This window comes from Muscardinus avellanarius (assembly GCF_963383645.1).
Source record: "Muscardinus avellanarius genome assembly, chromosome: 1".
In the NCBI taxonomy this organism is placed as follows: Eukaryota; Metazoa; Chordata; class Mammalia; order Rodentia; family Gliridae; genus Muscardinus; species Muscardinus avellanarius.
This window is the reverse complement of record NC_137786.1, coordinates 121,952,125-122,019,700: the sequence shown is the minus strand read 5'-3', so window position 1 is coordinate 122,019,700 and position 67,576 is coordinate 121,952,125. Positions and strand designations below refer to the sequence as shown.

At 51.9% G+C, this 67,576-nt stretch overlaps 4 protein-coding genes across 7 annotated transcripts; 1 reads left to right on the top strand and 3 right to left on the bottom strand.

The window, feature by feature from the left end:
* Nucleotides 1-9,106: 9,106 nt before the first annotated feature.
* Nucleotides 9,107-10,408, top strand: RNF26 (ring finger protein 26; the record flags this gene model as incomplete). Its single annotated transcript, XM_080699961.1, has 1 exon — nt 9,107-10,408. The coding sequence occupies one exon, from the start codon at nt 9,107-9,109 to the stop codon at nt 10,406-10,408; it is 1,302 nt and encodes a 433-aa protein (XP_080556087.1).
* Nucleotides 10,409-13,400: 2,992 nt separating this feature from the next.
* C1QTNF5 (C1q and TNF related 5) lies at nt 13,401-14,429 on the bottom strand (the record flags this gene model as incomplete). Its single annotated transcript, XM_080699974.1, has 2 exons — nt 14,092-14,429; nt 13,401-13,918 (listed from the first exon to the last, which is right to left on the bottom strand). Exons 1-2 carry the CDS (start codon nt 14,303-14,305, stop codon nt 13,401-13,403), a joined length of 732 nt encoding a protein of 243 aa, XP_080556100.1. The 5' UTR covers nt 14,306-14,429.
* Nucleotides 14,430-15,370: 941 nt separating this feature from the next.
* On the bottom strand, nt 15,371-22,035 carry MFRP (membrane frizzled-related protein; the record flags this gene model as incomplete). The annotated part of the gene is made up of 13 exons (XM_080699949.1): nt 15,371-15,595; nt 15,681-15,808; nt 17,480-17,614; nt 17,741-17,871; nt 18,281-18,429; nt 19,805-19,881; nt 20,071-20,196; nt 20,324-20,454; nt 20,799-21,012; nt 21,114-21,281; nt 21,400-21,516; nt 21,800-21,902; nt 21,982-22,035. 13 exons carry the CDS (start codon nt 22,033-22,035, stop codon nt 15,371-15,373), a joined length of 1,758 nt encoding a protein of 585 aa, XP_080556075.1.
* Nucleotides 22,036-36,611: 14,576 nt separating this feature from the next.
* On the bottom strand, nt 36,612-62,157 carry USP2 (ubiquitin specific peptidase 2; the record flags this gene model as incomplete). 4 transcript variants are annotated; one of them, XM_080718367.1, is made up of 12 exons in its annotated part: nt 36,612-36,699; nt 36,942-37,062; nt 37,219-37,326; nt 37,528-37,606; nt 37,720-37,800; nt 37,887-37,990; nt 38,253-38,317; nt 38,502-38,612; nt 38,699-38,810; nt 39,406-39,529; nt 40,738-40,788; nt 62,113-62,157. In XM_080718367.1, 12 exons carry the CDS (start codon nt 62,155-62,157, stop codon nt 36,612-36,614), a joined length of 1,089 nt encoding a protein of 362 aa, XP_080574493.1. The 4 variants fall into 4 exon arrangements, with proteins under 4 accessions (XP_080574493.1, XP_080574490.1, XP_080574491.1 ...); XM_080718364.1 differs by lacking the exon at nt 62,113-62,157 and adding an exon at nt 53,954-54,748; XM_080718365.1 differs by lacking the exon at nt 62,113-62,157 and adding an exon at nt 44,352-44,498.
* Between the last annotated feature and the right edge of the window lie 5,419 nt (nt 62,158-67,576).

The following is a 67,576-nucleotide window of genomic DNA, read 5'->3' as shown; positions in this document are numbered from 1 at the left end:
AATAAATAAAAATCAGGCTGGGGGTTTGGCTTAGAGGTAGAATGCCTCTGGGTTCACTCCCCAGTGCCACCAAAAAAAAAAAAAAAAAAAAAAAAAAAAAATCACTGGCCCAATGACAGACCTATTTAGGCCCAAGTTAGGGTATAAAAAAAAGGTGACATGCTGGGCGTGGTGATGCACGCTTGTAATCCCAGCATTTGGGAGACTGAGACAGGAGGATTGGGGTTCGCAGACAGCCTCAGCTATTTAGTGAAGCCCTTTACAACTCAGTGAGACCGTTTCCAAATAAAGAATAAAAAATAAGGCTAGGGGTGTAGCTTGGAGGTAGACTGCCCCTGGGTTCCATCCCTGGTACCTAAAAAAAAAAAAAAAAAAAAAAAAAAACGGTGACATTAGCCATGCCCTGGTGGTGCACACCTCTAATTCCAGTACTTGGGAGGCTGGGATGGTAGGATCCCAGATTCAAAGCCAGCTTCAGCAACTTGAGAGAGGCTGTCAGCAGCATATATGTATGTATGGAGGGGGGTGAGGGAGGGAGAGAGAGAGGGAGAGAGAGAGAGAAGGAGATAGAGGGAGAGAGAGATTAAGCAATAGGGAGTCACTGCAGGTTCTTTTTTTTTTTTTTTTTTTTCAGTACTGGGGGTGGAACCCAGGGGCATTCTACCAATGAGCTACACCCCCAGCCCTATTTTTTATTCTATATTTTGAAACAGGGTCTCACTGAGTTGCAAATGGCCTAAGTAGCTGAGGCTGTTGTCAAACCGCGATTCTCCTGTCTCAGCCTCCCAAATGCTGGGATTAGAAGCGTGTGCCACCACGCCCGGCTATCTTAGGTTTTGAGCAATAGCAAAGATGATATGGTGAAACTGGAATTTGGGTTTACAATGGGTTGTCCATTTCTTCTTGGCCCGAGGGTGCCCCCTGGTGCCCCTAGTCTGAATCATTTCCTCATTTTAGGGAATAGCTGGAAAAAGCAGAACTGATGAGTGACAGCCACTAGGCTCTTGGGTGTCAGTCCCTTCAAGGAGGCATGTGACCTGTGGACAGAGAGGGCGTGGGGCGAAGGGAGAAGCTCGGCCCTGGCTCCCTTCCCTCTGCTCTATAACTGCATGTGTCTATCATACTTTGAAATCTAGCACAGCTGGTAGTAACTAAACTGGGGGCTGGAAATAGGAAGATAATCAAGACAAGGGTCATGTATTTGAGAAACATGTACTCTCACAAGTGGGACAAAACTGTAAACAATTGCAATACAGTGTGCCAAGTACCAGGTTGCAAATGTGCACATAAAACATTTGCTTGGCCAGGCGTGGTGGTGCACGCTTGTAATCCCTGCGCTTGGGAGGCTGAGACAGGAGGATCACACAGGTTCAAAGCCAGCCTCAGCTACTTAGTGAGGCTCTCAGCAATTTAGTGAGACCCTGTTTCCAAATAAAGTATAAAATAGGTCTGGGAGTATAGCCCAGAGGTAGAAAAGCCCCTGGGCTCCAACCCCAGCACCACACACACACACACAAAATTAAATGACTGCCAGATGTGTTGGCACATGCTGTAATCCCAGTACTTGGGAGGCTGAGACAGAAGGATCGCAGGTTCATAGCCTCAGCTACTTAGTGAGGCCCTCCACAACTAGTGAGACCCTGTTCCAAAATAAAGAGGACTGGGGGTGTAGCCCAGAGGTAGAATGTCTCTGGGTTCAATCCCTAGTACTGCAAGGGCTAAGGTAGAGGGATCACAGGTTTACAGCAGCCTCAGTACCTTAGCAAGGCTCTCTGCAACTTAGTGAAACCCGTTTCAAAATAAAATAGGACTAGAGGTATAGCTCAGAGGCAGAATGCCCCTGGATTCAATCACCAGCACCACACACAAAAAAATAAACTATATTACTGCCATTGTTTGAAAGTCAGCGTGTGTGTGTGTGTGTGTGTGTGTGTGTGTGTGTGTGTGTTTTCTCTTACACAGATACTGGGGATTGAACCCAGGAGAACTCTACTATTGAGCCGTACCCTCAGCCTTTTTTATTATTATTATTATTACTTTTTTTGTTTTTTGCGGTACTGGGGATGGAACCCAAGGGCATTTTATATCCAAGCTACACCCCCACACCTATTTTTTTTTTCTTTATTTTGAAACAGGGTCTCACTAAGTTGCAGAGGGTCTCACTAAGCAGCTGAGGCTGTCCGCAAACCGCGATCCTCCAGTCTCAGCCTCCCAAATGCTGGGATTACAAGTATGCAACTCCACGCCCAGCTTTTTTTATTCTTTAATTAATTTATTTATTTATTTATTTATTGCGGGTCTGGGGATGGAACCCAGGGGCATTCGACCTCCGGGCTACACCCCCTGCCCTATATTTTATTCTTTATTTTGAAACCGGGTCTCACTGAGTTGCAGAAGGCCTCATTAAGTAGCTGAGGTTGTCTGCCAACTGCAATGCCCCTCTCTCAGCCTCCCAAGTACTGGGATTACAAGTGTGCACCACAATGTCCAGCTAACAAGGATTATTTTTGGAGGCCCCAAAGACATGTTGCAAACCATCTCAAGTTGGAATGGGAAGGAGGAAAGGCTGCTGAGTGGAGCTCAGTCCCAGGTGGGTAACATAAGGTTAAACAGGGTCTCACTAAATTGCTGAGAGCCTAAGTAGCTGAGGCTGGCTTTGAACCTGTGTGATCCTCCTGTCTCAGCCTCCCAAGCGCAGGGATTACAAGCGTGCACCACCACGCCCGGCTAGTAATTTAATTTTTACTGACTGGCTGATGGGAAGAAGGAACATACTAGCTGGGCGTGGTGGTGCACACTTAAAATCCCAGCATTCGGGAGGCTGAGACAGGAGGATCGCAATTCGTGGCCAGCCTCAGCTACTATACTTAGTGAGGCCCTTTGCAATTCAGTGGGACCCTGTCTCAAAATAAAGAATAAAAAATAGGGTTGGAGGTGTAGCTCCAACCCTATTTTTTATTCTTTATTTTGAATGTTCTTGCCATGGGTTCCATCCCCAGCACTGCAATTAAAAAAAAAAAAAAAAGAAAGAACATATTCATAATAGCACAAAACAGGACTTCTGAATTTTACCCAATTTTTTTGTACTTGGGGGTGGAACCCAGGGGCTTTTCTACTTCTGGGCTATACTTCCAGACCTTTTTTTTGTGGTACTGGGGGTGGAACCCAGGGGTTTTTCTACCTCTGGGCTATACCCTCACACCTATTTTATACTTTATTTGGAAACAGGGTCTCACTAAATTGCTGAGAGCCTCACTAAGTACCTGAGGCTGGCTTCAAACCTGCACGATCCTCCTGTTTTAGCCTACCAAGTGCTGGGATTACAAGCATGCCCCACCATGCCCGGCTCTCAGAACTTTTTTTTATACTTTATTTGGAAACAGGGTCTCACTAAATTGCTGAGAGCCTCACTCAGTAGCTGAGGCTGGCTTCGAACCTGTGGGATCTTCCAGTTTCAGCCTCCCAAGCGATGGGATTACAAGCGTGCGCCACCACGCCCAGCCTTACGCAATCTTTTAATCCTTAATCTCTTATAACCTTTAAAACTCCTTCTCTTGTCCCAGCTAGACTCTTTCACCAAGTAAAATGAAAGCCTTGTAGCCAGCACAGCAGATTCCAACCAGTGCTGGAATTGACCCTTTGGGGGCCTCAACATACCCCAAACCCTTTCCCTTTAAAAAAAACTCCTGCAAGACTCAAGTTCGGTGGCTCACATTTATAATCCTAGTACTTGGGAGGAGGATTGCACGTTTAACACCAGCCTCAGTAATTTAGTGAGATCCCATTTCAAAGTAAAAAAATAAAATAGGACTAGGGATGTAGCTCAGAGGTAGAATGTCCCTGTGTTTAATCTCCTGTACCAAAATATAAAAGTCTGCAAGGATAGTGCCTCTAGATGTGCAGTTTTCTCAAGATCTGGTTTATCAGTCCCTGGGACTCACACTGGCAAACACTCTAACTTCCCCCTCAGGTCAGTTGGAGTTCTCGTCATTACCCTGCTGTTGGGCTTCTTGAGGGTCAAGGACCGTGGCTCACTACGGGTGGTTAAGTCTCAGATCATTCGAAGGGAGGTTTTTGTCCCAAACTAACAAATACACTCCCTGAGAGGACCCAGCCTCTGCATGCTTCTTGGTGTAGAGAAGTAGCTGGTAACTGCGCGGAGGCAGGCCTAGTGAGTTTGCTGAGTCTGGTTTAGGAAATGTGAGGTGTAAAGCCCCCCCCAGGATATCCTGGAGCTGCATCTGTGTGTGTCCAGGAAGCCCGCAGAAACGGAATTTTGCAAGAGAGGTCCAGGCTTAAGACATAGATAGAGAAATCACGTGGAGAGTAGGCTGTGATGAAAACCAAGGCCAAGGGCAAAGGAAGGGGCCAGCCCTGTCAAGTGTTCCAGGAAGACTGATTAAGAACAGAATGGAGGCCTGGCAGGGTGGTGGCGCATGCTTGTAATCCCAGCATTTGGGAGACGGAGACTGGAGGATTGCTGTTCACAGACAGCCTCAGCTACTTGGCAAGGCCCTTCGCAACTCAGGAATATCCTGTTTCCAAAATAAAGAGAAGGCCGGGCATGGTGGCGCACACTTATAATCCCTGTGCTTGGGAGGTGGAGACAGGAGGATGCGCAGGTTTCAAAGCCAGCTGTGCTGGCTTAAGAGACTCTGTTTCAAAAAAAAAAAAAAAGTATAAAATAGGTCTGGGAGTGTAGCCTGGAGGTAGAAGGGCTTCCAGGAACCCCAGTACCACCAAAAAAAAAAGAGTAAAAAAATAGGGCTGGGGTGTAGCTTGGAGGTACAATGCCTCTGGGTTCCATCCCTAGTACCAAAAACAAACAAACAAACAAACAAACAAACAAACAAACAAACAAACAGAACAGTGTAGCTGGGCATGGTGGCACACACCTGCAATCCCAGTACTTGGGAGGCTGAGACTGGAGGATCCCAGGTTCAAGGAGAGCCTTAACAGATAGCGAGATTCTCAGCAACCTAGCTTGACCCCATTAAAAGAAAAAATAGGGCTGGATGTGTAGCTTGGAGATAGAATGGCCCTGGGTTTGATCCCCCAAATACACAAATGAAAAGAAAAAGAAAAAAAAAGAACAGTGCCGGGAGTGGTGGTGCACAACTGCAATCCCAGTACTTGGGAGGCTGAGACAAAAGGATCTTGGGCTCACCACCAGCCTCAGGACTTAGTGAGAGGCTCTCAGCAATTTAGCAAGACCCCATTTCCAAATAAAAAATAAAATAGGGCTGGGAGTGTAGGTCTGAGGTAGAATACCCCTGGGTTCAATCCCCAGAACCACATAGCTACAGAACAATGAGCCAGGCGTGGTGGCTCATACCTGTAACCCCAGTACTAGGGAGGCTGAGACAGGAGGATCACAGGTTCAAGGCCAGCCCCAGCAACTTGACGAGGCTCTGTGCAACTTAGGAAGACCCTATTGCAAAACAAAAAGTTAAATAGGATTAGGGGTTTAGCTTGGGTGTCGGAAGCCCCTGGGTTCAATCTCCAGCACCACAAAACAAAGAACAGAACAGCATCCCAGGACATGTAAGATCCCTGAACAGGGAGAGACTAAAGGTACTGAGACAAGCATCTTGAAAGGGGCGTGTGTGTATCTCTCCTACAAGATCTGGAGCTAGGGAATTAATGCAGATACAATGACAAAAACCACACCTGGGACAGCACTCGCCATTGGTGGGGCAAGGGTGAGGTGAATCCTTATTTATTTAGTGGTACTGGGAATGGAACCCAGGGACATTTTAACTCTGAGCTGTATCTCCAGCCCTGTCTGTTTAGAAACAGGGTCTTGCTAGGTTGCTGAGGGTCTAAGTTACTGAGTCTGACCATGAACTTGTGATCCTCTGGTCTAAGCTTCCCAAGTATGGGGATTACAAGTGTGGGCCACCATCCCTGGCTTTTTTTTTTTTTTTTTTTTAAATAAGGTCTTGCTGAACTTGGTGGCACAGGCTTGTAATCCAGTGCTTGGGAGGGTGGGACAGGAGGACCACAGGTTCGAGGCCAGCCTCAGCTACTTAGTGAGGCCCTCCATAACTCAGTGAGAACCTGTTTCAAAAATAAAGAATGATAGCCAGGCGTGGTGGCGCACGCTTATAATCCCAGCATGTGGGAGGCTGAGACCAGAAGATCGCGGTTCGCGGACAGCCTCAGCTACTTAGTGAGGCCCTCTGCAACTCAGTGAGACCCGGTTTCAAAATAAAGAATAAAGCCGGGCGTGGTGGTGCACACTTGTAATCCCCGCGCTTGGGAGGCTGAGACAGGAGGATCACGCAGGTTCGAAGCCAGCCACGCGCGCTGGCTAAGGAAACCCTGTTTCCAAATAAAAATGTAAAAATAGGTCTGGGAGTGTAGCCCAGAGGTAGAAGGGCTTCCAGAAACCCCAGTACCACACACACACACACACACAAAGAATAAAATAAAGCTGGGCCTGGTGGCCCACGCTTGTAATCTCTGCACTTGGGAGTCCGAGACAGGAGGATTGCGCAGGTTCGAAGCCAGCCATGCTGGCTTAGGGGACCCTGTTTCCAAATAAAAATGTAAAAATAGGTCTGGGAGTGTAGCCTGGAGGTAAAATAAAGAATAAAAAAATAGGGCAGGGGGTGTAGCTTGGAGGTCGAAATCCCCTGGGTTCCAATCCCAGACCTGCAAAAAAAAAAGTAAAAAAAAAAAAAAAAAAAAAAAAGGATGATGCCGAGTGTGGTGGCGCACGCTTGTAATCCCCATGTTTGAGAGGCTGAGACAGGAGGATCACACAGATTCGAAGCCAGCCTCAGAAACTAGTGAGGCTCTCAGCAACTTAGCGAGACCCTGTTTCCAAATAAAATATAAAATAGGTCTGGGAGTATAGCCCAGAGGTGGAAAGCTCCTGGGTTCCCCCTTCAGTATCACAACCAAAAAAAAAAAAAAAAAAAAAAAAAAACCAGAAAGGAACAAAAATAAAGAATGAAAAATAGGGGGCTGGGGTATAGCATAGAGTTAGATTGCCCCTGGGTCCCATTCCTCCATCCTCAGTATTACAAAAAAAAAAAAAAAAAAAAAAAAAAAAAAAAAAAAAAGAAAGAAAGAAAGAGAGAAAGAAAAACTTTCATTATGTTGCGGAGGGTCTCTCTAAATTGCTAAGACTGGCCTGGAACCTGCAATTCTCTTGCTTAGACTACCAAGTACTGGGTTTATAGGTGTGATACACTATGCCTGGCTCTCTTTTGTTTAGAGTGTAACATTTTGTGTTCAGAGCTTGAATTGAGCTGAGGATAGAAATACACTATTTTAGGCTGGGTGTGGTGGTGCAAGCTTGTAATACCCGCGCTTGGGAGGCGGAGACAGGAGGATCGCACAGGTTTGAGGCCAGCCGCGCTAGTTTAAGAGACCCTGTTTCCAAATAAAAATATAAAAAATAGGTCTGGGAGTGTAGCCCGAAAGTAGAAGGGGTTCTAGGAACCCCAGTACCGCCAAAAAATTTTAAAATAACAAATACACTATTTTAGCCAGGCATGGTGGCATATGTCTGTAATCCCAGTATTTGAGAGGTTGAGACAGGAAGATTGCAGATTCAATAGCACCCTCTGCAATTTAGTGAGACTTTCAGCAACGTATTGAGACCCTGTTCCAAAACAAAAAAGTAAAAAAGAGTTGGGGATGTAGCTTGGCGGTACACACAAAAAAATAAGTAAAATAAAATAAAATAAAATAAAATAACCAGGAGTGGTGGTGCACGCTTATAATCCCAACATTTGGGAGGCTGAGACAGGAGGATCGCACAGGTTCGAAGCCAGCCTCAGTTACTTAGTGAGGCTCTCAGCAACTTAGTGAGACCCTGTTTCCAAATAAAATATAAAATAGGTCTGGGAGTGTAGCCCGGAGGTAGAAAAACCCCTGGGTTCCACCCCCAGTACCCCCCCCCCCACACACACACAAAAGAATACTAAATAGGATGTAGCTTGGAGGCAGAATGATCCTGGGTTCAATCCTCAGTACCACAAATAATAAAATAAAAATAAAAAATAAGCCGGACGTGGTGGTGCACGCTTGTAATCCCAGCATCTGGGAGGCTGAGACAGGAGGATCGCGGTTTGCGGACAGCCTCAGCTACTGAGACCCTTTGCAACTCAGTGAGACCCTGTTTCAAATAAAGAACAAAAAATTGGCTGGGGGTATAGCTCGGAGGTCGAATGCCCCTGAGTTCCATTCCCGGTACCGCAAAAAAAACATATATTTACATATAAAATATTTTATATATAGGACGCCCCTGGGCTCAGCATCCAAATTCACAAGCGGACAAGTGCGGCTGTTTTGGGGGCGGGTTAGGAAGCCGTATTCCGACACTATCCATCCACGGACCAATCACCATATCGAGAGGGCGGGGATGTTAATATGTCTCCGCCCCTTCTTTTGGAAAGCACATCTGTTTGGGCGCCCTTCAAATGGACCAATGAGCGCTCGACGTCCTCGGGGTTGGCCCGCACCGATTGGTCGAAAGGCGTCGCTCTGCCCTCGTCACGCCTCCTGTCCCACCCCTTCGCGCACAAGATGGCGGCGCGCAGCAGAGTAGCGGATGCGTTTGGGGTTTGCTGAGGCCGACACCCTCTCCCACTCCCCTTTTGGGCCGAGCGCCACGAGCGAGGGGCCGGGGGCCGGGCGGGGTCAGGGGCATCTGCGTGGCTGGACCGCGAGCCCGCGCCAGCCTGCGCCGCCCCCACTCGGCCCCGACCCCGACCCCGGCCCGGCCTGATCCCGTCCCATCCATTCCCTGTCTCCTCCCGGTCTGACCCATTGCCCTGCCATAGTACGCCATACCAGGCCTCCAAAGCTGAGGTCTGCCCTCTAGCCCTTCAATTTCGAGATGTTTGGCACCTTTCCTTCCAACCAGCCCGCCTTCAAAACCGGGACTCTTGGAGCGGCCCCCGGGCCCCTTTACCTCTACTAATACTCCACTTACCTCTATCCCACTTCCCCGAGATCTTAGATCCCCCGGGTTGGAGACTGTGCCCTTCCTTTCCAGATTAATCCCTGACTTTCCCAAATATTGACAACCTTGACGACGTCCGCCGCTGAGAAACCAGCCCTCTTTTGGACTAAACTCCATAGACCTATCATGGAGGCTGTGTACATGGTAGTGAATGGGGTGGGCCTGGTGCTGGATGTGCTGACCTTGGTGTTGGACCTCAACTTCCTGCTGGTATCCTCCCTCCTGGCTTCCTTGGCCTGGCTCCTGGCCTTCGTCTACAACCTGCCGCACACGGTACTGACTAGTCTTTTGCACTTGGGCCGTGGTGTCCTGCTTTCGTTGATGGCCTTGGTCGAAGCCTTGGTTCGCTTTGCCTTTGGGGGCTTCCAGGCCTTGTGTACTCTGCTGTGTAGCTGCTGCTCCGGCCTTGAGAGCCTCAAGCTCCTTGGGCATCTGGCCTCTCATGGGGCGCTACGGAGCCGGGAAATACTGCACCGGGGCATCCTCAATGTGGTCTCCAGTGGCCATGCTTTGCTGCACCAGGCCTGTGACATCTGTGCCATTGCCATGAGCCTGGTGGCCTATGTGATCAACAGCCTGGTCAACATCTGCCTCATTGGCACTCAGAACCTCTTCTCTCTGGTGCTGGCCCTGTGGGACGCGGTGACGGGCCCTCTGTGGAGGATGACAGATGTGATGGCTGCCTTCCTAGCCCATATTTCCAGCAGTGCTGTGGCCATGGCCATCCTCCTCTGGACCCCCTGCCAACTAGCACTGGAGCTGCTGGCCTCAGCCACCCGCTTCCTGGCCAGCTTTGTGCTGGTGAATCTCACTGGCCTGGTGTTGTTGGCTTGTGTGCTGGCAGTCATCGTGACTGTATTGCACCCGGACCTCATCCTGAGACTGGCTACCCGAGCATTTGGTCAGCTTCATGCCCGGCCATCCTACCACCGGCTCCGAGAAGATGTTGCACGGCTGTCTCACCTAGCACTGGGCTTGGAGGCCTGGCGCCGAGTCTGGAGCCGCAGCCTGCAGCTAGCAAGCTGGCCCAACCGGGCAGGGGCCCCCGGGGCCCCCCAGGGTGGCCCTGGGAGGGTATTCTCAGCCAGGACCCAGGGACAGGACACTCCACCTGAAGCAGGGCCCAGATCAGAGGCAGCAGAGGAGGAGGTCAGGACCAGCAGAGGGGCACCTGCATGGGGCCGAGAAAGGCTGAATGAGGAGGAGCCTGCAGTTGGACAAGACCCATGGAAGTTGCTGAAGGAGCAAGAGGAGCGAAAGAAGTGTGTCATCTGCCAGGACCAGAGCAAGACCGTGCTGCTCCTGCCCTGCCGGCACCTGTGCCTGTGCCAGGCCTGCACTGAGATCCTGATGCGCCACCCTGCCTACCACCGCAACTGCCCGCTCTGCCGCCGGAGCATCCTGCAGACCCTCAACGTCTACCTCTGAAGACTCCCTCCCTGCCGCCTACCCTCTGTGCTCCACGCAGGCACCCTGCTCTCACCCCTGGGTCCTGGCCTGAATTCCCTCCGCCCCCATGGCTGTCCTGTCAGGCCTCAAGCCATACAGCCAGGACATGGAGATGGGATACTCTGGAAGACTCTGACCGGGGTGGGGCAGGGTAACAGCCTCTCTGTAGCTGGTGGGTCTCTGATGCCGAGGGTGGTGAGTATGTCACTATGCAAGGGCCCTGAGACTGTGTGCTGTGGGTTCTGCTTCAGCCTTCCCAGGGCCCACCCAGATGGCAGCCCCTGGGGTCACAATCTTTGCTTCTGGTTTTCCTCTTGGGGACTTGTAGGTCCTTTCCCTGCCTTCTTCCCACTTTCCCCCAGCTTCTGCAACCACAACACATCAGTGTCATTTGAGTATTTTGGCAGCTCAGGGGCCTTGGAATGATCTTAATCTTTGTGTTCAGCCAGAGCCCCTGTCCCTGGGTAGGTTTTGGAGTGGAATCTCAGGTGCCCTTAGAGCCACATCTACCTGTCATGATCTTATGAGGCTCCTTCTCAATGTGATCCAAAAGCTGGATCAAGCGGGTGTCCATCTACACCTGGCTTCGGGACCATATCATATACCCTCGGACACCCCAGCCTCATTGGGAGCCTGAGAGATGACTAGATTTCTGCTTCCCTCTCACTCCCATGCTAGAGATAAACGGCATTCCTCTTGTTTGCCTCTCCCTGGCATTAGGGAGGGCAGACTGTGCACACTTCAAGAGGGTCCAAACACAGGAGGGACCAGGGCCTAGGGGCATGCAGCTCCCTCCCAGAGGGGCCACACTGCCCAGTTTCCAATGAATAAAGTTCTGTTGACAGCTCACAGCTTCCGTGTGCGTTCCTGCAAGGGTGAGCAGTCAGTCAAGGTGACAGAGGCTGCAGCAGATCCTCCAGTTCCGCTGGAGTCAGGAGCGTGGTCTCCAGGGACCTGGGGAAGAGAGGAAGTAGGGTGGGACTGCTGTGCCAAGGGAAGCATCCGTGCTGGGCCCGATGGCGCTGGCTCACACGCCCTTTGATCTTTCCTCTGACACACATGGCTCTGGAAAAGCCTTTTTGTCAAGAGGGAAGTCCTGGCAGAGCTGAATGTGAACTTCTTGCCCTTTGGGCTAGCTTTCCCTCTGGTGCCACCCTTCCCAGAAGGGGACTCGGCCTGTTGACTGGAGGAGCTGGTGCTTGTCCCAGTCAGTCTCTTGACACAGAGCCCGAGGCTGTGATGTGCTGGAGAATGGCCACAGGCCCTCCTCACGAGAGCAGGGAGCTGGAACCCAGGAGTCCTGAGCTTGCCTCTATCTCCACTGGGATCTGGGCCCCACTGATCATATCTATCTTCACATGACCTGCAAGAGAGGAGGGGCACCCCCTGCCCCATAATTGGATGTTATGTCTACAAGCACAATGCCTGGGCTGTCTTCTGGAAAGGGAGGAGAAAGAAACTGTGGCCAGTCCCGTCCACTCTCCTGGGTTGAGACTCAGCTGACTAGACTGGCTGGCTCTGGTTTGTTGGTGTGGGGTGCGCCTGGGCTGGGCTCTCAGAGTCAGAGGAGGGAACTCGATGGGGCCTGTGGTGGGCCTCAGACCTAGTGGCTCAGCCCACCCAGGCTGTGCCAGCCTGGGGAGGGAGAGTTCCCTACCTCTGTCTCAGAGCTGGGAGGCCTGAGGCAGGGCTGAGCTCTTCTCTTTCTCCAGCCCCGGAGAAGGAGCTGAGTAAGGGGAGTTTTGGCTCCTTCCTGTCTCTGTTTAATGTGGGGATAAACATCTTAATGAGTGGAGATAAACTTCCTGAGCTGTAAGTAAAGGGCCCCTTTTTCTTTCTCCGTCATCTGGAATTCCTTTGGCAGACGGTATACCCGCCCTCTCCCTGACCACCCCAGAAATCCTGAACCGCAGATACCAATCATAGCTATGTGTGCTGGGGTGACCCCTTGTGGTCATCTCAGAAACTGCTTAAGACACCAGAGACCTGCGCTCACCCAGCCTGGTGACAGCAATAGCTTTTCAGTCATCTAGGGACCAGGCAAGCAGCCAGAGTAGCTATGAATGAAAACCCCAGGCTCTTGTTTGTTGGGTCAGGGAAGGGGTATGTGTGGAGAAAGCAGCTACCGTGTGATTTGGTATCTTTGACCTAGAAAAGGTACCCCTTTCCCTGGGTGGCCAGGGCCCCACGCTAGCAGGGCACTCCCCAAGCCCCAGCCAGCCAGACATTCCTTTTCTTAACACATGCACCCAGGCGACAGCTCTGTAGAGCAACCTCTCATTCCCCTGGGCCTGCTTCCTGTACTTCCTGCTTCTGGCTCCATCCCATCTAAAAACCCCCAGGAGCCTGTGGTGTACTGCCCCACCTAAGACCCTTAGAAACAGTATTCCCCCCACTGAGGAAAGGCAGGAACTTGATGTGGTGGTGCATGCCCATAATCCCAATCCAGTTCTTGGGAGGCTCACACAAGAGGATGGCACATATGAGGCCAGCTTTGGCAACTTAGACCCTTAGCAATTTGGAAAGATCCTGTTTAAAAAATAAAAGGGGCTAGGGGTGTAGCTCAGAGATAGGATGCCCCAGTACCAAAAAAGAAAAAGTCTGAAGCCAGTAGGAGGGTGTTTTAGATTTATTGAGTGATTGCTGAGAAAAGGGCTGGCCCCAGGAGCAGGAGGGAATGGGGGAGGACCCAGAGAAGTGGAGGACCAGCAAGAGAGCACCCACTTTGGCACTGGGCTGCAGAACCCTGGGGACCCACACGTGCCAGCAGAGCACATTCCATTAGTGCTGGGCAGAAATTCGGCCACAGCTGGTGCTGCCTGCCCAGACCTGGCCCGCCTGTCTTCTCCATCCTCGCTGGCAGCAGGAGAGGACCCCACCAGCTCCATGGCCGTTCACAATATTCCGGGGGGGCCAGCCCTCCCGGACCTGTGGCCGGAGCGAGGCAGCGGAGCTCACTTCCCTGTGGGCGCTAAGCAAAGACTGGAGAACCGTGCCAGTCGGAATAGACGAGGAATCCAGAGAAGGTGCTGTCCGTCTTGACGCTGGAGTAGATGCCGATGTAGTCCCCCACGCCCACCTGCACCCACACCTGGTCCTCGGGCTCCAGCCTCACCATGGCGCCCCCGGAGAGCGAGGCCGGCTTGGGCCAGCCCCCGAAAAACTGGAAGAAAGAGGCGATGGACTCGCCATTCTTGACCAGATCAAACTGCAGGCTGGCCCGGTAGACCGTGGCGTGGACCGCGAAGTAGTAGACCCCGGGCACCTGGCAGGTGAACTTGCCGGTGGCGGCGTCGTAGTGGCCTTGCTCGTTGAGCAGCACGCGGTCGAAGGGAAGGGGCGCGTCGGCCGGCGGCGGCGCCCGGCTCTCGGAGCGCTTGGCGCTGAAGGCGGAGCGCGGGGGCACGGCGCACTCCCCCGCCGGCCCCGCCGCCCCCGCCGGCCCCGCGGCGCCCCGCGGCCCGGGCTCCCCGCGCGGCCCCGGCAGCCCTGCGGAGAGAGGGCGGAGGCTGAGCGCCCGCCCGCCGCGGGTGCAGGCGCGGGGCGTCGGGGCCCGGAGCCCCCCGCGGCGCGAGCCGCACCCCGCACCCCGCACCGAGGGCGGGCGGCGCCCCCTGCCGGTCGCCCCAGCCCCGCGGGCGGCGCCCCAGGCGCTTCCTTACCCGGCCTCCCGCCCTCGCCTTTCTCGCCCGGGGTCCCGGGCGCGCCGTCGCGGCCGTCGCGGCCGTCGCGGCCGGGCAGACCCTGGCTGCCGTGGTGGCCCGGCGTGCCCGGGAGGCCTGGGTGCCCCGGGCACAGGCTGGGGATCTTGTTATCGTCCAGCGGGGGCGAGGCGGACGCCAGGCTCAGGAGCAGCACGGCGAGGAGCGGCCGCATGGTGCCAGCGCCAGCGAACGCCGGGGTCCTCTCGCAGTCTGTGGGCTGGGCAGGGCTGGGGTCGGGACCCAGAATCCCGGGGCCCGCGGCCCCCTCCCCTGCGCGGCCCAACCGGTCCCCACCCCACGGCTGCGCCTGTGTGAAGAGGGCCACAGGAGAGGCAGGCCCTCCGCCCTCCCCACCCACCCCAGCGGGCCTCCAGGCTTCCTCAGCGGCCTCCCCCTCCCACGCCCGCCCCACTGAACTCACTCCCTCCCGGGCTCTTTCTCGCGTGGCCCGCCTTCCGTATAGCCTCTTTTGGGGCGGTGGCTACTCAGGACCCTCCTGCACTTCTCCTTAGCCCTCGACGGCCCCTGGTCCTGGTTCTCTTCCACTCTGCTCCTCCCAGACTCCAAGAGGAAACCAGTTGTTCAGGGGCCAAGAGCTCCGGGCTGGGAAATAGCAGGGAAATAACTCGTGGTGTCGCCCGGCGGCCGGCCAAAGTGTGGGGTGGGAAAGGAGGGGGAGAGAACTTGAGTCGGGCGGGCGCAGAGAAGCGGGCGGGGAGGGACAGTCGCTTGGGGCTCCTCCTGTTCCCAGGAGTGGGAGGGAAAGAAGGTGCAGTGACACCCTAAGGACCACTCTAGACCCAGGAGATCTGCACCAGCAAAGAGGGAGAAAGGAGAGCTCCAGAGACAAGGCCAGCAGGATCCCAGGCTCAGCACAGGGCTGCTACATCAGCAAAGACTCCTGGTTTTTGTTGACTACATGAAAAAGCCAAAGGGCAGGTGACGGAGAACTTGGAAAGGCACAAGAAAGGAAATCTGGTTGGGAGACCTGGACAGGAAGCCTTCTGGATTGTCCAACCGCACAGCGTGGAGCCGGGTCAGCTGCCTGTGGCTGGGAAGTGAGGGTCAGGAAAAGAGAGAAGTGGAAGGGTCCCCTTGGCCTGGGATTAAGGAGTCATCGTCTTCTTCCCGGGAGGCCCCAGAGGGGATGGGCAGAGTTCCATCAAAGGTCCCCTTCCTTTGCTCCCTGCCTGCCTATATAGGATGGGCAAGCAGAGGGCAGCTGTTGGCTCCAGGGTCAGGGCTGGGCACACACATCCAGGCCAGCTGCCTCGGGCAGCCTGTTACAGTTGAAGGGCCAAGGGGTGCCCAGTAGTGCCAGGCCAGACTGGCACTGGTGCTCGGCCTCCTGGCAGACGGAGCGGCAAGGGGGAAGGACACTGCCTAGTAGGGTGCAACGGGGCACCAGCAGCCCGCAGAGGAGCCTCCGAAAGTTCTGGTAGCAGGGAAGGCTTGTCAAGCTCTGCAAGAGGAAGAGATAGCCCTCAAGTGCCAGTTCCCCAGACTCCTCCCCTTTTGGTGGCCTCCCTCCTCTCTGCTCAGAATACCTTGTAACCTTTGAGGACATCTACCACCTCCTCCTGGGTGGCCATGCCCACCCAGATGTTAGGAAAGGCGGTGGTGTTGTAGCTGAGTCCAATACACATCTCCACCTGGACAGGTTCACAGGCCAGGTCTGCAGGGGTGGGAGGGGAGGGGCACAGTGAGGACAAGTGACTCTATAGCTCTGGGTCCTTGCTTCCTGGTTTTGTTTTGTTTTGTTTGTTTGTTTGTTTTTGCGGTACTAGGGATTGAACCCAGAGGCATTTTACCTCCAAGTGACACCCCCAGCACTGTTTTTTATTCTTTATTTGGAAACAGGGTCTCACTGAGTTGCAAAGGGTCTCACTAAGTAGATGAGGCTGGCTGTGAACCTCCTGTCTCAGCCTCCCAAATCCAAATGCTGGGATGCTGGGATTACAACTGTACGCCACCATGCCCGGATGTTTTTTTCCTTTTTTTTTTTGGTACTGAGGATTGAATTCAGAATCTAGGGGTATTCTACTTTTGGGAAAAAATATATTTCGCAGTCCTGGGGTCATTCCCCAGTTTCCCCTCCTTTTTTTTTTTTTTTTTTTTTTGTGGCACTGGGGATGGAACCCAGGAGCAGTCTATCTCTGAGCTACACCCCCAGCCCTATTTTTTATTCCTTATTTGCAAACAGGGTCTCACTAAGTTGCAGATAGCTCACTAAGTAGCTGAGGCTGGCCACAAGCCTGTGATCCTTCCATCTCAGCCTCCCAAGTACTGGTATTACAAGCATATGCCACCATGCCATACTTTTATTTTTTTAATTTTGAAACAAGGTCTTGTAGCTGGGCATGGTGGTGCACACTTGTAATCCTAGTATTTGGGAGGCTGAGATAGGAGGATTGCAGGTTCAAGATCAGCCTCAGCAAGTAGTGAGACTCTCATCAACCTACTAAGACTCTGTTTAAAAATAAATAAATAAACTGGGTGTGGTGGCGCATGCTTGTAATCCCAGTACTTGGGGGGGGGGGCTGAGTCAGGAGGATTACAGTCTTAGCTATTTAGTGAGGCCCTCTGCAACTCAGTGATTTTCAAAATGTAAATAATACCTGTTTCAAAATAATAAATTAAAAATAGGGCTGGAGGTATAGCTCAGAGGTAGAGTGCCCCAGGTTCAATGTCCAGTTCTGCAAAAATAAATAAATTTTAAAATAAAATAAAATAGGTCTGGGGGTGTGGCTCGGAGGTTGAATGCCTCTGGATTCAATCCCCAATACCACACACACACACACACACACACACACACACACACACACACACTCACAAAGAAAGAAAGAAAGAAAGAAAGAAAGAAAGAAAGAAAGAAAGAAAGAAAAGAAATAGGGTCTTGCTTTGCATGTGTGCACCAGCGCTCCCCTCCCCGCTTGGGTCTTTGTTTCTATGTGAATCAGAAGGGGGCACTTGGGAGATTCCAAGGAGAGGTGCTCCGAGCACCCTTTGCCAACTTTGGGCTTCATGCACTTTTGTTCTCAGAGAACATGGAGTGCCCATATTTGCAGGGACCACTTGCAGGGCATCTGGAAGAAAGTTCCCTGCTCCATCTTTGGGGTGGCCTGTGGAGAGGGACTCTGTGGACAAGGTGACTGATTCTGGAAGACCCAGCCATCGAGTCCCAGGTTCCTGTGTCCCTTTGGTATGACACTAAGTGCCACTGCCCTCAACCATGGAAAGACCTCTCAGGACTCTGTGAAGTGGCTGCAGGGTCAGGAGAGTGAGCCCTTCCCAAGGCAAGGTGCTTGGGCCTGCAGGCTTTGCCTGGGGGGGGGGGGCTCCTCACCTGGGGGTGGGAACAAGGGGCTGCTGCAATTTTTGCCATCGCTGCCATCGGCGCAGTCTCTCCACAAGTCACACATCCACCGCAGGTCCCTACATCCTCCGTCCTGGCAGAAGAACTCCCTGGGCCCACAGGGATCTGTAGGCACAGGGGGTGTGGCAGTACCCTGGCCAATACCCTCCAAGTGTCCTGCCAGGTCTGAAGCCCTTCTCTGTCCCATGGAAGTGCTGCAGCCAACCACACCTGCTCACCCAGGGCACCTACTCTCTGTGGCATTGAAGGCTTGGTAGGTGGCTGAGAAACCCCCGCCGCCGCCGCCACGATCTGTCCTAAAGAGCACGGTCATTTCGTGGTGCGAGGAGAACAGTTTGGGGGGTGGCTCTGATCCACAGAACCTGCCCAAACAGAGAGTTGTCCTGGCACGGGACCCCTGGGTAGGCTCTGAGCGGAGCTCTGGGCCATCCTGGGGGTGATGGGAGACACGAGGACTCACAGAGCTTAGGGTCTGCTGAGGAAGACACACATATTTGGTAGACAAAGTATCAAAGTGCTCAAAGAACTCAAATTTGAGCCACTTCCAGATGAGAAAAATCAGGAGGGTTTCTGGGGGTGTGGGAACAGCCCTGTAGGGCGGAAAGAATGGGGCAGGGAGGGTTTGCACACGGGTTTCCTGTGGATGAGGCATTTGTGGGCCCAAACCACTTGGGGTGACAGTGAAGAGGATGAAGCTGGGGTGGCAGTGTGTCAGCCTGGCGTGTGGGGTGATGGAGGACCTGTCACTGAGGCTCCTCCCGGCTCCTGTACCTGCCCAGGAGGCTGAGGGCCCCTGATCTGCTGCTCTCGTACACCTCCACATAGTCCAACTTGCAGTTGCCTTGTGCTTCCAGGCTGAAGTTTTGGAACTGCAATTCTATGCCATGTCCAGCAGGCACAGAGATGTTCCAGGTGCAGAGCTGTGGGAGGCAGAGGTAGGAGAATTCGCGAGACTTCCACTTGTCCCGCTCTGGATGTCCAGGCTGAGCTCCAGAAGGGGCTTCTCCACCCAGCACAGGCCAGACAGAAAGTGGGTGCTCATTGCCCCCCCCCCAGCATCTGTCCGTAGTATGTTTGTCTCTCTTTTGTATTGGGATTGAACCAACGGACATTCTACCTCTGAGATACACCCCCAGCCCTATTTTATTTTTATTTTGAAATAGTCTTGATAAGTTGGTGAGAGTCTCACTACTTGCTGAGGCTGGTTATGAACCTGTGATCCTCCTGTCTCAGCCTCTACATACTAAGATTACAGGTGTGCGCCACCATGCCCAGATGTTTATTATCTATCTATTTATTATTATTATTATTATTATTATTATTATTATTTTGGTACTGAGAATTGAATCCAGAGGCATTCTACCTCCAAGCTACACCCCCCAGACCAATTTTTATTTCCTTCAAGCTATACCCCAGACCGATTTTTTATTTCTTATTTTGGGGTCTCATTAGGTTGCTGAGAGCCTAAGTTGCCTAGGTTGTCCTTGAACCTGTGATCTCCAGTCTCAGCCTCCCAAGTACTAGGATTACAAGTATCTGCCACCACACCCGGCTTTTATTTTTTATTTTGATAACAGTGTGTTGCTAAGTTGAGGAGGCCGGCCTTGAACCTTGATCCTCCCTTCTCAATCTCCCAAATACTGGGATTACAGGTGCATGCCACCATTGGTAGCTGGCTCATTGGTAGCTCTTTTTTTTGCATTACTGGAAATTGAACTCAGGGGCATTCTATCTCTGAGATATACCTCCAGCCCTATTTTATTCTTTATTTTGAAACAGTCTCACTAAGTTGCAGAGGGCCTTACTAGTTGTTGAGGCTGTCTGAGAAGCAACAATCTTCCTGTCTCAGCCTCCCAAGTACTGGGATTACAAGTGTGCACCACCATGCCTGGCTCATTGGAGGCTCTTAAGATGGAAGAAAACTGGGTGTAGGGGTTCAGGCCTGTGATCCCAGTATTTGGGAGGCTGAGACAGGAGGATCACAAATTTGAGGCTAGCTTGGGCAACTTTGTAATATTCTGTTTCAAAATGACAAATAAAAAGGTCTGGAGATGTAGCTCAGAGGTAGAGCAACCCTGGGTTCAATCCCCCTTGTCTAGTGTCAGCGATGGATGAGTGTCTAGCATGGGAATATCTGAGTACACAGTAGGTACTTAGCAATGTCCCCTTCCTCAGTCCAGGGATCTCTGAGCTTCCTCAGGAAAAGGCAGTGTCTACCATGCTGCGTCCAGGCACGCCGAGCAGGGTGCTCTGGGTCTCCATGTATGCCACACCTCCCACAGACACTGCACTTACCCTCTGGTGAGGGTCCTGCTGTAGGTAGCTGGGAGGAGAGAAGGTGCCCTGGAGCTCGGTCAGATTCCCCCCACACCCTGCAGAGAGGCAGAAAGCTCATGAGTTGCTGGGACCTGTGCTTTCACCCAGCAGGAAAGCAGAGACTATCCAGCAAGAGTGCAGGATGTGCCTATGGGCGACCGAGTTCTGGGTCGGAGCTGGGGAGCCCAGCCAGAACCCGCAGCAGATGCCTGAGGACAGACCCCACCCTGTGCTGGCCAGCGTACCTGAGCGCTCGGCAGTGCAGTTGGCCTCGTCGCTGCCGTCAGCACAGTTGGCGAAACCATCACACACTGATTCAGGCAGCAGGCACACGCGCTGGTCGCAGGGAAACTCGTCCTGGGCACAGCTCCCTGGGGAAGGCATCGGGAGTGGGGAAGCCCCGAAGGCTCCACCCCTTTCCCCAAGAGTGGAAGGGAGGGACGAGAACAGGCAGGATAGCTGGGGAACTAGGAAGGGGTGCTTGGGGGAGCCCCTCACCTTGCCCTGGGGCCACAGCCTGGTACCAGGCCTGGAAACCTGAGCCTTCCACACTGCTGTCAGAGACGAAGGCCACCCGGAGGCGGCTGGCATTGGTGTTGAGCGTCGGAGGAGGCATCTTCCCACATATCCTGAGAGAAGCCGGGTTCAGGTTCAGCTGAGGGGAACTGGCCTGAGCCCGGGGTCCTGTTTCCTCATCCCTGGCCCTGGGTTGCTGTGGTCATAAAGGCTCCTTTAATTTTCTGGCAGCTGACCTTCCTCGACCCTGCACGTGCATCCTGGAGGAGCACTTATTCTCAGGATAGCTCAGGAGGAGCTCCATTCCCCAGATGAGGAGACTGAGGTTACTGAGAGGAAGGAGATGGCACAGGCCCAGAAATCAAGTCTCCCAATTCCCTTCCGGTCCAGCCATTCTGCTTTGGCTTCCTAGTTCTCCCCCAGAGAGGGCCAGATCTCCTGGGGCAGAGGGACCCACCTGAGGAGGGGGCCTTCAGGGTCTGGAGAGATCTCCAAGCGATCAAAAAGACAGGAGGCCACGCCCTCCATGCTGAGGGCTTCAATCTTGAGCTGTACCACGTGGTCTGTGGCCACCTGGATATACCACAGGCAGTGTGCGTTGGGTGGGTAAGGGTCTGGGTAGTTGGGGCTGCTGAAGAAGCCCCTTGGGCCAGGAAGGAGACCCCCACATGCTGCAGGGATGGAGGTTAGAGTTCAGAGGTCAAAGGAGAGAACCTTTGCTCCCCAAGGTGGCTCTGCGCAGCTGGCTTCCCCGTCCGCTGCCCTTACTCACAGGCCTGGTGTGTGGGGCTCACACCTGCCTCCTGCTGCCCTGGCGTTGCCTGAGAGGAGGTGGTGGTGGTGGTGGTGGTGGTGGCTGTAGGGGTGGTGCTGGCGGTCTTGTGGCCTCCGGTAGGCAGTGGGCTCTTGGTGGCCCCCAACGGGGGTGCAGCCTGTGACTCTACGGGTGAGATGATGGAGGGGCGGCTTCAGAGGTACCGGATCCTTGGAGGAGTGCACAGAGGCCCACACAGTCTCAGTCTACAGCCCTCTTCCCAAGCAGGCCCCTGGGTACTTACGGGCCAGGATGATGGCCACCAGCATTCCAAGCAGTAGGATCAGCAGGCTGGTGAGCAGGAGGGCGCAAAGCCAGGAGAATCGGCAGTCTGGCCGCAGACCCCGGGGATGCCGGTGGCCTGTGGGGAGGCAGCATAAGTTTTTCTTGGTTCTGGAGATTGAACCCAGAGGTATTCTGCCCCAGCCCTTTTAAAGTTTCTTATTTTAAAATAGAGTCTCCCTAAACTGCTGAGACTGGCCTAGAACCTGCAATCCTCCTGTCTCAGCCTCCCAAGTACTGGGATTACGGATGTGTGCCACCATGCCCGGCTCATGGTGGGATTTTGAGAGGCCCTTCCCATGGGCATCCCTCATCCTGTTCTGGGGGCCCCTGTTGCCCCAGGTCACCCCTGAGATGCTTACTGTGCCAGGGTGCTCGGTTGCTGTGGCTGGCATCCTGCCGGAAGGCCGGTGGAGGGCACAACGTCCCGGCTTCAGGCTCGAAAGCTGGGTTGCAGAACTCAGTCTAAAAGGCAGAGACCTGAGCCTGAGGGCAGGAGCGGCCATGGAGGACACAGGTCTTGGTCTCATCGTGCAGCTCTTACCTTGCTCGGCTCCATAGCCTCTGAGCAGGGGATGACCTCTGAGTAGCCCTTCATGGCCCAAGGCTGTGCATGCTTGCTGGAGTCTCTGTGACAGCCGGACACCCCTGCAGGCCCTCTCCCAGGCCACAGGCACCCTATCAAAGGGGCAGCCTTGAACCTTTGAGAGAGAAGGCCGCCAGGTTGGACTGGCTTTCAGGCTGCCTGAGGCCACTGGCTGGAGCTCCTGGCTGCTCTGTCTCCACATAGGGAAGGGGTGGCAGCCAGAGGAATGTGCAAAGGCATGAAATGGTCCCTTAATCCAACTCAGCTGAGGAAGCTGAGGTCAGGACCCTGGCACAGGGTGGCAGTTCTTAAAGGCACAGGCATGGCTGTGGATGCCCAGTGCGGGGGAGCCAGGTGCTTTGTGCGAATGTAACAAGGGAGCTGGGCACCCGAGGTGCCGCTGCAGGAGCAGAACATGCGGCTGCCTGGCAGGTGGCAGGGAGCCTCAGGTGGCCTGAGGAGAGCGGCGGGTGCCCGAGGCCTTGGACAGGGTTGGGTGAGGAGTCTGTTGGCACTGTCTGCTGTCGCCCGCTGGACATCTACACTGAAAGTGAGATCCCTTCACGCCTCTTTCTCCACAGTGAAGCTCTCTAGGGAAGTCCATCCTGGCCCCGCCCTCCTCCTGGGAGAAAGGAAAGGAAGTTACTCTGTGCTGTTAGTCATGCCCAGGCTGTGTCTGAGGCTGAGCCAGTGGAGACAGCTTGATATTTATGGTTACTGTGTAGAATGTGTGTTGTAGGCCTTGGGCAAGAGGCCCGACATGCAGTTTTTCTCCTTTCACAACTCTTGAAGGAGAGTAACAGTCTTACAAACAATGGCACGAAGCCTCTGAGAGGTTAGAAAACATTCTCAGGGTCCCAGAGCTGAGGAGATACAGACCCTACAGTTGGACAGAGGATTGGATAACCTAAGCACACCTTTCATTTGATGTATAGCTTTCACCGCACTCAGGGGATGAGGCTTGTTGGGAGGGCAGAGGGGACAGCAAGCCAGAGGGAGTGGTGAGGAAATCAGTGGGGGTTGAAGAAGCAAAAAGCCGGCATGGTGGCACACTTGGGAAGCTGAGACTGGAGGGTGGCAGGTTCGAGACCAGTCTCAGCAATTTAGTGAGTCCCTCAGCAGCTTAGCAAGGCTGTTTCAAAATAAAAAAATAAAATAGGGTGAGGGTGTAGCTCAGAGGTAGAATGCCCTTTGGTTTAATCCCTAGTACCAAAAAAAAAAAAAAAAAAAGAAAGAAAGAAAGAAAAAAAGAACCAAGGGAGACAGATCCTGTGGTCCTAGGTAGCATTCCTTGTTCTCAGGAGAAATTTCCCCATCCACAAATTCTTCTCCAGCTGCCCTTTTTTATCGTGTGTGTGTGTGTGTGTGTGTGTGTGTTAGTTACTGGGGATAGTACCTGGGGCATTCTATTTCTGATCTACAACCCCAGCCCTAGCCTTATTTTATTTATTTACTTATTTTTATGGTACTGGAATGGAATCCAGGGGCATTATACCTTCCAATTACACACTCGACCCTATTTTATTCTTTTATTTTGAAACAGGACCTCATTAACTTGCAGAAAGCCTCACTAAGCTGCTGAGGCTGGCCACGAACCTGCAATCCTCCTGTCTCAGCCTCCCAAGTACTGGGGTTACAAGCATGCACCACCATGCCCAGCTCAGGTACAATATTTTGGGAAACCTATAATTTCGGACACTCTCTAGCTTATCTGGCAATTAGATAATGAAGACCCCAGTCAGATAGAAGAGATAAAATATTCTGTACAAAGGAGACGAATTGGGAAGAAAGGAAGAGCTGCAAAGACTCTCTTTCTCTGACGCCCTCCCCTCTCAAGATGGTCTGCCTTTCTCCTCTAATTCCTCGCTTTCCTAAATAAAACCTCTGTCTTTTCTCTGACTGGCACATGCTGAAATTTTCTGCCAAGGAAGCCAAGAACTCCAGAGTCATCATGTTTTCCCATGACAAGACACCATATATTACCCCAGGGACTGAGATCATCCTCAGATCATCCTCACCTGCCTCCTCTAGCCCACTCCTCATGAAAGTCTCATATAGGAAAAGAGCTCAGAGTAAGAATGCCTTGAGTTCAAACCCTAACACTACAAAATAAATAAATTGCCAGGCGTGGTGGCGCACACTTGTAATTCCTGCGCTTGGGAGGCCGAGACAGGAGGATTGCAGAGGTTCGAAGCCAGCCTCAGCTACTTAGTGAGACCCTGTTTCCAAATAAAGTATGAAATAGGTCTGGGAGTATAGCCTAGAGGTAGAAAGTCTCTAGGTTCCACCCCCAATACCACCAAAATAAATAAATAAATAAATATAAAAATAAAAAATGAATAAATAAAAATAGCCAGCGTGATGGTGCATGCTTGTAATCCTAATACTTGAGAGACAGGAGGATTGCAGGTTCAAGGCCAACCTCAGCTACTTAGTGAGACTCTATGCAACTTAATGAGACCCTGTTTCAAAAAATAAAAAACAGGGCTGGGGTTATAGCTTAGAGGTAGAATTCTTCTGGGTTCAACGCCCAGTACCAAGCCAAACCAAATCAAACCAAATTAAACAACCCCCAGTGTAACAAAAATAAAAAAAATAAGTAAAAAGTAAAATAGGGCTGGGGGTATAGATCAGAGGTAGAATACCTCTGGGTTTAATCCCTATTACCACAAAAATCACTAAGTAAATAAACAAATAAATAAAATAAAACACTAAATTTAATGCAGTTTTAACTAATTTAGTAAATAGTGATAGACATAACTCACATTAATAAAAGTTTTTTGAGAGCCAGGTGTGGTGGCACACACTGGTAATTCCAGTACTTGGGAGGCTGAGACTGGAGGATTGTGGTTCGAGGACAGCCTCAGCTACTTAGTGAGGCCCTTTGCAACTTAATGAGACCCTGTTTCAAAATAAAGAATAAAAAATAGGGCTGGTGGTGTAGCTCAGCGGTAGAGTGACCATGGGTTCCGTCCCCAGACCCACACAAAAAAAGTTCTTTGGTGTTCTGGATCATTTTTTGGACGTGGGATCTCACATTCTTGCCCAGGTTGACTACAAACTCCTGGGCTTAATTTGTTAGGGGAAAACACGGCAATTTCCTGGGAAGGCCTGAGGCGTTCCCAGGTTTGGGATGGGAACTCACCTCAGGACCTTTGGGGTCTTTGGCAAAAAGAGTTTCGGCATGCACCAGTCAGAGACAAAGACAGAGGTTTTGTTGAGGAAAAGTGGCAAAAAAAAAAAAAGGACAGATGGGCTATTATGATTAAAAGTGTGACCTATAAAGAACTCTTGTCTAAGGAAGAGCAGGCTCTGAAAGTAAGGATTATGAAGTTTCTAGATTTTAAAACGATATTTTCCCTTTCCTTCTCAATTTGTCTCCTTTTTACCTAATATTTTATTTCTCTTATCATACATCAAATTTATCCTTCTGCTTTAAATTTCTGAGCAACTGTGACTATAGGTGTATACCACTACGCTGATAATTTTTTTTTTGTTGTTGATGCGAATAGAACTCAGGGCCTCCTGCATGCTAGACAAATGCTCTAATACTGAGTTACTTGCCCTGTCCCCCACTCCCACTCCCAGCCCTTTGATGATTTTAAAGTACATGAAAGTGTCTTTTGAAAACTGACAGTTTTAAGCCAGGTGTGGTGGGGCGGGCACACACACTCGTAATCCCAGACTTTGGGAGGCTGAGACAGGAGGATCGCAGGTTCACAGCCAGCCTCAATTACTTATTGTGGCCCTCCACAACTCAGTGAGACCCTGTTTCAAAATAAAGAATAAAAAATAGGACTTGGAGGTGTAGCTTGGAGGTAGAATGGCCCTGAGTTCAATCCCCAGGGCCAAAAAAAAAAAAAAAAAAAAAAAAAAAGAAAGAAAGAAAAAAAAGAAAGAAAGAAAAGAAAAAAATAAAAAAAAAATAAAAAAGAAAACTGCCAGTTTTGTGGACAGACACTAAGACAGTTTACTGCCTCATAAGTCCACAGATCAATTGATGTGTAAGCAGAAGATGTGATTGCCACTTCTGATGGGAAACGCAGGAGGACTTCCTGGAAAAGGTGGCTTTTTTTTTTTTTTTTTGGTGGTACCGGGGGTAAGGCTTTCTACCTCCGGGCTATACTCCCAGACCTTTTTTATATTTTATTTGGAAACAGGGTCTCACTAAGTTGCTGAGAGCCTCACTAAGTAGCTGAGGCTGGCTTCGAACCCGTGTGATCCTCCTGTCTCAGCCTCCCGAGCGCGGGGATTACAAGCGTGCGCCACCATGCCTGGCTCAAAAAGGTGGCTTTTGAGTCTAAAGATGGAAGGTTATAAAGGATTCTAATAATAATCGACCCAATGCCAATTAGGGTGGAAAAGTGGAAGTTTATTACACTAGCAGGCTGAAGTTAAGATACCTCCTGAAAGACTCTGGCTCTAAGCTCCATGTAAGCTCCCATTTTATAGATTTGTGACAAACGGCAGGAGCAGACAGGTGGGCTTACAGAAGTTAAACCGTGACCGTTAGTGATTGCAGGATCGCTAGAGGAAGTTTTCTCATTTCATGGTATCCGTGGTCGGCCTGCAGGGGGCTCTGTGGAGTAACTTAGCAATGACAGATTTCTTCCATCTGCATGCATGGGAGGGTTCTCACTATTCTTCAGGAAGGTATGTGGCTGGGATCTAGAGTCTGCAGAATCTGGCTGCCCCAGGAATTCTTTAGTTTAGGGTGAGGGTATCGAGTGATCATTTGCTTTGCCTTTCGTTCCTCCCCCAACCTTCTCTGTCCTCTACTGAGGTGATACCCCAAGTAGATGACTTTCTTTTTTCTTTTTTTTTGGTGGTACCCAGGGGCTTTCTACCTCTCAGACCTATTTTATACTTTTATTTGGAAACAGGGTCTCACTAAGTTGCTGAGAGCCTCACTAAGGAGCTGAGGCTGGCTTCGAACCTGCGCGATCCTCCTGTCTCAGCCTCCCAAGCGCGGGGATTACAAGCATGCGCCACCACGCCCGGCCAGATTATATTTTTATTTTTTATTTTTATTTTTTTGTGGTATTGGGGGTGGAACCCAGAGGCTTTCTACCTCCGGGCTATACTCCCAGACCCATTTTATATTTTATTTGGAAACAGGGTCTCACTAAGTAGCTGAGGCTGGCTTCGAACCTGCGCGATCCTCCTGTCTCAGCCTCCCAAGCGCGGGGATTACAGGTTTGCGCTGCCACACCCGGCTCAAGTAGGTGACTTTCTTCTCGGTAGATCTGGACCTTTTTCTTGGAGACCCTGTATCCTGTTTTCTGTAAGAAGCACAGCAGTTCTTCGGTGAGCTCTTTACAGATCTCCTTTGTGGGAGTGGCCAGCAACAGGTCAGCTATGTGTGCAAGATGGTGCACCCGGTGGGTTGGCAGTCTTTAAGTCTTTTGCCAGAAGATGGTAGGAGAGTTCTTGAACCCTTGGGGAAGACACGTCCAGGTTAGTTGTCCCTTTGGGTCAGTCTTTGGGTTCTCTCATTTGAAAGCAAACAGAGGCTGGCTCATTTCTGCGAGTCTTAGGCAGAACAAAGAGTCATTTAAGTCTAGGCATGTGAAAACAGCAGCGGTTGGAGGTATTAGACCCAGTAGAGCATATGTATTGGGGACCATTGGGTGTAAAGTCTTGGTGCAATTGCTGATTCTGTGGAGGTCTTGTATCAGCCAGTAGTCACCAGTCCCTGGTTTCTTTTCCTTTTTTTGAGCCCAGAGTCATTTTACCTTCAAGCTATACCCCCAGCCCTATTTTTTATTCTTTATTTTGAAACAGGGTCTCATTAAGTTGCAGAGGGTCTCACTAAGTAGCTGAGATCAGCCTCCCAAGTACTGGGATTACAAGCGTGCACCACCATGCCCGGCTCCCTGGTTTCTTTACTGGGAGCAAAGGGTGATCCATGGGGACTGGATTTCCCATAGCATTCCTCTCTCTTTAATCCTTTTGATATGGGGCACTATCCCCAGACAAGCTTCTAGGGAGATCAAATACTATTTTTGCATCACTGGGGTGACACCTGGTTTTAGTGCCACCACTATTGGTAGGTGGTCTCTTGCAAGGCTGAGTTCCCCTTGTATGTCCCAGACTTGGGGAAATCATTTTTGTTTATTTATTTATTTTTGTGGTACTAGAATGGAATCCAGGGACATTCTACCCCTGAGTTGCACTCCCAGCCCTATACTTTATTCTTTATTTTGAAACAGGGTCTCACTGAGTTACTAAGTATTAGCTGAAGCTACCCTCGAACCGTGATCCTCCTGTTTCAGCAACCCAAATGCTGGGATTACAAGTGTACGCCACCACACCTAGTTCGGGGAAATCATTTTAAGTACCAGTTTATATCAGTGGAGGTGTCTTTGGTCCCTTCTGTGTCCTTTCTTGATGAAGTCTCCATTCTTCTTCCAAGTAGATGTCTAATTTTAACACAGGCAGAGAGCCAGAGCTGGGAATGTGGCCCACGTCCATGGTCACTGTGGTGCCTAGTTTGGATAAGTCTCTCCCCAGTAAGGGCCTGGGGCTTCAGGCACATACAGGAACCGGTGATGGGCTTGGTGTCCCTGTTCTGTGCGATCTCGAGGCTCCCCAAACCGATATTTCTTAGTGAGCCCTGTTGCTCTGATGATGGTGACTGAGTCCTTTGTGAGTCTCCCTGTTCAGATGGTCACAGTAAAAATAGCCATCCCAGTGTCTAGAATGAAGTCCATGGTTTGGACCCTGAGACCAATTTTGACCATGGGCTCTTGGGGGCTTATGGCCACTGAGCCCCCAGTCACCTTCAGTCAGACTTGGAGCCCAGTCAGGAATTTCAATGTCAGAGATCTGCACCTGGGGCCCTCCCTTTTGTTTAGAGGCTATGACTACAGCAGCTTTATGTACATCTTTTCTTTGGACCTTTTTTTTGTCATTCCTTATTTTTCCTCATTCCAGGCACTCATTCCAATGGCTCTCCTTCTCCTCCTCCTCCTCCTCCTCCTCCTCCTCCTCTTCCTCCTCCTCCTCCTCCTCCTCCTCCTCCTCCTCCTCCTCCTCCTTCTCCTCCTCCTCCTCCTCCTCCTCCTCGGAACCCAGAGGCATTCTACCTCTGAGCTACACCTCCAGCCCTACTTTTTATTCTTTCTTTCTTTATTTTTGCGGTACTGGGAATGGAACCCAGGTGCATTCTACCTCCAAGCTACACTCTCAGCCCTAATTTTATTCTTTATTTTGAAACAGGGTCTCACTGAGTTGCAAAGGGCCTCACTATGTAGCTGAGGCTGTCCACGAACTGCGATCCTCTTGTCTTAGTCTCCCAAATGCTGGGATTGCAAGCATGTGCCGCCAAAGCCCGGCTTTTATTCTGTATTTTGAAATAGGGTCTTGCTAAGTTACAGTAGACCTCACTAAGTTGCTGAGGCTGGCCTCAAACCTTTGATCCTCCTGTCTCAGCCTCCCAAGTTCTGGGATTACAAGCCTGTGCCACCATACCCAGCTAGCATTTCTTCTTGCAATGGGCACATTGGTCCCTGTCCAGCTATCACCCCTTCCTTTGGTTTTTGTCTGGGGCTAACGTGGATCTATGGCCTTTTTCATGGTGACTGCAAAAATTTGTGTCTTTTCTCGTTTCTCTTGGTCTCTTTTTCTTTTTGGCAGTGGCCTCTCAGTTTTCAACCACCTTAGAAGTGATCTTGATAAGTTCACTTATGTCTTTTTTCCCCCGAAAACCTTTCTAGATGTTGTAGCTTGAGTCTCACATCATAGGCCAACTAGGTAATTAAGACGGTGTTTATCATTGATCTTGGGAGCCTCTGGGTTGAACGAGGTGTATTTCTGATAGGTGTCACAGAGTCTCATGAAATTGGCTAGGGAACTCCCACTCTACCTCACTTACCTGCGTCAAGTTCGTGACGCTCCATGACCCTGCTTTAGCTCCCTCAAGGATAGCTCTCCTTGTTTGGTTCATAGCTAGAGTTCCATCATCTGTACTTAGGTCCCAATCTGTCCGAGTGTCAGGCATGGCGTTTCTGTAAATCCTTCAGGATTCAGCAAGCTGGCTGGGGTGATCAGCCATTGCTTAGAGGACTCAGAGTCAGAGAGTGGCTAGGAGCTGGTGGCAGTCGTGGGTTGGTCTGTGGATCTCCATGATGGAAGTTAGCAAATTTATCATGATTGTGGCTTTTTGGAGTGAGGAGGGGTGTGTTGCCAATTCAGGAGATCAATCCAGGGTGGAGATCAGAAGTGCTCTTGTTAGCGGCCAGCAGCGGTGGCTGTTGATGTGGCTGTTGGCATTGGTCCCTGGTAACTGCGGTTGGTAAGGAGAGGGTGTAACCTCACCTTCCGTAGGGCCTGCAGGGGCAGTGGCTGTGACTTGGGTGTTCAGGTTTGGTGCTCCTTGTGTCTAGGATCGCTCGAGGCAGAGAGGAGTCTGGTATGTGGTAATGAAGCCATCTGGGAGGATTTAGGGCCAGGAGATACCGGGAGTTGATGTACAGAAACTGCTTGAAGTGGCCTAGAGCTCCTATGCAAATTTCTTGGACCCTAGGGACAAGGGACAAGTCTCAAGTTCTTCTGGTGGTCAGTTGACATGGAACAAGGGCCAGTCACCCTCACATAGAATCTTGAGTTTAGAAGGTTTTAGGTTTACTCTGTAATTGCCAGAGAAGCCCAGCTTAAAGTTTTCCAGCATGGCTTGGAGAATTGAATTCAACATCGGAGTGTGTTGAACTGGCCTGGAGGACAGGTGGGGAGTGTTTCCTAACAATATGGGAAATTAGCTGGGCATGGTGGCGCACACTTGTAATCCCAGTACTTGGGAGGCTGAGACGGAAGGATCACAGGTTCGTGGCCAGTCTCAGTTACTTTTAGTGAGGCCCTCTGCAACTTAGCGAGACCCTATTTCAAAATAAAGAATAAAAAACTGGGCTGGTGGTGTAGCTCAGAGGTAGAATGTCCCTGGGTTCAATTCCCAGTACTGCAGAAAAAAAATTATATATATATATAGGAAGTTTATACGTGCCTACCCCTGTGTGGTGTATAGGGTGTGCGTTGAAGAGACAGGTCTCTCCCTTAAGCAGATGCCTGCCTAGCTGGCCTGTAGGGTTTGAAGACTCACTATAGAGTCATGCATATAAACCCTGTGCCTGGCCACCCCTCTGTTCGGGAGGGATGAGTGTCCACTAAGGTAAAACAACTTCCAGAGGAAGTGCAGGTCAGGACCCATCAGATCCCATAGGCACCAGGCCATGAGACCATTCCAGTCACACACATTCTTACACCATTTATTCACAAGTTATGCATTCCCATTTTAAATTCTTATTCTCTCTTCTCCCAGTGGAGCCAATATCACCTTAGAATATGCCTCAAGGTTGCTTTAGCATACACATCAAGGCTCCAGAAGGAGAATAATTCCACCTCGGAATACGCATTAAGGCCTTGGATGCATTTCTGGCAGGGTGATTAGTCCTGCGCCAGCCTCCCTGCACTGGGTTTTGACTACCTAATTATCCTGGGGGCCCTTAACTTGTCTGAGCGTTTGCTTAACCCTGTCTTCTTCCACCTAGAGGCTTCTGGTCCCGGGTGCCGCAGTCCCCCTGGGCTTTCTGGAAGGGGACCCCGGAATCCTGTTGTGGGTGCACACTTCCTGGTTCTAGGGACTCCTGGTGGGCTGCAAAGCCCGGGAGTGAGAGCCTCTGACCAATGGGGGTCTTGGCAAGGAAATCTCACTGGGGCCTCCAGATGTTGCAGAAATTCTCTGGAATAATTGACCCAACTCCAATTAGGGTTGAAAAGAGGAAGTTGTTACACCAGTGGCCAAAGTTAGGCTAGCTCCTGAAAGGCTCTGGACCCGAGCTCCATGTGAGCTTCCTTTTTTTTTTTTTTTTTTGGTGGTACTGGGGGTGGAACCCAGAGGCTTTCTACCTCCGGGCTATACTCCCAGACCTTTTTTATATTTTATTTGGAAACAGGGTCTCACTTAGTTGCTGAGAGCCTCACTAAGTAACTGAGGCTGGCTTTGAAACTGTGCGATCCTCCTGTCTCAGCTTCCCAAGCGCGGGTATTACAAGCATGCGCCACCCCGCCTGGCAAGTGAACTTCCATTTTATAGACCTGTGACAAATGGCAGAAGCAGGCAGGTGGGCTCACAGAAGTTGAAACATGATAGTGATTGCAGGATCGCTAGAGGAAGTTGGGTACAGGGAGGGCAAGAGAGGAAAATTGCTGAGCAGGTTACTGACTTATGTGACCTTCTACAAGGCCTGATATTACCTTTACCTGGGTGGTTGCCTGGATATCTGACCCTCTGCAGGCCACTTATCTGTAGTTACATTCTTTTATAAGTACCAGGGGAGGGATACGTTTTGGCCTTTCATTTAAGTGACTTATTCTTCTACCACACTAGGGGTTTGAAGCTTAGTACTGAGGCCAAAGGAGCCTTGGTTGTAATCTGTTTATGTAGGGCATAACTTAATCAGAACTAGGTCTTAGAACAGCCTTTTTTTGGGGGAAGACAGCAGAAGGCAGGCAAAGAGGAGCCTGGGAGACCAGGAAGCTTTTCCTTGTTTCCAAATAAAAATAAAACAGGGCTGGGGGTATAACTCAGAGGCAGAAAGCCTCAGAGTTCAATCCCCAGTACTAGAAAAAAAAATAAAATAAAATAGGACTGGGGGGTGTAGCTCAGAGGTAGAATTCCCCTGGGTTCAATCCCCCATCACACACACACACACACACACACACACACACACACACACACACACAGGCAAGCATGGATGAGGGATCCTTGTCCCAGAGCTAAATCTTCATAGAAAGAAACATGAATTCTTCTAAGCACTAGCCAATTAAAATTTAATTCTAAGCCGGGCTTGTAATCCCAGCATTCGGGAGGCTGAGACCAGAGGATCGCGGATCGCGGACAGCCTCAGCTACTTAGTGAGGCCCTCTGCAACTTAGTGAGACCCTGTTTCCAAATAAAGAATAAAAATTAGGGCAGGGGGTGTAGCTCAGAAGTCGAATGCCCCTGGGTTCCATTCCTAGACCTACAAAAAAAAAAAAAGAATTTAATTCTTTAATTCTAGTGCTGGGCATGGTGGCACATGCTTATAATTCCAGTACTTGGGAGGCTGAGACAGGAGGACACCCAGGCTCGAAGCCAGGCTCAGCTACTGAGGCTCTCAGCAACTTAGTGAGACCCCGTTTCCAAATAAAATATAAAATAGGTATGAGAGTGTAGCCTGGATTTCATCCCCAGCAACACACACACACACACACACACACACACACACACACACACACACAGAATTCTAGAAACTGGAACCAGAGAACAATGGGTATGTACGTCCCAGCTTGAACATGAATTTGGAGGAAGTATCTTAGAATAAAAATTCCCTCCTTTACACATAGAGGAGGGACTAAGGCCCACAATTGGGAGGTTCTTGTTGAATGTCACACAAGCACAGCAGCAGGGGAAGGCCTTCCCTCACCCTAGGCCAGCAGGAATGCCAACAGCGAGGGGGTAGAGACCCACGTTGCTATGGCAAAGCTTGATGACAGAGACATGGGGACAGGCCTGTTTGTGTTTGGGGTCTGGGTAACACCAGGGCCTGTTGCCATGGGGATAAGAAAGCTCAGTAGATTGAGTGCTGGAGTGCTGGGAGTGAGGGCGGAGGGCCAGAGCGAGCCCCCACCTCCTCAGTACCATCTGTTCCCTGATGGAAGATTAAAAAAAAGAAAGAAAAAAAAAAAAGAAAGAAAAACCTGGCTTCTACCTCCATGAAAAGCTTGTCAAAAGAAACACAGCTGACATTTATTTGAGGCTTACCTACCACTAGCTATGAGCATAGTTTCTTAAAAAAAAAAAAAGTGGGGATTGAACCCAGGGACATTCTACCTCTAAGCTACAATCCAAGCCCTTTTCATTACTATTAAAATATTTTTTGAGGGTACTGGGGATTGAACTCAGGGGCATTCTACTTCTAAGCCATACCCCCAGCCCTATTTTTTAGTGGTACTGGGGATTGAACCCAGGGGCATTCTGTCTCTGAGGTCCATCCCCAGCTCTATTTTATTCTAAAACAGGGTCTTGTTAGGTTGAAGAGAATCTTACTTGCTGAGGCTGGTCTTGAACTGTGATACTCCTGTCTTAGCCTCCCAACTATTGGGATTACAGGTGTGCCACCTTGCCCAGCTGAAGCTGAGACCTTTTATTGAAGACCAGTGCCTGGTCATTTATATCCAGGTGCAGGCACTCTGCTCTGAGCATGGGCTGCAGGGTATCCGCATCTGCTGGGAGGGCCTGAATTAGGTAGCTGAACAGATGCTCAGTGTTTCAGTAAAGAACCGAGACGGACGGAAAGTACCTAGACTAGCACTTCATTGAAGGAAATGTGCATTAGATGTATCTTCCATGTGTGAAGAACGTGTCCTGTAGGAAAATGTTATTCTTGGAGGCCTTTAGAAGTGTGATATCTAGGCATGGTGGCGCACGATTATAACCAGTACTTGGGAGGCTGAGACAGGATGGTCACAGGTTCTTAAACAGCCTCAGCAACTTAGTGAGACTCTCAGCAATCTGGCAAGACCCTGTTTCCAAATAAAAAACATGGGGGTGAAGCTCAGAGGTAGAATGCCTGGGTTTAATCCCCAGTACCTCCCCCACACAAAACCAAGTATGACAAGACAACTCACCCCGAGCTGTTTTGGCCAAAAAAAAAAAAAAAAAAAAAAAAGTATACATAAACAAATGTGGAAAAAAGACAACTGGTGAATTCAGATGATGAACAGTGTCCAAAATGTATCCTGCTTCAGTTTTTTTGCAGAATTGAAAAGTTCAAACTAAGATGTATGTAATTTTCTTCAGAACTTAGAGTTTATAGACTAGTCAAAGCAATAAAATACATGACCGTAATATGCCAAGAGCCTCCCCGCACTCCGGCCCTTCCCAAAGCAAGATTCCGTCACTCACCACTACTTTCTCAAAGCTATTATTTATTCTGTACAAGGCTCCACTGTACATGAGACATTCTTCCACTCTTGCTTACACAGTAAACAAGTGTACACCAGCCCTTGGGCTCAGATTCACAGGTCTTCCCTAGAGAAGGGTGTCAGGCCAGGTAGACTTGGGGTGTCTTTCTCTGGTGCCCCGACCCAGGAGCACTGGGTCATGCCAAGCTCCAAGGGGCATGAGCAAGCCCAGCCGTGGGGTGTGCAAAGTGCCCAGTGTGTCCTGCCTCAGTGTGGAATGCTCTGCTCTGAGGCAGCACATTTATCTAACAGGGCAGAGGCAAGCCCACGGAGAAGAATCACACGATAGAGGCATGATGTCCCCAGGCACCCAGGCTCCAGCCCCAAGGGCGGGACTAAAGGCCCACACCAGAGGAGCGGAGGGGCGGTGTGGGCGTCCCTGAGAAACTCGGTCCAGAGGGCCTGTGTCTAGGAGGCTCTGAGAAGGGGCCCATGGCAGGGAGGCCAGGGCAAAGGATATTAAAGAATAAATTAGAGGAGGGGGAGCTCAAGGGACAAGGGGCTTGTGCTATCTTTCAAACAGCTGGGGGGGCAGATCAGGGGTGGGTGAGAGGCTGCGAGCAGAACAGCTTGATATGCTATCTTACATTTCCTTTTCCCTCCCTCCCTCTTCACTTCTCTTCGATGCACACACCAGGGGCTAAGGGCAAGGCCCTCCCTCCCCCAGCGGGTATGAGCATGGCACTGGGGAAAAGACGGGAGGAGGGATGTTTCTGGGAGGGCAGTCACCCCCTGGTCCCCAAATGCTGTAAGGCACAATTCCTGGAGGCAACTAGATTCCATCCAAAACAAAACAAAACCCAAAACAGAAACTTGTTTAGATTCGGTCTACTGTGGCTATGCTTGGGGCTGGCCAACACCCCTAGCACCACGGGGGGCCAGCACTAGGAAAGTTGTATTTGAATTAAAAAAAAAAAAAAAAAAGAGGACCAGCTCAAAGTCCCAGCTGTGAAGGAGAACGTATTGTCTCAACACTTTCTGAATGGTAATTTCAAAAAAGCTGGGCTCTAAGAAACCAAGCCAGCTTTTTTCAAAGATGTCTCCTTGTCTGTGCCCCTGGAGTTAGCAGCGTTAAGAGGGCTCTTGGCTTGTGGGTTTCCTGCTCTGGACTGGTAGGCAGGCAGGTCCAGGTGGGATGGCACCGGCTCCTTGGCAGCCCTGACCCAGGCATCGATGCTCCCAGCAGGCTCCAGAGGGCGCTGTCTTCCAAGGCCTGGGAGCTGGAGAGGGCAGCAGGTGGCCGAGGTTCTTCTCCCCAAGGACTGCTGTTGTTTATTACACACAGGAAAAACCACAAGCTTACAATGCAAACAAGAGAAGCTGAGGGAGCACTGTGCAAACTCCGGTCTCCGCGTCCAGTCCATCTTCCCGCCAGACCACGGCTTGGGCACCCAGGTCCTCGCTCCAGACCCTGACCAGGTTGCATCAACTCCTGTTCGGCAGCTTTATTTGAGTTTATTTTTCTCTTATTTGTCAGGGGTTATTGTTGTTGTTGGTTTTTTTTTTTTGTTTGCTTTTTGTCTTTTTAAAAAACTTAGGGCGTGGGGGCCACCACAGGGCAGGGGGAGGGATGTAGCTGCTTGCTGCTACATACGGGAGGGTGGACTGGCCAATTCATAGAAGAGCAAATAGGCGTCGCTGGTTCGCACTTGGCTGGAGGACATGGGTGTGACGCTGTGGAGAGAGCGGGAGAAGTCAGAGCCCTAGTGAGGGACCACACAGTATAGCTGCATGGCTAAGGACCTGTGAGGCCGCCACCCCTAACTTCTCTACCATAATCAAAGCTACCTGTTTTTTGAGAGCCTCGTGTGGTGCATGGTCAGCAGCTTGTGAACCCAAACTGTCCATTCGAGGTGGAAGCCATGCACATGGGAGCTGTGGGGGCCTGACTAGCTGCCTGGGGCCCACGCTCTCACCTGGAGTCATTGAAAGTGTGCCACTCGCCCGTCACTGGACTTCGGCAATAGGCTGTATAATGGCCGCCCATGGTGGTTCCGGAGTGATTGGACACAGCATACAGGTTGTAAACAGCGTGGTCTGCAGAAGTGCACAGGTGTCAGGCCTGAGGCCTTCCCTGCTCCGCAGCCCCTCCCGGCCCTCTCCTGACTCGCCCCCGTCTGGTCACTGCTTCGCCTTCACCTGCATCCGAGGTGCTTGCGCCTTGATTCTTTCTTCCTGCTCAAAGATACTCACTGGTGTTTTCTGAGGCGAATTCTCTCAAGTCCAGGTCTCTTAGTGGGAAATTCACAAATGTTGTGAGCTTGCTGGTTCGTATCCTGGATTCTGAGAACCGCTTCAGGTCTGGGGTTGATGAGTCAAGGACTATACCCGCACAAGAGCAGAGGAAACTAGAGCATGGCTTCCATACGGCAGCCGTGCTTTCCCTGGGGCACAGAAAAGTGAGGCTCTTTTCCTACTCTACTCCCCTCACCTAAAATTTGGGCCCTTGTCTTTAGTCTCCCTCAAAAGTCAGATTACCACCCCAGTGGACCTTAAGGATACGGAGCACCAAGATCTTTGGGAACCTCTGGATGGAGAACTTCTTTATACATCGTTTCCTGGCTCGGCAGCGGCAGCATGTCTGAAAGACAAGATAGAGGGGGCTAGATCTGTGGGAAGAGTCAATGGAGTCTAGCAACTAGCTCCTCAGGGGACTGTCCCTGGACAGGGTGCAGTCACCACAGGGTGACTTACCGGCTTTTCATCACCATCTAGCACATCCTCTTTGGTGAAGAGCCGCATGCAGTCCATGAGTGTAACCTCAGGATAACCTCGCTGGAGAGAAAAGAGCAAAGGTCAGTGGTGGACAACAGGGATGGACAGAAGAGGGTGTTCCCGAGGTGGGCGACAGCAGTGCGTACCTTAGCAATGGGCAGTGAGAGGTCCCAGAAGGGATCGAAGACTGTGGAACAGTAACCACAGTCGGTGCAGGTCAGGGAGCTCTTTAGCTGCCCGACAAAGAGATCTAGGAAGAGAAGGCCAAGAGCTGCTGAGCAGGGTGACCGCTGGCCCGCCTTGCTCTCCGCCCCAGCGTGCTCTCCCAGGTGGAGCTCCCTGGGAGAGCAACTCTCAGAGCTTTTCTTTCTCTGTTGGTGCTGGGGAAGGAACCCAGGCTGGTGCACATGCTAGACAAGTGCTCTGCTGCTGAGCTCCCCCTCCAGCCCTTCTCATGCTCTGCTCAAAACAGGTTACAGCAAAGCAGGCACTGACCCCATCTGTGCTCTTACCCCCAATCCGACTGTCTTCCCGTTCCAGATATCTCCTCCACATCTGTCGCCCTTTTTCATCATCACTGGGAATAGGAGAGAGAAAGAGAATCAAGTCAGAGCTCAAAGCACCTTAAATTTAAAGGTCTACTGATCTAGGGCAATGATCTACTGAAGAAAATATGATTCTCCCCAATCACTACCCCCAAAGAAGCAGGTTGAAAACTCGAGTTCACAGAAGCTTTGCTTCCCCGGTGTTCTACTACGTACGGGAGATGGTCGAGGTTCTCGGGGCTAGGCTTAGGTCTCGCAGTTACTCGGTTCACCTCATTGTGGAGCCCATCCAAGAGAAAGCGCAGGAACTCCTGAGCGTCCTGCTGACTGAACCCAGAGAAAGAGCGTGAGCAGCACCTCCACACCAAGCCCCAGAGCTCCACACCAAGCCCCAGAGTAAGCAAGGCCCTTACTTATAACCAACGAAGCGCGGTGCATATCGCTGGATCTGAGTCTTGAACTCAGACGGGCTCACCACATCATTGGGAGATGAAGTCCATATGGTCTGGATTAGTTTTGCGAACTCTGTTGGAAGCAGAGGCAGAGAGATGGTGTGTAGAAATTTTTTTTTTTTTTTTTTTTTTTGTGGGGCTGGGAATTGAACCCAGGGGCATTCTACCTCTAAGATACATCCCCAGCCCTTTTTCTTCTTTATTTTGAAACAGAATCTCACTAAGTTGCTGAGAGCCTCACTAAGTAGCTGAGGCTGGCTGTGAACCTATATCCTCCTGTCTCAGCCTCCCAAGTACTGGGATTACAAGCGTGAGCCACCACACCCGGTTGAATTGTGAGATTTCTTAAAAAGTGTTTTGTGGTAATGGGGATAGGATATAGGAGCTACAACCCCAGCCCTATTTTATTTTTTTAGTTTGAAACAGGGTCTCAGTTACTGAGGGCCTGACCAAGTTGCTGAGGCTGGATGCCAACTTGTGATCCTCCTGTCTCAGCCCCCAAGTGCTGGGATTACAAGTGTGTGCCACGATGCCCAGCTAAGTATTTTCTATAAGAAATCCTGAAACTTGAATTCCAACAAAAAGTAGGCAAGAAAAGACAGAGGAGAGAACACTAAAAATGCAGTTAGCACAGGCCCCTCCCTGTGGAGTGGACGCAGGGCCCTCACCTTCCATGAGAGCTGTATGTGCGTTGCTGGTGTGGCTGAGGTCCCGTGTGTAGAGCCTCTGTAGGCAGTAATCTCTCAGCTCCCGGGTATTGCTCAGGCACTGCAGAATCGAGTTCATGAAGCACTGCAAGGATGGTGCACATAATCAGTGGGTCCTGGGGTTTGGATCTTAAATGTTATGGCCTTTATCCCCAGCCCCCGGTGTATTGGGAGGTGGTGAAAACTTTTTAAGAGATGGGACCTGGTCACTGGGGTATGCCCTCAAAGGGCACCGTAGACCCCAGGCTTTCCCCCTTTCTCTCACATACTGGCCATGTGAGAGCATGTGGCCACACGCTCCCGCCGAGATGTGCTGTCTCACCCTAAGTCCAAAGCAACAGGGCCACAGACTAAGCCAAAATAGACCTATTGTCCTTTAGGTTGATTTATCTCTGGTACTTTTTTTTTTTTTTTGCGGGTCTGGGGATGGAACCCAGGGGCATTCTACCTCCAAGCTACACTCCCTGTCCTATTTTTTTTTATTCTTTATTTTGAAACCGGGTCTCACTGAGTTGCAAAGGGCCTCACTAAGTAGCTGAGGCTGCCTGTGAACCGTGAACCTCCTGTCTCAGTCTCTCGAATGCTGGGATTACAAGTGTGCACCACCACGCCCGGCTTTTTCTCTGGTACTTTTTATAGGGACAGAAAGCTAACAGGGTAACACAGTGGGGGAGATGAGACCCCTGTCTGGCACTTCTCTGGTTCTTTGTTGTTGTTGTTGTTACTGGGGACTGACTCCAGGGGCATTCTACCTCTGAGCTACACTCCAGCCCTATTTTATTTTTTATTTGGAAACAGGGTCTAAATTGCTGAGGCTGGCCTTGAGCCTGTGATCCTCCTGTCTCAGCCTTCAAAGTACTGGGATTACAGGCATGTGGCACTATGCCCAGATTTTCGGGTTAATTTACCAAGAAACGAACCTCTCACAGCCTCAGGTTCCTCTTAAGTGCAAGGGTTGAAGTGAGGCAAACCCCTGCTACTGGCATGGGTGCCATAACTGGTAGTGACTGTCAAGGTACAACAGGAGCATATGTGGGGGACAGAAGGGGTGGGAAGCCATGGTGACCTTGAGAAGGATGCAGGGGAGCAGCAAGTAGTTTCCTTCTGCCGGTGCTTCCTGCTGGCTGGGGTGGGGGATGAGGCAGGCCCCAGGGATTCTGTGAAATACTGGCCAGGAGGGGTAGGTACCAACTGCCCGAGGGAAGGGAGTCTGCTGGAGCTAGGGTCTTGGTTAGATCACACCAGTCAGAGAGGAGGGGTGGCTCAGGAAAGAAGTGGGTGGAAAGAACTCACCGTGTTCCCAAGGTTTCGAAGACCAGCCAGACCCTGGGCACTCTTAGAATTCTGTAGGCAAAGAACACATGGTGTGAAGGGTGAGCAGAGCCGGCCGGCCAGGCTCTCCCACATGGTTTCCTGTCCACTACAGCCATGAGCAGCAGGCTGCTCCTATTATTTTCTCAACCTTACTCTATGTACCTTGGAGAAAAAGAGGACTGAGGAATGCTTGCTATTTTTTATTTGTGGTACTAGGGGTGAAACCCAGGGGCTTTTCTACCTCTGGGATATACTCCCAGACCTATTTTATGATTTATTTGAAAACAGGGTCTCACTAAATTGCTGAGAACCTCACTCAGTAGCTGAGGCTGGCTTCAAACTTGTGTGATCCTCCTGTCTCAGCCTCCCAAGCACGGGGATTACAAGCGTGCGCCACTGTGCCCAGCTGAATGCTTGTTATTTTCAACACACAACAAAAATATCCTTCAGAGCCGGGCGTGGTGGCACACGCTTGTAATCCCCGTGCTTGGGAGGCGGAGACAGGAGGATCCCGCTGGCTTAAGAGACCCTGTTTCCAAAAATAAAAAAGTATAAAATAGGTCTGGGAGTGTAGCCCGGAGGTAGAAGGACTTCCAGGAACCCCAGTACCACCAAAAAAAAAAAAAAAAAAAAAAAAAAGCATAAAACAAAACAACAACAACAAAAAATTCAGGACTTTTTCTTGTATTGACTATGTACTCCCCCATCTTCATACTCTGCTACCAGGAGGACCGGAACTCAGAACTAGAGACTATAAACTGGTGTATTTGGGTATATATGATTCCTGGCTCCAAGAACCTTCAGGCCCCAGATGTTCAACACATAAAGCATCAATCATAACAGACACTGCAAGGAGGTTATGAAAAGTTAAATGACAACACACCCTAAGTTGTGATCTTCAGCTGGGAAAAACTCAAGTTGAGCTGTCATCCTGCATCGCCAGAGCCAGGTGGAATTCCTTCCCGCTGAGCTCAGCTCCTAAGGGCTGATTAGAGGCTGGGAGAATCATCCCTGCCTGGCTCAGGTTTCAACATCCCGACTGGCCACTGGCTGGAAATCCTCAGGATGGCACTGCAGCCAAGCAGAGGCAGGCACCTGGTGGAAGGTGCCACTCTGACTTTTGTCTCTATGTGGAACCTGGTGAAGGGGCCAGGAAGAGCAGGTGTTCCATGCAGACTCTGAGGACTGTTTGTCAAGGTCTCCTGGCTAATCCGGGCATATCTCCAAGGAGCCAGAACACCTTCAGGCCCAAAGGGTTAACAAAACAGTGTGCAGATGAGCCTGCCAACCCCCCTCTCTCAGGGAGGGGGCCGGGAGCAGGCAACTCCGGAGCAACACTGGCTGGGGCATGCGTGGGGCCAGCTCAACCCTGATCAGAACAGGAGCCTGAAATAACTCAGCTAAAATTACTCATGCTGTGCACTGACAGCCTCATAGGCTGTCAGCAGCTCAAAGCCCAGGAGATTGTCAGTTCCAGGGGGGTGGGGAGGAGCAGGATGAGAAGGGCTTTTCTCAAGAATTGCCTTGCCCAGCCCACAGGTAAGAGGATCCCTCTGGCCAGTTGTCAGGTCCAATACTAGCAGGTAGAGGAGAAAATACACCTAAAAGAGTGACCTGGAGCTGGAGAGAAAGCCTGCTTTAGCAGGTAGGGCGTGAGCATCCTGGTTGCGCTTGCTAAGGTTTGCAGTGTGCAGCTCCATACAATATTTGAATATTACCTTACTGACAGTTTAAACTCTGATGTTCCAGTAAGAGGACCACCACAGAGATACTCAGGAACAAAGACCGTACGGGCATTTTCAGGCAGAGCTGGCGAGAGACTCCCCCAGGGTTCAACAAAAAAAAAAAATGCTGCAGAAATCTCCATGTTGCCCATTTGGAACCAAACCTAAACGTCAAAGTGTGCCCACACAGAATGCCCACTCTTGAACCTATTTTTGGCAGTGCTTTATTAGTTCTTATCCCCTGTGCCTCAGATGACATCTGTCTAAACAGGCTGTAGATGCAAAGTGCTCTACACTGGTGACTGTGTTTGCGGCTGCCAAGGTGGCCCCTCTGCCGAGACCACCACTGAGCCCGGGTGGGGCTTGGAGAACCAGAATCTTCTATCCATTGAGGCACTACTTTTTTTTCACTCTGACCCAGCAGCAGGAGGCTCAAAAGAACATTTTGTGTCCCGGTTACTATTCCTGAGGATCTAACGCTTCTATTGGCCTGGGGTGGGGTGATGGGAGAGGCTCTTTTAAGGTATCACTGGGACCCTCTGTTCTTTAAAAAAATTTTTTTGAGGGGGGTGGAGAGTCCTGCTTTTATCTAAAATTTCCTGAGCTCAAAACCAGATGCCAATTTCCGAGCACTCTGTAGAAGGTGTGTGTACGTGGGGGGTGACAGCAGTTAGGGGGTAGGGAGGGGTTGGGGGTGAGGAGCCAGGCTGCTTTATGCCCAGCAGATATTCTGCCATGAATAGGAAATCAGGAGCTCCTGGGAAAGTCAGCACTTTCCATTCCAGAAAGGAACAAAATGTCCCAGAAGTGACCTTTCTTACAGGCAAACAATCCTACCTCAGGCCTGGTAGGGAGACAGGCTACAACTGGAGAAGGTGGAGCTGAGACCCTGAACCATCAGCCTCTCCCTGGGTAAGCAGGAGAAAGAACTACAGCTGCTACCCTGGGACTCCTGTGCAGAGTTGGGAAAGTCTGGACCTGGCTCTCCTTTACACTCAGCAAACCTGGTCCTGATTCAGTAGCAGGCACTGTTCTAGAGATGCAACTCTGGCCTTCACTCATCAGCACCCTCCTCCCAGGGCAGGGGCCTGGGCTCAAAGAGCTATCCCTGGGCCATCACAAAGAGCCCCTAGGTACAGGGCCTGAGAAAGGCTGACTGAGGTTCGTGACAGACCCCGGTGGAGGGCTTTCCTGCTTGCTTCACCTGCTGTGAGGGTCAGCCACGCGTCCTGGCTGCAGCTGAGGAGCCCAGTGTGGCCCTGGCACGGGGCAGGGCACGCACTGCCAACACGGGACTGGTGCCTGTTACATAAAACCTCTCAAGCTCAGGCCCCTTGTCCCTTCCCCATCGGGGTGTGCCCAGCCTCAGACCCAGCTCTGGGCAGCTGCCTGCTTTGAACAACTGCAGAGGGGCCAAGGAGAGGAGAGAAGTTGTTCTCCTTCACCTGTCTGCAACTCCTCTGCCCTTCACAGGGTCAAAGGTGCAGGTCACCAAGCCCGGAGAAGAGCCCCCTGGGGCAGAGAGGAGAAGGCAGCCCTTCCAGCAGCCTTCCCTAACTAGCCTGCTGCCCGTTCCCACACACTCCAGCCCTAGCCAAGGTTACGCTTTTCTGCACCTGTCCTGATAGGTGTCCAGAACTTAGAAGGCAGGAACCACCTGGTGCCCCGGTCATCCAGAGAGAGGGATTAGGAGGATTCGGGGGCTGGGACCTCAACAAGGAGAGGGGGACGCAGGTAAGCGTGCGATCACCTGGGGAGGGGGCATTCCTTGCCAGGAAACCCTGGGCAAGAAGGGGTGGGGGCTGGGAAGACCCCTACCCCGCGGAGGGGCGCCCCGCGAGCAGGGCGTCCCGGATGGGGCCCGAGTACCTTGGCTTTGTTGAGCAGAAGGCCCACGAAGGTGGAGAGCAGCAGGGACGGGGACAGGGGGGAGCGCGGCCGCAGCTCCTTGGCGAGGGCGGGGAAGGGGGCGGCCGGGGGCTCCTCCGGCAGGGTCACGGTGTAGGAGGTGCGCATGCTGGGGGCGGGCGGCGGGCTCGGCCCCACGCCTAGCGTCGGCTGGGGGCGCGGGGGTCGTCGCGCGGGGCCGCGGCGGGACACGCAGGCAGGACACCGAAGCCGGCGAAGCCGCCACAGGACGCTGTCCGCAGCGCCGGCGGTAACCGTCGCGGTGGCGCCGCCGCGCGCCCTGTGCCTCGACCTCCCCGCCGCGCGCCGCCAACCGCCCGGGCAGGCTCGCGCTCCCGCCGACTGGCGGCTCCGCCGGCGCCTCGGGCCCCGCGGCGTCACGGGGGGGCGGGGCCAGCCCGAAACCCCGCCCCGCCCCGCCCGGCGCCGCCACGGAGGGGCGGAGCCAGCCGAAAGCCCCGCCCCGGACCGCCCCGGCACCGCCACGGAGGGGCGGGGCAAGTCAGAAGCCACGCCCCGTCCGGCGCCGCACGCGGACCGAGCCAGGCCCACCTCGCGGCCCCGCGGCTCGCGGACCCCGCCCGCCCGCGCAGCAGCCGGCGGCGGAGAGCCGCGGGCCCCGGGAGGGCGCAGCCCCGGGCCGGCGCGGGGGCGGGGTGGGGAGGACTCAGGATCAGAACAAGTTATCTTTGGGGTTCGCAGAAGACACCGCCAAGACCCAGACCCAGGTGAAACGGGCTAACTTCCGCCTGGGCGGCACGCACTCTGGGACGCTTTAGGGCTGCGGACGGTTTCGAGAACCGGATGAAAGCGCTGTACTCTCTCCAGGGCAAAGTGCACAGGTGCATAAACCTTCGTCCAGCGCAGACCCCTAGTGGCAAATAGTCCTTGGGGGGTCGATGGGCCCAAGTTAAGAAAGTAAAATTTCCAGGGCCTTGGCTCTGAGCTCCCCTCCTCCTCCACTCCTAGCCCTTCATCAAGAGAGGCCCTGCCCATTTTATAGAGTACAATAGGTCATTGGCCCTAGGAAAGAACCTTTTCTGACCTCTTGTAACCAATTACCCAACCCCATCTCTCCCAGAACCTCAGATTTGACTTATTTGTGGGAGTTGGGGAGCAAGGCCCTCAGCTAGTGTGGGAGTGGACAGGCTCTTCATTGCTCCAGCTGCAGCAATGTTGACGACCAGGGGTCTTGGGTTTGGGGGTGTTTCTGATGCCCCCAACCTAATAGGGAAGCACACGAATCTGCCTAGAGAAAGTATCTTGTTTGGAGCCTGCTGGCTATTTTTAGCCAGTATTTTTAGCGTTTAAAAATACTCAGAGGCAGCAGTGTGTGCTGTTACTCATCTGTGGGCTCCTTCTGTTCCTCCTGGTGTGTGCATCCCCACATGTACACGCGCACTGCACACACGACCACAGCCACAACGGGACTGTGTCCCGAACACATGCGTGGGCTGTTCCATAGGCCACCCACAGGCTGTGATTTCATGTTATGGGGAGGGTAGCAGTCTGCCCCATGTCCCCTTCCCACAGGGAAGGCGGGGCAGAAGGACACTGTGCTGGATGAGCCTCCAGGGCAGGTGTGTCAGGACTCTGGGCTCCAGACTCTGACCCAGCCTGATCCTGGGATGGCCTTTTTCTCCAAGCTTCCTGCTTTCCAGCAGGCCCGATGCTGTTTGCCCACAGCATCTGCCTCTGATCACATCACTAATGTTGAGAAGCAATTAGAGCATCTTGCATCCAGCTGGGAAAGCTCAGGCAGTGTCTAAGGCTGTCCATTGTCACCACCACCTGCTTCCTGACCCCTGCCACCAACTGGCCTATGCTTATCTTCTGCTTCAAAAACAAAACTGGGAGCCGGGAGTGGTGGTGCACGCTTGTAATCCCAGCATTCGGGAGGCTGAGACAGGAGGATCGTGGTTCATGGACAGCCTCAGCTACTTAGTGGGGCCCTTTGCAATTTAGGGAGACCCGGTTTCAAAATACAGAATAAAAAATAGGGCAGGGGTATAGCTTGAAGGCAGAATCCCCAGGGTTCCATACGCAGTACTGCAAGCAAAACAAAACAACTGCCAGCTGGATGTGGTGGCACACACCTGTAATCCCAGTACTTGGGGGGACTGAGACAGGAGATCACAGATTTGAGAAGAGGCTCAGCAAGTAGTGAGACTCTCATCAACCTAGCAAGACCCTGTTCCAAGATAAAGATAAAGTAGGGCTGAGAGTGTGGCTTGGAGGTAGAATGCCCCTGAGTTCAGTTCCCAGTAACCCCCCCCCCCCCCGCCGCCACCACCACCAACAACAAAACACTGCCACTAATTAAGTTCTCATCAAATTCCAGGCACTGGTCTAAGGGCTTTATACATATTACCACAGTTAATTCCAGTAATGACATCACGGTGTAGTAACTATCACCTCTATTTTAAAGATGAAAGACCTCATGCCCAGAGAGGTCAGATGACCTACCAGGACCACAAAGCTAATAGGTGAGGATGTGGAGCTGTGGGCCCAAACCTGTTGTACAGTAAAACTCATGCTTTTAACAACTACTAGGGAATTCTGGGGATGCTCTTCCTACTGCCAATTATATACTTATAAATTCTTTTTTTTTTGTGTGTGTGTGTGTGGTGCTGAGGATGGAACCCAGGGGCAGTCTACCTGTGAGCTAGAGCCACAGCCCTATTTTTAATTTTTATTTTGAGTGAAACAGGGTCTCACTAGGTTGATGAGCATCTCGTTACTTGCGGAGGCTGTCCTCAAACCTTCCATCTCAGCCTCTCAAGAACTGGGATTCCAAGTGTGTGCCACCACACCCAGCTTCTACTTGTACATTCTGCTCAAAATTCATGCCTTCCACCAAGCCTCCTTAATTAACTCCACCCAGTTCTAACTACCCCAGTACTGCATAGCCTCAGCCTACTCGCATTCACTTTGCATGCCATTAGCTTACTATGTTTATTTTCATTTTACAAGTGTCTCTAAGACTTTTGTAAATGGTCTTAGATTTGGTGTGGCTCATTTGGTTGGGCCAGCACACTGAAGCTTCCTCACAGCCAGGGCTGTGGGTTCTTTTAATGAGGACCTAGTGAAAAGGGTCGACACCATGCTCTGCTGGGTATCCTAAAAGTCCCACTGAGCCTTAGAGGATGAGACAGGTTCTCCATGTTGAGCAAATATGCTGTGGGGGGCAGTGTGGGGGGCGCTCACCCACTGTAGCATTTGGCTCATGACCCATGGCTTATACCCAATGGCTGGAGTACTGCCATCCCAGGACATTTAGCATTCTGCTGCAGAGTGTGTACTCTTTATTTTTTTTCTTTCAGTACTGGGGATTGAACCCAGGGGCATTCTATCTCTGAGCTACACCCTTAGCCCTATCTTTTATTCTTTATTTTGAAACAGGGTTTCACTAAGTTGCAGAGAATCTCACTAAGTAACTGAGGCTGGCCGCAAACTTGCAATTCTCCTGTCTCAGCCTCCCAAGAATTGGGATTACAAGGGTTCACCACCACGCCTGGCTGTAATCCCTCTTTCTTAAAGTGCATGAGGTCTGTGTGGTGATAGGGTGTAGTAGGGAGAGCCACCACTGGGGAAGGTCAAGTGTGCCAGCACTCTGAACTGTCTGGGGAGAGGGGAAGGACTTCACTCACCATCCCTTCTTGTCCAGCAGGTCTGACTGCTGCAGGACACAGCCAACCAAGAACTATGGCTCATTTCTCAACTAGCCCAAACCCTGCAAGACCCTTCTCTCTACTGCCATTCTGTGAAGTGGGTTGGATACAAGAGAAACAGTCTTTTGGGTTCTGAGTGTGGCTTGGGCTCTGTGACTTCCTTCTTGTGCCTAAGATAGGCAGAGCTAAACTGCACTGGGCTCACTTCTGCCGTTCTCAGAGCCAGGGCCTGGCTTGCCTCTCCCATAGAGGAGAAGTGATTTTCTTCACCTTAGATCCTTCCTGGCATGAGATGGAGTGTAAATGCCTTAAAGTCATGGTTAACTGTGGGAGGGGAGGGTCAGAGAGCACTCTGCTTTCCTCAGTCCTGAGTGAGCAGCTGGGTCCAGGGTTTGGTGGCCCTGCTTGGGACCCAGTGGCATGCCAGATGTTGCCAGTGCAAACAGAGGGAAGAGTGGTCTGACTGAAGTCAGAATAAAGGGCAAGGGTTCCGTGTTGTTGCTAGGGGTTGGGCTTTCCCTCCACGGTGTGCCTTGGGGAGGAGGGCTGGTCCACTGTCCTGATTGTAGGGTGTTCATGTCTCTGTGGCTTGGACCCCAAGAGTCCTGATGCCCCAGGCAGTCAGGTTGGAGCCCAGCTAGATGCCAGAAGCTTCCACGCTTCTCCTGCTTGGGCCTCTGTGTGGGTGCCGGTTTTACACCTCCACTGAGGTAAGAGGGGGCAAGGGGCCACGTGTGCAGCTTTTGGCTTTGAACGTGATGTTTGTTTGTGAAGCCCATGGTCAATGGAGCGGCTCCCCCCCGGGCAGAGAACGTTTTGCCAGGTTTGGATTAACTTCTGCAGTGCTGAGCCCCACCCCAGCACCACATTACCTCCTGAAGACATCCCAGATGTGGGGGAGGATGGAGGGTGCTGAGCACAACTGAGAAGTCAAGTCTGGGAAGGAGGCACCGAGGCCACAGCCAGGTCACAGCCCACAGCCCACAGCCAGTCTCCAAGGGAGGGGGACATCAGCATCTTGCTGATTCTAATCACAAACCACAAACTGGTTGACCTTTCCTTCTCAGCAGCTAGAACTGGGCCTGGCCATGGGAACTCTCAATTAATGCCTCCCTGTAGTGACCTTCCCCTGCTGGCAGCACAGATTCCAGCCCTCAAGAATTTCCACCTCCTCTGGGTGGCAGAGTGAGCTGGCCCCCCGGGGTCTCCAGCTGCCAAGTTGGACAGGCAGGCCAGCAGGGATGCTGTTCCATGGCTGAGTCAACAGTGAGAAGCAGGGAGAAAAGAGGAAGGTCATCTTTCTTGCCCTGCAGCTCTCGGAAGTCCCTGCCATCCTCTGCGTGTTCTCTCTGGAGAGTCTGTACTCACTGCAGGACGGTGTGCAAGTCCAAAGTCCCACATGAGAGGCAAATCACATGACCTCTGCTTATATAATCTCCCCATCATTGAACAGCTGGAACCCAAGGTTTCAGAAGATGAGTCAGCAGCCCCAGGGGCAACAGGGACCCAGGCACTCAGGTTCCCTCTCTCCTAGAAACAGTTCCCCCGAGAGAGGGCAAAGGTGTGGTAGGCACTGCGTAGGAGCTCAGTCCTGCTTGTGCTGGGGAGCAGGTGCTGCTCAGGAGGGCCCTGGGCCAACCTCTGGCTCTTCCTGGGGAGAGGAAGGCCTGGGTGGGGCAAGTGGAAGGCTGAGGCCAGAGGGCTGGATGCCAGGGCTGGCAGGGAGCAGCTGGAGGGGTGGAGTGGAGGAGGATTACGAAGGATTGTAGGGGTTAAGGCCTGGCCCTGGCAGAGCTCAGTGAGAACAGCTTGTCCTTCCACAGCCCGGGGAACAGGAGAGGTGGGGTGGAGTGGGGAGTTGAGGGCTGGGACTTTGGCTCTCTGCAGGGCCAGCCACCTGCGCAGGCTTGGAGTCCCTGCTGGCTGCGTGGTGAAAGCTTTCATTTCCCCATCATTGGCCCTCCTGGCTCCTTTCTGCATTTTCAGTGGCAGTGGAGTCTCAAGGCAGACCTCCTTATCCTGGTGCCTAGCTCTGCCCAAGCCTGGTGTTGTACAGGAGCCTACATGAACTTATGGAGGCACAGAGTCAGCGATTCCTCACCAGTTCTCCACTCAAGCCCAGTGGACTCTATGACATCGCAAGCCCACGTAGGCCCTTACTGTTCTCAAGGACGGGGAGGCTCTTAGGGTCTTTTCCACTTCTGGTCAGGGCCTGCATCTGACCTCCCTTTCCCCTTTTTTATTTTTAGTACTGGGGATTGAACCCAGGTGTATTCTCCCCTGAGCTACACCCAGCCCTTCTTATTTTTAATTTTGAAACAGGGTCTCCTTAAGTTGCTGAGGGTCTTACTAGTTGCTAAGGCTGACTTGTGAACCTGTGATCCTCCCATCTCAGTCTCCCAAGTACTAGGATTACAGGCCTGTGCCACTGTACCTAGCTTGACCTCCTCTCTTCTCCCTTCCACTCCCCTCTCCTCCCCTTCTCCCCGCCCTTTCTTTCTCTGTACTGGTGATTGAACCCAGAGGCATTCTTTTGAGTTACACCTCCAGCCTTATTTATTTATTTATTTATTTATTTATTTATTTATTGTGGTACTGGGGGTAGAACCCAGGGGCTTTTCTACCTCTGGTCTATAATCCCAGACCTATTTTATACTTTATATGGAAACAGGGTCTCACTAAGTTGCAGAGGGCCTCACAAGCTTTCAGAGGCTGGCTGCGAACCTACAGTCTGCTTGTCTTAGCTTTCCAAGTACTGGTTTTACAGGCCTGTGCCACCACACCCAGCTCAATGCCCCCTTTTTTTTAATCATCTCTCCCAGCCCTATAAGTTTATTTTTGGTGCTGGGGATGGAACCCAGGACCTTTGGGCATGCTAGGCAATTACTCCACCACTGAACCACACCCCTAGCCCTGCCCCTTAAGTTTAGGTAGCTGAGGCTGGCTTCGAACCTGTGCGATCCTCATGTCTCAGCCTCCCAAGCACTGAGATTACAAGTGTGTACCACTATACCCGGCAAAATTTTTATTTTGAAAAAAAAATTTTTTTTTGCGATACTGGGGATGGAACCCAGGGAATTCTACCTCCAAGCTATACCCCCAGCCTTATTATTTTATTCTTTATTTTTAAACAGGGTCTCACTGAGTTGCAAAGGGCCTCACTAAATAGTAGCTGAGGCTGCCCTCGACCCACAATCCTCCTGTCTCAGCCTCCCAAATGCTGGGATTACAAGCATACAACACCATGCCCGGCTGCCCCTTAAGTTTAAAGCGACACTTCCACAGTATTTTTCTGATTTTAGAGTTCTCCACATTCATTATTTACTTAAGAGCCTTCTCTCAGTAATGTGGGTAGGGCAGGTATAATCCTTTTCTATATAGATTAGGAAATGTAGCTCAGCTGGTAGGTGTGAAAGGTTAACAAGGCAAATTATGCCTTCCAGAGGTCACCAACAGCCTTCTACAGCCTCAGAGGACCTTTTCCTATCACTGGTGATGCTTAAGCACACCCAGTGCAGCCGCCAGTTGTGATTAAGAACTTGTTTTCCCAAGTGAGTTGTTAATGCTTGAAGCGCAGGGACCTAGGCTTGCATATCTATTGCTCCCAAAGCACTGGAAGGGTGCAAGGAGGCCTGGTATTTACTGAGCACCTTCTGTGTATACACCAGACACTTTCACATGCATTACCTTTCAACTAAAAGCACTTTCATTCTGCATAAGAGGAAACAGGGCTGGACAAGGCGCACACACTTGTAATCCCAGTACTTGGGAGGCTGAGACAGGAGGATTGAGGGTTCATGGCCAGCCTCAGATACTTAGTGAGGCCCTCTGCAACTTAGACCCTGTTTCAAAATAAAGAATAAGCCTGGCATGGTGGTGCACACTTGTAATCCCTGTGCAGGTTCGAAGTCAGCCTCTCTGGCTTAAGAGACCCTGTTTTCAAATAAAAAAAATATAAAATGGGTCTGGGAGTGTAGCCAGGAGGTAGAAGGGTTTCCAGGAACCCCAGTACCACCAAAAAAAAAAAAAAGAATAAAAAATAGGGATGTAGCTCAGAGGTAGAATGCCCCTGGGCTCAATCCCCAGTACAGCAGGGAAAAATAAAAAGTAAAAAAAAAAAAAAAAAAAAAGAAAAAAAGAAAAAGAAAAACAGGTTCATAAGTTAAGGAACCTACCCAAGTTAGCTAGGTGCTGAATATTCAGTACTAAGCAGTACTAAGCAATGACTACAGTACTAGTAAGCTGAGCACCATAAATGGATGAATGGAAAGGTAAGACTTCCCCAAGAGGGAAAGATTGGAAAGAAACTGGCCCTGGTTTTAGAAAGAGGTGAACCAGGTCACGTGAGCACCATTGTTCTGATTTCTGCAGGAAGCAGTCACCTCTCAAAAGTGAGCACAAGCCAGGTGTGGTGGTGCATGCTTGTAATCCCAGTAGTTCAAGGGCTGAGATGGGGACTGCAGGTTCTCAGCCAGCCTCAGCTGCTTAGTGACCTTGTTTCAAATTATAAAATAGGGCTGGAGGTATAGCTCAGAGGTAGAATGCCCCTGGGTTCAATCCCTGGGTTCAATACAAAAAAAAAAAAAAAAAGTGAGCACAAAAGGGGTGAGGTTAAAAAAAGTCTTACAGCCCTGAGCAACTGAGAGTGGCTTCTCCTAGTTGGCAATGTCATCTAGTGGACATTTCTGGCCACAACTCTGCCCTGCCACGGTCTGAATTTTCTGGGAGACACCAGCTTTTGTTTCTCCCTGGCACTTTCCTGCTTGCCCAGTAAAGTCAAGGCTCTCTATGTAATGTCATCAAATTGTCCTCTCAAGATTTTTAGTTATGACACACTTTACAGTCTATGACCCAACACCCCATCCTGAACCCTTATCCCACTTATTAGGAGAGCACTCTAAGCGGCATATCTTGCTGTAGCATACTCGTTTACAAAAGGAACGTGAACAAAGAGTAAGTAAGGTAATGAAGGACATGCAGCATCCAACTCTCCTGCCCATATGCTTTGCCTGTGCACCTGCCCATCCACCTGTCCGTCCATCCGTCCATCCGTCCGTCCATCCACCCACCCACCCACTCAGCCGCCTGCCCATCCACATGGCTGTCCATGAGTCAGAAGGTCAGCTGAGTTCCATGCAGTGCAAGACTCAGGAGGGATCTGAGATAGGACCTTTTTCAAACCTCTGAGAGCCCGCCATCTACTGGGGACATTCATAACTACAGAACAGGCAGAAGAAGTCAGGTACCCAGGAAAGGTGTGTTCAGGGAGTAAGGTGAGGGAGACCTTGCCAGCCCTTGGTTAGTTCCCAGCAGAGCATCTTCTTACGTCCCAGCCCATGTGAGACTAGAATATAGAGTTCTCAAGTCCTAGGCAAAAATGTTTCCATTATTTTCTCCAAGGACATATAAATTTTGATGCCCAGATGTGCTAGACCTGAGCCCACCAGTGTTAGTCAAAGGAGGGCCCTCTTCCCATGATGTCTTATGCCCAAATGTAAAGCCTGGACAGGAGAGGATGTGCAGCCAGAGCAGGGAGGCCCTCCTTGCCACTGACAGGCTGGGGGGCCCAGCATCCAGCCCAGGACTGGGCAGGGCTTTCCAGGGGCCCTGGCATGTTGGGTGGAAAAGGACGGGTGGAGAACAGAACCATATGTAGGGGTAGTGGGGCATCCCACTACCCTGGGTGTACAGGTCCTTCAGGAGAGAGTGGGAGTGCCTCTGGCTTTGGCACTGAGCCATGGCGCCAGAGAGGTCAGGGTGATTTCCCTTGCTTGTTCCCACTAGGGCTGCCATCCATCAGAGATCAGGTAGGGAGTCCTGTCCCCAGCCTGGTTCTTCTGCATCTGTGGCTATCTCCCCAGCCCATCACCGGGGCCCCAAGGGTAGACTCACCATGATGTCTCGCCCTGGGGAGCTGGAGAGGCTGGGCCCAGGGGCCTGGCCCTTGCCCTTCTCCCACAGCGTGTAGCGGCCACTGGGTCGGAAAGTAGGACTGAGAACTTCAGGGACTCGTGAGGGAGGGGCTTGCGTGAGCACCTGAGGCGCACTGCCCTTGCGACCATAGTTCTCCAGGTAGTCGGCCAGGTATTCCGAGCGACTGGCTGCCTGGTAGAGCCCCTGCAGGGCACAGAGCTCCTTGCGTGTGCGGGCCAGCATGGGGCTGCGGCCCAGGTTCCCGGGGTCTATCCGGTAGCCCTCTGAGGTCCGGTAGCTATCTGAGGTCCGGAGGCTGGAGAAATCCCGGGCCAGGTCTGATTGGCTGTTCGATTTCTTCTGGGTCAGGGTCACCCCCTGGTCACGGGCATTCATAGGCAGGTAGCTGAGGGAGTTGCTGGTCACTCCGTAAGGAAATCCACTGCCCCCACTGAGTCCACTGCCTGAAGGCCGCTCAGTGGCCCGCGTCTGGCTCTCAGCCCGCTTACTACCCCCGATGATGTCCGGTCTCAGCAGGGGGCGGCCTCGATCATAGTCCAGGATGGAGGAGGGGCCGTAGGTGCGGGGACGGGGGAGGAAACTGGTGGGGGGGCCTGGCTTGAAACCAAGCTTCTCCTTCTCCAGAAAGGAGGTGGCCAGGTTGGCTCCATAGGAGGAGGGGGTATAGGTGCCATAGCCCGATTTAGCATAAGGGGCATCTGTGTAGCGGGCTGATTCTGTGTAGCGCTTCAGGGTGGAGGAGAGCTGGGACATCCTTCAGAGCGGCACTCAGTGGGGTCTGGGAGCCTCATGGGCTGAAAGACAAGGAAAGCAGTTGTCAAAGAGCCCTGCCAGGTGTCCTGCCTTCCATCCTAGGTAGGCCAATGGGGGCTGTCAGCACCATCCATAAGAGGCTGGCCAGCTGTAGAGAAACACACATGCAGGCAGGCGCTGTGGGCTTGCATATGCCCATGTGCTCACACCCATGCCTGTTCAGAGAGAATCTGCCTCAGCACATCCTAGCAACAGCAGGTCCTCAATCTCAGAGACAGGCATGCAGTCAGGGGCCGCCCCAGTCTCCAGCCTGCTAATCCACATGCAGGGCTCCAGCCAAGTCCCTCTTGAGTTCTTTCCTCAGATTTTGCAGACACTTTTGAGCTGGGGATGCTGCCACCCTCATCCCCGACTGAGAACAAGGGACATTTCCAGAGTTACTGCGGCGTTCCCTCCCTCTGACTTATATCACAAGTGGGACTCCTTCTGGCTTCATAGACTGACCGCTGCAATGACCTGAGAGTTGTAGAGTGAGGTCCCTCTGAGGAAGGAGACTCCTGAGCGATGGGGACCTTGAGGCAGGGAGCTGCTGAGGGATCATTTGGCAGAGGGGCTGGACCTCAGCCTCCAGACTTCATCCCTGAGCTGAGCACCTGCTGCTGGACTTGCACTGGGGGACCCTGGGATGGTGGAACTCACTGTCTTCACTGAACTTAGCTTTCTGGTCTAGGTGGAGTTAGGCCCTGCGGCCTCCCAGGAGTTCCCTTCCCAACGTGGATGCTAAGTTGCTCCTGGTGATACTTGATTTGTGCAAAAGGGCCCCCCCTAGAGGCCAGAATCCTGCACTGCCCTCCTGGTCCTTATCCCAGAGGTGGGTCTGATGAAGGTCACTGAACCTGGAGCATGGAGGGTCCTAAAGGATCGTGCATTTTAACCTCTTTATTGGATAGATGGGAAGAGTGGTGCCAGTCTGCCAAGGTCACAGGCATTGGAATGCAGGCCTTTCAGAATGGAGCCCAGTGCTCTCCAGCCAGCCAAGACTTGCCACCCCCATCAATGTCAGGCTTAGGGACCCCCCCAGTACTACTAACACTCCAGCATGCAGGCTTTTATCTCCAGGGGAGCTGGGAGCAGCTGCGCTTTGTGGAAAGGAGCAGGCAGGTCCAGGCCCCTTTTCTTTTTTATTTTATTTAAATTTATTTATTTTTTTTTTCAGGCCACTTTTCTTAAGGGTCCTCAAGGGCTCTTGTGGGGTCAAGGAGGTCAGGTCCATTCAGGACTCCCAGAGTAGTATGCACGGGGGCTGGTTTTGACTCTCTCTGGGATAGACTAGGCAGTTTTGCACTAGTCAACCTCTTGGAGCCCCAATTTCCTCCCCTGTAAATGAGTATAATAATTACCACCACGATTCCTATCTCACAGGGCTGTTGTGAGGAATAAATGAGATAATAACACTGGGAAAGCACCTAACAATGACTGTTATTATCTCCTCCTCCTGCTAGGCCGCCCGGCTCCTCCCTCTGTAGTCTACACTAATGTCAGGGCTGGCCATCTCCCAGCCTGGCAGCCCCTGACCTCAGCCCAGGACCAGGCTTCCCCTCCACCCCCTGAGTGGGCAGTGCTAAGGCATCCCACAGCCTGTCTTAGGCCTGCGCCCAGCCCACAGGGGCAGAGAGGAGCTGGTGCCAAGCCCCAAAGGCTGAGGGCTTGGCAGAAACCTCTAGAAACCCAAGCCATGAAAGGGTTGGGATTAATGCAGGGTGGGAGGTGAGCCGGAGGTGATTTCCGTGGAGGCCTCATAACAGCACTCTTTGACGGCCAGAGACCCCAGCAGCCTGTTTTTTTACTTGGCCCAGGGGACCCCCTACCTTGTACGTAAGCTCCCTTGTCCACTGTGCTCCACCTCCAGCAAGACTTTCACTCCTCTCTAGGGAACCTTACTGGGGGATGATCATGGAGAGGGGTTGCGGGGGGGCAGTCTCAGAGGTGGGGGCAGGGATCAGACCTGCTCTATTTCACTTTGGAGAACTCCATCAATAATGCAAAGTCAGAGAGACTCCAGGTCTCTAGAGCTGGGCTCCAGTCAGCCAATCCGATGGGCCCCCACCCCCAGGGAATGAGCTCATGGCTCCTCCCCACTGGCTCTCCCTCCCCTGCCTGGCACCAGGGCTCCTGGGGAATTGGTATTCTGCAGCAGTGCCCCAAGCCCATGACCTCTCTTGGCCCTGCTGATGACGCAGAAGTGCCGGGGCCAAATAAGGTACAGCAGACAGCAACAGACAGCCCTGGAGGACTGGAGACTGGAGGTGGAGCCACACTTCTGGACTGTAGACCCCCAGGCAGGCTCCCGAACCCCAGCTCCCCTGTCTACTCCCATCTGGCAGGCAGCTCTCTGGCTTGCACCCTCCCCTAGGGCCTGAGTGTCCCGACTTCACTCACACCCCCTAAAAGCTGCCTCTCAGCTCTAACATCTGGCTCCCAGAGGGGCCCTGCTAGGGCTGAGGCCTTGCACCTCTCTCCCCCCTCCAAACCCTAGCCTTAGTCTTGAGAAAGTCCCAGCACTCTGAAAGTGAGAAGACAGCCTGGGTTGGCGCCCTTGGACATTACCTGACACTGCTGTCCCCAGAGGCTGCAGAATGCACCATGAACGAACAGGAGCCGGGGCTGGGACCCTGACTGTGGCCTCCTGCGCAAGACAGGGACAGACTGAGCACTCACATGGCTGCGAGTCTTCCTGTTGCCACAGGAACCGCCTGGACTGAATGGCTCTTTCATGGGGCAGTGGGAGGCCAGCCGATTGGCTGGGATCCCCCATCCCCCTCCCTGCCCAGTGTGGGGCCCTTGCTGCCCAGCTCCTTTCCCTGTTTACCCAGAGCTGGCAAGTAGGGGCATGCAGTTTCAGGCGGCACCTCCCTAGGTGCCTGCCACCTTGGGACAGCCGGGGCAGTTCCCAGCCCACACTCCTCCTTCACGTCATCTTTACAGAGGTGCCTGGCTCTTCCCAGCTCCATGGGATTCCTCATTGCTGTGCTTAGTGCCCTCCTGTTGGGAGGCGCACCAGCATTCCTCTGCAGAGGCATTCAGCTTCCTGCAGAGACACCTGAGCCCATCAGTGTTCACTGGCCAGCTGGTGCCACACACCTATGGGTCAGGTACCCAGGCACCAAGGACTTCACACACTGCTTCTGATTCCGTCTCGGCAGCCTTACAAGACACTCACGGTCCCACCACACGAGCATTCTCCTAAGCACGTCACTCATCACAAAGTCCCAGAACTCAGCGCAGGCACGAGCTTCAACTCCTTCAGACCCATGAATGCCTCTGACTTACAACATCTCTGGAAGGGTCCAACTCTTTACATTCAATTAAAAATGCATTCACAATTCCAAATATAAGTGTGCAAGAAACTTATGTGGTGAAACTTCCAAATGAAGTTTTCAAGCATCTATTGTGAAAGGTATTAGAGCTTAAAAGTGCACCAGGTCTAGGGCATGGTGTATTAACTCAATCCTCCCAGTGACTTCAAGCAGTCGGTGCTGCCATGATGCCCACTGCTACCTGGGGAAGCCATGTGGATCTCCCAGAGGCTGAGGTGGGTTAGGCCCTGCTCTGTACACTGTGGTCATCTGAAGCCAAGCTCCCTACCTCACACTTCCCTGATCCCTGGGGCGGGGGCAGGGCCAGGGACCTGGAGGGCAGGGTTGGTAGGAAAGGACTGCTAGGGGATCCAGGTGTCTATGATCCAGCACTGTAGCACAGGGGTACAGGCGCTGCCCTCTGGATTTTCCATTGCAGGCAAATGAAAACAAAGCCAGGCGCAACTTGAGCCCCAGAACAGTACCGATCGGCCACGAGATGGTCCAGAGGCCTCCATTTCGCCAGTGGTGCCAAGCTCCTGTGTGTACCCAGTACCTCGGCTCTAGGCCTGGTTATAAACATGTCCCCTAGCTTCCCACCCTGACTGCAGTCCAGCACACTCAAGGGACCCATGCCAGGTGAGTCAAACCTGTCCCCTCGGGGCAGCCACCTTGCTTGCGTCAGCCACTGTCATTTCCTGCAGCTCACGTGAAGGGCTCCCTAACCTGCCCAGCTAGGAGAGGACTTGCTCCCCAAGAATCCCAGGCACTTCTGGCCCTGGGGGCAGGTGACAGGTGACATCCCACAGCCCAGCAATCTTCATGGTTCCTCTGCCCAGGTCTGCTTGGGTTCCTGGGGTGAAGGCATACCAGCTGCTGTGGTCTGGCCACGGAGCTCCAAGTTGAGTTCCAGGGCACACCTGAATGGAGATAAGTCCCTTCCCTCCTACCCAGGTGCCCAGGGAAGGTGGGTGAGGAGCCCCAGTCAGACTCACCAGGTGCTTGGGAATCTCCACTGGCATGACCTCAGAGCTTCCAAAAGCTACCTGCTAACTGTCTCGGAATGTGCTGATCCTGAAGGGCCAGGGGTGAGGGCCCCACCTGCCTCACTTATGCTCTCAAACCCTTGTTCCGAGCTGCCCGGGGCCTCTGATATACAGGACATAAGCCTCCAACCCTGGCAGATATGGAAGGGAATGGGGGTGGTGTTTACATGCCAAAACTGTCTAGCCCAGGGCCCTGTAGCCTCAGCCTGGCCCCTCTCTTCTACTCTGTCACTAGTAGCTCTATTAGGGGCTTAAGCCTGAGTCTATCTGTCTTGCTCCTGGTAGGTGCCTCAGGGCTGGGGGTGGGAGGAAAGGTAAGGAGATTGGAGATTAAGGCAAGCATCCTGATTGGTAGAGAAGAAGTAGATGAGCACAGGGCAGCATCTCTATAAAGTCCTTCTGGACTTGGGGTTGGGAGGGGGTAGGCATCTCTACAGGTTCAAGAAAAGGCAAGGAAATAGCCTCCAAGCAGTATTGGTATCCTTGGACCTTCTGTTCCAGCCACTCCTGCCCAGGGCTCCCCAGGTGCTCCCCAGGAGCCCCTTCCCCAAGTGAGTCCTGTCACTGGAAGAGCCCTGGGTCTTGCCCTTGGTGCCCAACAGGCCCTGTGGGTGGCCTCTCACAAATCCCCCCAAACTCATGCAAGTCTGTCCTCTAGACAGCCACCCTGACACCAAAGGGGCTGCAGCTACTGACCTGTTTTGGGGGCACTGGATGGGATCTGGGAGCTTCTTCCCCAGCAGGCGGGGGAAGGCAGTGGAGAGCCCAGAAGCTGGAGTCTCTGACTCAGGGCTGGTAATCCGGAGCTCAGGTTACCACTCCGATATATATAGTATCTTATCTGACCTCTCAGAGACAGCAACTCACTAGCATTCCAAGCCTTGGGAGACTTAAAGGGGCAGTGGCATGCCCTCCCTCCGCAGGCTGCAGGGGGCAGGTGCCAGCCAGGGACACCTATGAGGACTCTTGGGAGGAAACATCTGGGAATGGGGAGCTCAAGAGGGAAAAGATAAAAGAGGATAGAAGAATGGGGTGGAACTTGAGACAAAAATAGGGTGAAGCTGGATTCTCTGGAGCTGTCAGTCACAGAAGTAGAGAGCAGGAAGGAGGCTTACTGCTAGTCCAGCTCCTGGAATTTCCAGATGGAGTAGACCTAGCTCAAAGGCACAGACTGAGAGAGGCAGGACCAGCACTCAGGTTTCAGCCCACTACTTTTTTCTAATGGACTGCCAGGTCTATGCCTGAATTCTAGTTCTTCTTTGTACTGGATCTGAGCCAGCAAGCAAGTCATTTAAACACTCTGAACTTTGTTTAGTCTGTAAAAAAGGATTAATAATAATAATAGCTAGGTGCGGTGGCATATGCCTGTAACTCCAGCTACTGAGGAGGCTGAGGCAAGAGGATCACGAGATTGAAGCCAGCCTGGGCGACTTAATGAGACCCTGTCTCAAAATGAAAAATAAAAAGAGTTGAGGGTGTAGCTCACTGGTAGAGCACCCCTAGGTTCAATCCTTAGTACAAAAAAATTATACTTCACAGTTGCTAGGTTGAGATAAAATAATATGATAATATGTGTGACTTTCCTGGCTCATAGAAAGCCTTCAAAAACTTTTCAGTTGTTACTTCCATTCCTTAATTAGTGGTAACATTAGTAGCAGCAGGTAGATGATCCTTCCTGACCCTTCTAGAAAACAAGGGCCTCAGGCTGCCTCTTGGGGAGCACTCTGCTTTAATGCCAGAGAACAGCCCCATGGTCGTCTGACCTGGACCAGGTCCCACATGTGGGACGGGCACACTCAACACCATCTTTCCATCTTTCCAGTCTACCAAGGTGAGTCGGGCCAAGCCCATCTGGGCTCCTTCCTGCTTTACCCAGAAAACGACAGCAAGTCCAGCTTCCCAGGCGCTTTCAGGAGAATGCCTTTCTGGGCTGGGGTGGTTCCACTCTACCTGTTGGAGAGGGCTCAGGATTCCAGGGCTGCAGAGCTGGGCTGGGCGGGCTCACAAGAGGAAGGAGCAGGGTTCTTGGCCTCTCTGGCCTTGGTGCATCTGTCTGCTCCCAGGATGGTTCTCCTGTTTCTTGATGGCTCTCCCCAGGACTAAGAGGCCACTCGCCTCCGCCCCGTCTCAGCACGGGCCAGTGACTCAGCCCGGTCCTGATGATGCACTTCGGAGGACGCCTTCATTCCAGAACTCATTCCAGTCTGGCATGTGTCTACAGCATCAAAAGAATGGGGGGGATGTCCCAACCCCAGTTCAGCAGCCGGTGCTCTTTTCCTCTGGACTTGACAGGTGGATTTGAGTGATGTTCTCATGTTTGTGCGTGGGGAGATGAGCTGCTTCAACCACCGTCTCCAACTCAGCCCTGTTCTCAAAGCATCCAGACCAGGAGCGGGGACGTTCTCTAGGATGGGTTGGCCAGGGGTTCCCTTGGGTAAGTGCTTGCCCAGAGCCCCACACCACTGCTTTTGGTTGGGGATTGGTGAGAATTTCAAAGTTGCCTCTTTCTGGTTTGCGATTGGTGGAAATCTCCCCTTCCGCAGTTCTGTCCTCTCCCAAGTCCCTTTCCTCCTTTGGCAAACTGACCAGAGACAGCCCCCAGGGGCTCTAGGAGCAGGGAGTGAGTAAGCTGCACGCTTACGCGGGGAGGGGTTGTCAGCGCCCAGGCGTCGCTCTCAGGCCACCTACCACACGGGGCACGGCGACCCGAACCTCCGAGGCAGCCTTTCTTCAGAACACACTGATCAGCACACAGATGGCTCTTCCTGGCACTCCGGGCTGTCAGCCGGCAGCCCCCCTTGCACACTGGCGCCCACAGCTGGAGCTCCCCCGCACAGCTGGCCCTCGCCCTACATTTCGAGTGCCTTTTCTGCCAGGCTATCGCTGGCACCTCACTTTCTGAGCCCCAGTCCGGCACCGACCCCGCATCCCCCTCCCCCGATCTCCGACAGGTGGCACGTACCTGCCTCTTCTCGGAGGATGGACGAGTAGAACCGGGCACCAGCATGGAGCTGCGGGCGAGTCCTGGCTGGCACTGGCGCGGCGCAGCTAGCAGCGGCTGACGCAGAGGGCTCCCTGGCCTTAACTCCGGCCCGCCTCTCCCCCACCTCCGCCGGGGGCCCAGAAAGGACCTCCCCGGGAAATTGGCGCCACCCAGCGGGCAGCCGCCTCATCGCGCCGGGGCCGGCGAGCCACACCCCGCGTCTCGCGTCACCGACACGCGTCACGGGCATTGGCTTGTTCCTATTGTGACGTCACTGGAATCACGCCCGCCTGGGGTCTCCCAGGCAACCGATGTATACAGAGAACCACGTGGAGGAGAAGCACGCCTAGTTGGAGAGCGTGGAGTCTGGAAAGAAACCAGCTGAAAATCTGCGGGCAACCGGGCAGCTGTAATGGACTGAGAAAAAGGAGGGGCCCCGGGGCAGGCCGATCTGCAGGTTTGAGGAAAAGATTCAAGCTCCTGCTTCTTCCCACTGGGCTCTGGCTCCCTCCTCCTACAGGGGCTGTGGCATTCTATCAGGGGTTAGACATGCGGCTGCAGTGGCTGGGGCTGGGGATGACCTCTTTGAGAAGCACGGAATTGGAGTGAGAGATGAATGGACCCTGAAATGCAGTGTGGTTGTCAGGTAGCACCGAGGGTCCATTCGAGGTTAGGAATCACGATTCCAGAGCGTCTCTGGATCAGCGTTCTTTTTGATCTACAATTACTTGTGCAGGTTTGGAGTCCTATATCTTTACAACTTCATTTTCTACTTACTTTCCTTTGGATGGATAATGGGATCCATGTTCCTCCCCTTTAAAAAATGACAAGCTTAGCAGGGTGAGATCGTGCACACCTGTAATCCCAATACTTGGGAGGCTAAGGCAAGAGGATCACAGGTTCAAGATCAGCCTCAGCAACTTGGCAAGACCCTGTTTCAAAATTTAAAAAAACCCCAGAGGTAGAGCACCCCTGGGTTCAATCCTCGGTACAAGATAACAAAATAAAATAGCCTGGCGTGCCGGGCGTGGTGGCACACGCTTGTAATCCCCGCGCTTGGGAGGCTGAGACAGGAGGATCGCGCAGGTTCGAAGCCAGCCCCGCTGGCGTAAGAGACCCTATTTCAAAAATATAAAATAGGTCTGGGAGTGTAGCCCAGAGGTAGAGGGGCTTCCAGGAACCCCAGTACCACCAAAAAAAAAAAAAAAAAAAAAAAAAAAAAAAAAGCCTGGCGTGGTAGCGCATGACTGTAATCCCAGCGGTTTGAGAGACTAAAGCAGGACAATTGCAAGCTGGAGGCCAGCCTGGGCAATTTAGCAAGACCCTGTCTCAAAATAAGCCAGGCAGTGGGGGCTGAGCGTGAGAAGGAACTGAGCAGACAACACACGTCCTGCAGGCCTACTGGGGTTCCATCTTGCCGACTGAGATGGTTTTGGAAACCCTGATTGGGCGTGTGCAGTGGGCATGTGGGTGGCTGGTCAGGGTGAGGACTGCACAGCCCTGTGGGTGGTGATGTGACTGTTCTTCTGGAGAAAGTGTCTTTTCTACTGCCAGTTGTGCTGAGGCAGGAAACAGAGGAACTGATGGCCTTGGACTAGCTGCATGAGGGACCTCCCTGGGCCTCAGTGGTGCCTGGCTGTAAGGAGGGACTTCCCTGGACCTCTTTGGGGCACTGTGTCCTGGGCTCTGAGGTGACAGAGTGCTCAAAGCATTCCTGGGTGGGAGGTACTGACTGGAGCCCCCCCCCTTCCCTGCTCCCCTTCCTGGGCTTAGCCATTACTGAGAAGGGGCACGGTCCAGATGACTCCTATTCATGGTATGACCTCTGTTCCATAGAACTTTCCATGAGGATAGCAGTGATTTCTGTCCTTCCCAGTATGTTAGTCACTGGTCACATATGACTGCTGAGCTCTTGAAGTGAGGTTGTTATGACTGAGGAACTGCAGTTGTAATTTCCTTAGTCCATTCACATTTAACTAGTGGCTACCATGTTAGAAGCTCAGGTCTAGAGGGTGGGAAACTGTAAAGTGGTCTCCAGATCCCTAGCCCAGAGCGGCGAGCACGGCTGTCGTCACAGAGGACATGGAGCTCTGCGAGGCTGAGTCTCACCTCTGCAGCAGCAAGGCGGGGCCTCCTGACACTTTTGTGCCCTTACTTAGTTTGAGCTCTAAGACATCTTGTTATACTATCTCCTTCCTCAACTTCCTCTATTCCTCTGTCCCGCCTTTTTTTCTGCTGCTCTTGCCTATGGACACCTTACCTTTGCTGAGGCTGACTGACCCCCACCCCATATTCACACCCACACAGGTGAGTGATTCAGGAGGAGATGGCCTGGTCATGATCACAGACCTCAGGTGGACACACGGCACTGGTTAGCATTACTACTATCCCCCTACTATGATTATTCTCCCATCAAATTAGGTTTCCATGGCTGCAGAGCACATACCCAGAATGCAGCAGCTCAAAACAATCCCCGTTTGGTGTCTCATAGGCTCTAGGTAAGAAGTCTTGGTGGCTCCGCTGGTCAAGCACTCACAGAGCCAAAAATCAAGGCTGTCTATTGGCCTGAGCTCCTATCTGGAGGCTCTGAACAAGAATCTGATTTTATGCTCATTTAGCTTGTTGGCAGAACCTAACTCCTCAGGGCTGCAGCTGTGGGGGGCTCTGGTTCCTTTCTGGCTGCCAGCTGAGTCTGTCCTCTGTTCCTGGAGCTGCCTGTACTCCTCTTGTGGCTGACTGTGGCACTTTAATGTGTGTGTGTGTGTGTGTGTGTGTGTGTGTGTGTGTATGTACTGGGGATTTAATTCAGGCGTACATTCTTCCTCTGAGATACATATATTCTCAGCATTTCTCATTTTTTAAAATTTTGAAACAGTCTAAGTTGTTGAGGGTCTTGCTAAATTGTTGAAGCTGGCCTCAAACCTGTGATTCTCCTGACTCAGCCTCCCAAGTCCTGAGATTATAGGCATGCACCATCTTGCCCGGCAACTGTGGCACATTTATTTTTTATTTTTTGGTGGTACTGGGGTTCCTGGAAGCCCTTCTACCTCCAGGCTACTCTCCCATACCTATTTTTTACATTTTTATTTGGAAACAGGGTCTCCTAAGCCAGCACGCACGGCTGGCTTCAAACCTGCACGATCCTCCTGTCTCTGCCTCCCAAGTGCGGGGATTACAAGCGTGCGCCACCACGCCCGGCTAACTGTGGCACATTTAATAACCTCTGTGCTTTGATCTTTGACTGCTGGGCATATAGCAAGTTCTCTTGCTATAAGGCCTTGTGTGATTTGGTGAGGCCTATGCAGACAATCTCCCTCTTTTGTTTTGTTTTGTTTTTGTGGTACTGGGGATTGAACCCAAGGGCATTATACCTCCGAGCTATACCCCCAGCTCGATTTTTTTTAACTTTGAAAAAGGTCTAACTAGGTTGATGAGAGTCTCACTACTTGCTGAGGTTGTCCTCAAACTTGAGATCCTCTTGTCTCAGCCTTCAGCCTCCCAAGCACTGGGATTACAAGCATGAGCCACCATGCTCGGCTACAATCTCTGTCGCTGTCAGTCATCATCATCTCCTCCTCCTCCTCTCCTCCTCCTCCTCCTCCTCCTCCTCCTCCTCCTCCTCCTCCTCCTCCTCCTCCTCCTCCTCTTTTTGTTGTACTGGGGATAGAACCCAGGAACTTCTACCTCTGGGCTTTACTCCCAGACCTGTTTTTGTATTTTATTTACTTATTTATTTATTTATTTATTTATTTAGGTGGTACTGGGAATGGAACCCAGGGGCCTTCTACCTCTGGGCTATACTCCCAGACCTATTTTATATTTTATTTGGAAACAGGGTTTCTTAAACCAGCTGAGGCTGGCTTCAAACCTGTGCGATTCTCCTGTCTCAGCCTCCTAAGCGCTGGGATTACAAGTGTGCACCACCACGCCCGGCTGTTTTTGTATTTTATTTGGAAACAGGGTCTCACTAAGTTGCTGAGAGCCTCACTAAGTAGCTGAGGCTGGCTTCGAACCCTCCTATCTCAGCCTTCCAGGTATTGCGATTACAAATGTGCACCACAACGCCAGGCTACAATTTCTATCTTTTAAGATCAACTATGCCATATAACACAAGGTCTGGAAGTGAGATCTAATCTCATTTACAGATAGGGGTTAGGGGATCTGTAGTCTTGTAGGGCAGTGTTTAGAATTCTGCTATCACTACCAGAAACTCCTAGAATTAGCATTTAAACTTCCAGTGCACTTAGAGTATTATTTTCCTTTTTTTGTGTATGGTACTGGGGGTGGAATCCAGGGGCATTCTACCTCCGAGCTATACCCCTAGCCCCTTTCTTTCTTTCTTTCTTTCTTTCTTTCTTTCTTTCTTTCTTTCTTTCTTTCTTTCTTTTTTTGTTTCTGGTATTGGGGATGGAACACAAGGGCATTCTACCTCTGAGCTACATCTCCAGCCCTATTTTGTATTCTTTATTTTATTTTATTGTGGTACTGGGGGTGGAACCCATGGGCTTTTCTACCTCCGGTCTATACTCCCAGACCTATTTTATACTTTATTTGGAAACAGGGTCTCACTAAGTTTCTGAGAGCCTCACTAAGTAGCTGAGGCTGGCTTTGAACCTGTGCGATCCTCCTGTCTCAGCCTCCCAAGCGCTGGGATTACAAGTGTCTGCCACCACGCCCAGTTTATTCTTTATTTTGAAACAGGGTCTGACTGAGTTGCAAAGAGCCTCACTAAGTAGTAGCTGAGGCTCTCCGGAACCACAGTTCTCCTGTCTCAGCCTCCCAAATGCTGGTATTACAAACATGTGCCACCAGGCCAGACTTTCTATTTTTTTATTCTTTATTTTGAAACAGGGTCTCACTAAGTTGCAAAGGTCCTCATTAAGTAGCTGAGGCTGGCTGCGAGCTGCAGTCCTCCTGTCTCAGCCTCCCAAATGCTGGGATTACAAGAGTGGGTCACCACATCCGGCTCCTTTTTTTATTTTTATTTTTTTTTAGCACTACCACCTCCCTTTCTTCCCATTCTCCCCATCCAGCCAATAACCCTGCCTGCACTTTCTTGAGAAGACAGTGAGATCTCATATGAAAAGCCCTGTTCTTGTCCACTTTCTATTGTTGTGGCTGAACTTGTAGCTAGAGTCATTTATAAAGAAGGTTTCTTTGGCTCTGCGTTCTGGAGCCTGGGAGGCCCAGGTGCACAGTTCCTGCACAGTTCTGCTTGGCATCTGGCAGGGGCATCATAACATGATAGGCGAGACAGCCCGTGTGTCTCTCCACTAATGCCATTACAGCGTTCGCCCTCATGACCTCATCTCACCCGAATTACCTTCCAGAAGCCCCCACCTCCAGTTATCATAATATATGTTTGGGAAATAGATTTCCACTTGAGAATTTTTGCAAGACTCATTCAATCATACTAAGTCCAGAACAGATGTCCTGCTTCCAC